This window comes from Schistocerca piceifrons, chromosome X (assembly GCF_021461385.2).
Source record: "Schistocerca piceifrons isolate TAMUIC-IGC-003096 chromosome X, iqSchPice1.1, whole genome shotgun sequence".
Taxonomy (NCBI): domain Eukaryota; kingdom Metazoa; phylum Arthropoda; class Insecta; order Orthoptera; family Acrididae; genus Schistocerca; species Schistocerca piceifrons.
Genome location: NC_060149.1, coordinates 294,658,886 through 294,730,974, shown reverse-complemented (window position 1 = coordinate 294,730,974; position 72,089 = coordinate 294,658,886). Strand labels below are relative to the sequence as shown.

General features: G+C 43.0%; 1 protein-coding gene across 1 annotated transcript; it reads left to right on the top strand.

Annotated features, from left to right (window-relative positions):
* The first annotated feature begins 16,338 nt into the window (after nt 1-16,338).
* LOC124722319 (small conductance calcium-activated potassium channel protein 1-like) lies at nt 16,339-64,268 on the top strand. The gene is made up of 2 exons (XM_047247497.1): nt 16,339-16,437; nt 63,891-64,268. Exons 1-2 carry the CDS (start codon nt 16,339-16,341, stop codon nt 64,266-64,268), a joined length of 477 nt encoding a protein of 158 aa, XP_047103453.1.
* The last annotated feature ends 7,821 nt before the right edge of the window (nt 64,269-72,089 follow it).

Genomic DNA, 72,089 nt, shown 5'->3' with positions numbered 1-72,089 from the left:
ATGTCGCTGCAGTTGTCGTCCAATGACATCCAGTAAGTGTTCGATTGGAAATAGATCTGGTGATCGAGCAGGCCAAAGCAATGTGTCGACACTCTGTAGAGCATGTTAGGTTACAACAACGGTATGTGGGCAAGCGTTATCCTGTTGGAGAACACCTCCTGAAATGCTGTTCATGAATGGCAGCACAACAGGTCGAATCACCAGACTGACGTACAAATTTGCAGCCATGGTGCGCGGGATAACCACGAGAGTGTTCCTGCTGTCATACAAAATCGCACCCCAGAGCATAACTGCCGGCCGGGGTGGCCGAGCGGTTCTAGGCGCTACAGACTGGAACTGCGCGACCGCTACGGTCACAGGTTCAAATCCTGCCTCAGGCATGGATGTGTGTGATGTCCTTAGGTTAATTAGGTTTAAGTAGTTCTAAGTTCTAGGGGACTGATGACCTCAGAAGTTAAGTCCCATAGTGCTCAGAGCCATTTGAACCATTTGAACCATAACTTCGGTGTATCTAGCACGCAGACAGGTTGGTTGCAAGCCCTCAACTGACCTCCTTCTAACCAGCGCACTGGCATCACTGGCACCAAGACTGAAACAACTTCCATCGTAAAACACAACAGACCGCCATTCTGCCCTCTGATGAGCTCTCGTTTGACGTCACTGAAGTCGCAAATGACGCGGGTTTGGGGTCGGTTGAATGCACGCTACAGGTCGTCTGACTCGGAGCTGTCCTTGAAGTAACCGATTTGTGCCGCCTGCTGCTCAGACTGCTGATGCAAATGCAGTACGATGCACCAGAGCCATACGCCGAATTCTGTGGTCTTCCCTCTCGGTAATGCCACGTGGCTGTCCGGAGCCGGTCTTCTTGCGACAGTGCATTCTCGTGACCATCGCTGCCAGCAATTATATACAGTTGCTACATTCCTGCCAAGTCTTTCTGCATTATCGCAGAAGGAATACCCAGCTTCTCGTAGTCCCATTACATGACCTCGTTCAAACTCAGTGAAGTGTTGATAATGGTGTCTTTCTCGACTTAAAGGCATCCCTGACCACCATCAACTCACTACGTCCAGTCTCAAAGGTAACTAAGGCTGACGATCAGTACAGCGTGTATTTAAAGAAAACATGATTTGGATCCTCATAGTGTCGCTACTAGCGCCACTCTCATGAGACTAACTCAAAATTTGAATAGACATCATCTTTCAGATGTAGAAACACGGCTACCATCGTTCATTTATGGCGCACAATTCCTTCTTTCTGTTGCGATTTCTTTTTCCATCGGTGTATATGTAACTGATAGCTTTGGTTCACTATGACAAGGCTATAATTAATGTTACTTTCAAATTTGGTTTCCGAAATGGTTGCAACAAGATACAATTTAATACCAAGAATATATGTAATAGCACAGTACTTTCGATAAAGTATTCTATCAAGATTATTCTGTCTATTCAGCTATCCAAGGCTGTTGTGGCATTTGATGAAATAATTCTTGAATCTGGAGACTGTTTGCAATGCTTGGCACTTCATCAGGAGACGGTGGTTTGGCCGATACAGCGTCAAGGTTTGTTTTTCTTTTATTTGCCAGTGTCAGTGGGAAGCATTCGAATATGTGAACACGGAAGGTCTGATAACTTCTGCTCATCATGGCATTTGAGAATATGAAACTGAACTCTGTGGCCACAGTAATCACTGCGGTCGGCTGTTTTTAAAGCACCTTCCTCCACTATTGTTGGTGAAAAATAGCTGCTAGAATAGGCTTCCTTCCTCTTCTTGTCTATGACCCAGCTACCTTCTCAGACAGCCTTTTCATTGTGACTGACTGAAACTATTTACCTTTTCCCTCAGTCAGGATGGTTTTTGAAAAATAATTATCATATGATTTTGCTCTGTCGTTTCGCTGTGGCCGAATGATTCTAGGCGCTTCAGTCGCAGGTTCTAATCCTGCCTCGGGCATGGATGTGTGTGATGTCCTTAGGTTAGTTAGGTTTAAGTAGTTCTAAGTTCTAGGGGACTGATGACCACAGATGTTAAGTCCCATAGTACTCAGAGCCATTTGAACCATTTCGCTGTGTCTATTAGTCGGTCACAATCTCTTGTGCTTGTACTGAAGAGTCCTCAGAAGCGTTGCATTTTCCTTTTATTTTAACGCATCTCCCATTTTGGCTGCATTGTTTAGATGCTGGACCGAAGCCATGATCCCATTTTGGCCGTGTCTACACTCCTGGAAATGGAAAAAAGAACACATTGACACCGGTGTGTCAGACCCACCATACTTGCTCCGGACACTGCGAGAGGGCTGTACAAGCAATGATCACACGCACGGCACAGCGGACACACCAGGAACCGTGGTGTTGGCTGTCGAATGGCGCTAGCTGCGCAGCATTTGTGCACCGCCGCCGTCAGTGTCAGCCAGTTTGCCGTGGCATACGGAGCTCCATCGCAGTCTTTAACACTGGTAGCATGCCGCGACAGCGTGGACGTGAACCGTATGTGCAGTTGACGGACTTTGAGCGAGGGCGTATAGTGGGCATGCGGGAGGCCGGGTGGCCGTACCGCCGGATTGCTCAACACGTGGGGCGTGAGGTCTCCACAGTACATCGATGTTGTCGCCAGTGGTCGGCGGAAGGTGCACGTGCCCGTCGACCTGGGACCGGACCGCAGCGACGCACGGATGCACGCCAAGACCGTAGGATCCTACGCAGTGCCGTAGGGGACCGCACCGCCACTTCCCAGCAAATTAGAGACACTGTTGCTCCTGGGGTATCGGCGAGGACCATTCGCAACCGTCTCCATGAAGCTGGGCTACGGTCCCGCACACCGTTAGGCCGTCTTCCGCTCACGCCCCAACATCGTGCAGCCCGCATCCAGTGGTGTCGCGACAGGCGTGAATGGAGGGACGAATGGAGACGTGTCGTCTTCAGCGATGAGAGTCGCTTCTGCCTTGGTGCCAATGATGGTCGTATGCGTGTTTGGCGCCGTGCAGGTGAGCGCCACACTCAGGACTGCATACGACCGAGGCACACAGGGCCAACACCCGGCATCATGGTGTGGGGAGCGATCTCCTACACTGGCCGTACACCACTGGTGATCGTCGAGGGGACACTGAATAGTGCACGGTACATCCAAACCGTCATCGAACCCATCGTTCTACCATTCCTAGACCGGCAAGGGAACTTGCTGTTCCAACAGGTTGGTTGGTTGTTTTGGGGGAAGAGACCAAACTGCGAGGTCATCGGTCTCATGTTCCAACAGGACAATGCACGTCCGCATGTATCCCGTGCCACCCAACGTGCTCTAGAAGGTGTAAGCCAACTACCCTGGCCAGCAAGATCTCCGGATCTGTCCCCCATTGAGCATGTTTGGGACTGAATGAAGCGTCGCCTCACGCGGTCTGCACGTCCAGCACGAACGCTGGTCCAACTGAGGCGCCAGGTGGAAATGGCATGGCAAGCCGTTCCACAGGACTACATCCAGCATCTCTACGATCGTCTCCATGGGAGAATAGCAGCCTGCATTGCTGCGAAAGGTGGATATACACTGTACTAGTGCCGACATTGTGCATGCTCTGTTGCCTGTGTCTATGTGCCTGTGGTTCTGTCAGTGTGATCATGTGATGTATCTGACCCCAGGAATGTGTCAATAAAGTTTCCCCTTCCTGGGACAATGAATTCACGGTGTTCTTATTTAAATTTCCAGGAGTGTATTGTCGCGTCGTTTCCTCAGAGACGTGCCTGCAACGCGTCCTCATTTCGCTGCATTTCCATTGTATCGTAACAGAAGTCCTTGCTGTGCTCCTGTTTTTTTCAAAGGCTATATCCACTCGTTTGGGAGCATAAATCTTTCTAAAGACATTCTCAGCTTTCGATGGTTCGTTTACTGACATTCTTGAAAATGTCACACTTACGATGTCTGTTAGGCACTTAAATTACCAATTTTACCGGAGTAGCCAAGCGGTTCTAAGCACTTCAGTCTGGAACCGCAGACCGCTACGGTCGCAGGTTCGAATCCTGCCTCGGGCATGGATGTGTGTGATGTCCTTATGTTAGTTAGGATTTAAGTAGTTATAAGTTCTAGGGGACTGATGACCTCAGATGTTAAGTCCCATAGTGCTCAGTGCCATTTGAACCATTTTTACCAATTTTACACTTGCAGTTTTACGACTAGTTTCCTCAGCAGTGAACACAAATCATCGATTGACAATTTGAAACGTTTCTTGAATCTCTGGGAATCACAAGAAGCGCCGCTTCCGCACATTGGTCAAGTTACCAAACTCGGGATTCACATAGCAGTGATTCTGATTTATCCTAGAACACACTGTGACCCTGAGCAAAAGGAATTCCATTTAAATATATGCTGTCTGTTTATTAGACCAAGCGTCAAGTTCGCCACTAAGGAAAAGTAATTGACAAACTCAAAAGCGATAGTTTACGAACTGAAGAAAACACTCTATTGTAGCTGTTAATTAAATGTTAATGACTCTCGAGCAATTTGTATGACACGCGTTCTAACTTAGAGAGCAACGGCAGTCAAACCTTTTAACGCCGGAATCCTTATGACATGCAAAGAACGAGTAATAGCTATTTCGTTGGTAGCTCTGTACTTTTATCAGCATCATATTCTCGTCGTCAACTCGTATAACTACATGGGAAAGGATTTTCCACAGCGCTCATCAACTTTAAAGTTTTCTCTCAGCACGAAGTATTTTTGTGAGTTTCTTTCTGCCACTGGCCCGAATTGCAGCATCAGAAAGATGGGCACAGCGCCCTGTCTTCTCAGCTCATGTCGAAATATTTGAGAAAGTGAATTGCGACATGGTCCGCATTCACAAAGATAGTTCAAGAAACATAAATTAACACGCGTGGCATTCCAGGAACTTAGACACTCAGAGTATGTATATACATTTATGAAAACTCGTTAATGTGGAATGAATCGTTAGAAAGACAGGAATAATGTCTTTAAAGTCAGTACCGCCATTAGACTGTTTTTTATTTGCAGTGTTACATTTACACGATCATGATTTCGGCTTTAAAGTGCCATTATCAAGTGTTTAAAGTGTTATACAGCGCCCAAAATGGCAAATAAAAAACAGTTTAATTTCGGTACTGACTTTAAAGAAATATATTATGACTGTGGCCCCACATTATGAAAAAAATAATTAGACAGGAATAAAACTGATGCGAAGATTTTAATTGCTAAGACGTTCTAGAGGTTAGTAAGCAGTTGCGTATCAGCACGGATAGGATGATAATAATGTGTCAGAGAAAAACAAGGCAGAACTAAACAGTAATAGCAATCCCTAACACTGAAGAAGACCAACAAGAAAAAGAAGTAAGATCCCCGAAAAACACTCATTCGATTAATAACTACAATTGTGGTATACGAGTAGGTGATAATAATGCAAAAATATGCTGACAGTGAATTTCATGTTGCATTGACAACCCAGTGAAAATAAAACCACAAAAATGGTTCAAATGGCTCTGAGCACTTATGGGACTCAACTGCTGAGGTCATTAGTCCCCTAGAACTTAGAACTAGTTAAACCTAACTAACCTAAGGACATCACACACATCCATGCCCGAGGCAGGATTCGAACCTGCGACCGTAGCGGTCTTGCGGTTCCAGACTGCAGCGCCAGAACCGCGCGGCCACTTCGGCCGGCCCACAAAAATGTATCCAAGCTCAGATATTTCTGTACTTTTAATATTTTCAAAATTATAACCAGTTATCTTAGGAAGAAAAATCTATGAAATAAATATTCTTGTTAATTATAATTATTTGCGTAGAGTTTAGTGCAATTCAATTATTTTGAAGAGCAAAATGAACCGTTACACCCTGCATTCACCGCTTATGGTTCTTCGTCAAATAAATTCACGCGGAATTTTTAGTGTTTCTGTTGCCACAAAGATAATATGAATATTGTCATTAACGTTATACTTTCCCTGCGCTCAGTTTTTCGCTGAAATCAGTTTTCATTCATTCGTCGAGATGATAAGTAAGTAGATTCAAAATAATGAAGGGGTAGCAGATCACGTGCATTCCTTCGTAGCAGAATTACTACGATCATGTTAACACTGCGGGGGAAAGAAGACAAGAAACACTGAAATGGACAAGAATGATTTTGAGGAGACTACACGGATCGGAAAACCATAATCGAAACCAACTGACCAGTGCGATAAATAGATTGAAGTGACGCAATAGGCACTGGAGTCGACGACAGAGCTAAGCCATTTCAAAACAGAAAAGGGAAAGGGGATGCATGGCTAACACCACTAGTAAATCGAACCACATGTGTAAAATACTAGAGAGGCCAGGCAAAGGAGGAAAAATATATCAAGTAAGCAAAAAAATCCGTAACAAAGAGTCTCTGAAATCAGATAACGGTCATTTAAGTTGAAATGATCATCTATGTAGATGCCCACTACGAAACAACAATACTAGTGGGACTACGAGGGTTCAACCTCAAAGGGTCCATTGTTGTCATTATGTAAACAAACCTACCAGTTGCCCTAAAATCCTTATGTAAACAAACGGCTCTCTTGGGCTCGTTATTTGTTTACTTGGACGTAGTTAACAGGCTCCAATTGTCATTGTAATTAAAATTAATGGTCGATAGCTGTCAGTATAATTATCATTATTTACAGTCAATGTAGAGACAAAAGAGCGCATAGCGTTCATACTTATCCTGTTGTCCAAAACCTTAGTAATAACTCTCTTCATAAAGACGGTACCTTACGACCAAAAAATTTTCTCTCCCTCTTCTGCTAGTGCAGTGTGCGCCTACTGTCCCAGGCCCCACCACCGCCACCTTTAATGTCCCCAGCATACTGAGAGGCGTCTTGGCATTCTTAGTCTGTACCTCACTCAAGCAGCAGCACCACCATGAAGCGTCAGACATCATCCACCTCCTTCGAGGAGAATAAAAAGAAGAAGACTGTTTCATTCAAATATAAGTATTATTCCCTCCATCTCTCCCTCATTATTATTATTTGTATTATTTGTTATTTAGGAACATTTCCTTTCTTTTACAGCGCTGCGGACTCCTGATAATAATGCAGTCCAGTCGGCCAGACTCATTTATGGAAGCAATTAGATTTTCCGCCACACGTACCAGATTTATCGGAATTCACGTTTTCACCACCTCCTTCGTCCACCTTCGAGACTGTAGAACAGCAGCAGCAATGGTCCGCCAGCGACATATAGCAGGACGATGTAAAACAACTGTTCTTCTATGGCGACATATTCCATCATCCACAATAGTGAAGATAATCTCATTAGTTTTGAGACCTATATGGGAACAGCATATGGGCAGATGAAACGTTACCTAAATGTCAATAAACTGTTTGGTAACATGCTCGATATAATTTTTGAGAAACAAGTGGTAGGGTAATTCTACCCGCCAGTACGTTTAAAGAGTGTGGCAGAAGACTGACACAACTTCAAGATACGATTACTCAGTAAGCGGATAACTTCTGCACCAGTATTGGCTTTCTACAACAACAATTTTCTGGATCTGATAGAAGCGGGTCCTAGACACCTCCACAACAACGGCAAGACGGTTATGCTTAGCTTTTGCTACGTTCATCGCTAGATGTACTACAAATATAGACGTCTTGATTGAATCCTTGCCAAACGATGCTTCGTCAACGGAATTGCAGTGTAACAGCTTCCTCTTGTTGAGACCGGAGACCAAGGAAACCGGAGAGCAGCTACCAGAAGAGGTGCGGCGTGATGAGGCCCTGCTGCAACAGATCCACGATGCACTTGCAGTCATTAAACAGCGCCACCTAGACATGCGACGACTTGCTGCAGCTGATAGTTAACAGTGCTCGGTGGCTTCTGACAAGCCTGTCTGGACATGGAACTGCCATGATGGAGTTTTTGATGTGACGACTGTGTCAGTTTGTTGTTTACAATATTTGTCTATGTAACTGCTTATTACAGTTTTTCAATAAAAAAATGGTGTAGTGGTAAAAAAAACTTTGGCAGTATACTTGACTGCGAAAGGCAAATGTCCCGAGTTCGAGTCTTGGTCCGGCAAAAACAAAGAGAAAAAAATGGCTATGAGTTACTGCTACCACCAACATGAGCACCACCGTCAAGTGTGCGGTTACAGTGGCATACCTAACGTATTAAAGTGTTTATATTCACAGTTATGCGCAGATGAAATATGAGTGGTAGTAAGTGTGTAGTTGTGTGCACGTCCTCTGGTCATGAGTTCAATACTCTAATAGTGTTTGAAAACCCTCAACATAGTGGCAAATATGATGTCATCCGAAGACAGAGATCCCAGTTTACAGTTGGTACCTCATAACGGCACCACAAGCTAAAGACAGTCGCTGTCTGACGTTGCAGCGAATGAGAGTTCGGAGAGTACATGCCCTCAAGAGGTTCCAGATGCTGCCGCTGCCAGAAGATTACTTACGTCAGAGCGGAGCACCACTCACCACACTCTGTAATTCTTCCCTACACTGACAGTATCGTCTTAGATCAGGTCCAGTTGTGACTTAACAGAACTATTATTTTGATATGTGGAACTAAATTTATAGTCAACTGAAGATTCCTTACTGAAGCAAATGATAACTGCTAAAATGTCAGCGACAGTGACAAATACAGGGTGATTCAGGAAGATATGCAAATAATTTACTATGTTATTCTATAAGTAAAACAAAAGAAAAAAGTTTATATAAACATAGGTCCGCAAATATTTAGTTACGGAGTTACGGCTAATAAAAGATTTTGCCAGAAATTTAGCAACTTCGCTGATATGAAGTCATCGCAAAACTGTACGAGGTTAAAGTAAAGCACGATTTCCATTTATTTTGTTGTTACTGGTCTGGTGAATCTAAAAAAAAAAACATGTCCCAGACGTGTATCTGCAGTAGTTTTCCAGAACATCCAGTAAAGTAAATTTGTTTACCTTCCATTAAGAATGTACAAAACGTTTATTTCATTGTTGGCAACCGTTAGTGAGTTGTTTCAGTCATCCAGAATGAGATTTTCACTCTGCAGCGGAGTGTGCGCTGATATGAAACTTCCTGGCAGATTAAAACTGTGTGCCCCACCGAGACTCGAACTCGGGACCTTTGCCGTTCGCGGGCAAGTGCTTTCTTTCGGGAGTGCTAGTTCTGCAAGGTTCGCAGGAGAGCTTCTGCAAAGTTTGGAAGGTAGGAGACGAGATACTGGCAGAAGTAAAGCTGTGAGACCGGGCGTGAGTCGTGCTTCGGTAGCTCAGATGGTAGAGCACTTGCCTGCGAAAGGCAAAGGTCCCGAGTTCGAGTCTCGGTCGGGCACACAGTTTTAATCTGCCAGGAAGTTTCTTGTTTCAGTCGCTTCCTAACCTTGAAACGAATTAGTTTTCTGTATTGTTCAGTGAAAGAACATAATAACAACAGTGTGTTTAAGTGAAACCACATAGTAATTGTTGTAGTTTGCAGATTTTTTATGAAATAGGGATGCCTTTCAAATTTACGACAGAGGAATACGCCGATATGGTGTTTATTTATGGCAAATGTGATGGTAAAGCTACGTCTGCAGTTAACGAATATCGCGCACGTTATCCAGCTCGGAGGATTCCGAATACACGAACCATTAGTGGAGTAATTCTAACGTTACGGGAGACAGTTTCTCTACCTAGCGTTCATAATCAGTACGAGCGCTCGATACGTGAAGACGATGATGAGGATATTATTGATGCTATTCAACGTAGCTCAAGCACCAATACACGACGTACCTCTAAACGATTAGGCATTTCACAATCTAAGATATGGCGTACACTGAAGTACAATAATTTGTATCCTTACCATAAACAAAAAGTGTATCATTTACATCCGGGAGATCCTGCCCTTCGCTTGGAGTTGTACAACTGGTTAAATACTAATCGGCAGTTTCACATATACATTTTATTTCCTGACGAGGTATAGTTTACTCGAGATGGTATAAACAATTTACATAACGAGCACGTATGGTCTGAAGCAAACCCACATGCAGCACCGATTTAGCATAAATGTGTGCCGTGGTATAATCAACACACACTTTATTGGACCATTAATTTTCTCAGGACGTCTAACTGACAAAATGCACTTACAGTTCCTTCAAGAAGAAATGCCCCGCTTGCTCGAAGGTGTTCCACTTGCAACGCGATTGCAAGTGTATTTTCAACATGACGGCGCGCCTCCACATTTCACCAACTGTGTTACTACACATTTAAATGAACATTTTCCCCAGAAATGGATTGGTCGTGGTGTTACACGTCTGTGGCCGCACTGACCGCCCGATTTAACACCAATGGGTTTTCGTGTATGGGGTGGATGAAAGACATGTTTTATGAGGACAAAGTCAATACACGTCAGGCATTACTTGCTCGTATTATGAATGCAATAGACGAAATTAAGAACAACCCTATGAAACTGAAACGAGCAACAAAATCTGTTCATACATGTGCAGCTAAATGCACTGAACTCGGTGGAGACATTTCTGAACATTTATTGTGAATGTATTTTGAAAGTGTATGTGCACTGTACAACTTCCTTAACTCTGAGCTTTGTTTTTTCCTGTTTAACATGGATTCACATGTGCTATGGGATTAATAAAATCCGATTATCTGACACATTCATAAGTTTCAGTTAACATTATTACCATCATTTTTCCAAAATTAAGTTCTCGACAACTTCTGCTGAAAACTTTGTGCAGTTGTCTGGAATTTAAAAAACAAATTGGGCCAAGTAGTTAATAAATTAAAAATTTTACGAAATTACTTCTTTGCTTCTCTGGATGTTCTAGAAAACTACTGCAGATACACGTCTAGGACATGTTTTATTAGATTCACCAGATCAATAACAACAAAATAAATGGAAATCGTGCTTTACTTTAACCTCGTACAGTTCTGCGAGGCTTTATACAAGCGCAAATGCTAAATTTCGGCAAAATCTTTTATTGGCTGTAACTCCGTAACTAAACATTTGCGGACCTATGTTTGTATAAATTTTTTTCATTAGGTTCACTTGTTATAAAATATTTGCGTATCTTCGTGAATCACCCTGTATATGTTATTCAGGTGGATATGTATTGTTTTCATGTTAAGTGTTTTAGATTGTTCAAATTTTAATAAAGTGATCTAATATTTTGTGTGTGTTGTAGTATCCGCTCGACCTCCTTCAGAGTTAACTCTAGGCTTCCTATGACATACTACATTGGTGGCAAGGATGGTTGCTGGTGTGCTCCAAAAAGTTGTTCCGTCCGCCATCTATTTCACATGGTGACGATAGGTTCCCACACTTGTCACGAGTGTTTAGTGTGCCACTAGAATCGGCGGCAATAATATTTGTATATTTTTGTGTATCCTATAGCGTGTTTAACCACGTCTGAACCCTCACCGGGACTGTCTCTAATGAAAGTTGTCCAGTTTCAGGTGCAGCAGACGGACGATTGCTGTTCACTGTACAACAGATGGCAATCTTATTGTCGCAACAAGCAGCTGCATAATAGACTGCGCTCCTTAACTTTGCCAGTTTACCAGCAAAGAAGAGGACTGGTGAGAATACTGCACCCAGCTCGAAGCACACTTCACAGCATACGGCATTAAAGACATAGCGTGCATTGCTTTCTTTTTGTCAACGGTCGGTGCCGGCGTGTGCAGATTGTGCATCAAGTTGTTTCCTGACTTTCGTATGGGAGATATTGATTAGGAGGAATTCGTTCGCAAACTCGATGAACATTACAGGGCACAGATTCATGTCACTGAGGCGAGATTTAAGTGTTTTCATCTCAAGAGGCATCCTCAACACTCATTAAAACAATGGATTGCCAAACTCAAAGGGCTAACAAGACACTGCGGGCTCAAGTGTTTTTGCGAAATAACAAGGGAAACTCCTCATCGAACCCCCTCAAGGTTAGCGATAAGATGGCCCAGTGGATAGCCGCTCAAAATCTGAATACAGATCAAGTATGAAAACAGGAGGAAAGCATACTAAACTGTGAAAACTAATGTAAAATAGAAACAGTGAACGGTCGAAGCTCAAAATGTGCAGCCTCGAGTGAAATGGAAGAACCACGACATAGTAGCTGTATGGGCACTGTGTTGGATTACAGAGTGGGAGATCCATGTTCAAAGCTCTCTCGGCCACCATTTTTTTTTTTTTTTTATAAAACTAAGACCTGTCTATCCGGTCGTTGATGTGTCTGTTCTTCTTCTGTAGTCTTCGCAATAGTATGCACCGGTTATAGTATATGAGTAATGTGGTAAGAATATATTACCGACGCAAGTAAATGTGATGAAGAGTTAGGGCAGGCGACATGCAGCACAGTCCCCTCACAGAAATGAAAATAACAAATAAATGGTTGTGAACTATGTTACAAGACAGAAATTCAAGAGCCATAACGTGTGGTGCTTTTCTAGAGCAAGTAGAAGGTACATATGTCTGGAGGTCCCTTTCTTACAACTCGCTGTTGAAAACAGACGTTACAATGCGACACATACATAAATTTCATGAATACAGCGAAGAGACAAGTCAATCATCGGACGGAGAGTTCATAATTTGTGAAAAAATATTATGTATGAGGCACTAAGGAGGTTTGAACACTGTTCTCCCCTACTGCAGTCCAACACCATGACCGCATGACCACGACCTTGCAGCTATTCTAATTCTCTCGATGTCGCTCACCTTGGGCTTGGCGTATTCACTATTTCTATTTTACATCTTTTTTCACAGTTCAGCACACGTTCTTCGAATTGTCATCCTTGATCTGTGCTCAGTTTTTGACTGGCTATCAACTGGCCAGCCCACTGAATCTGAGGGCGCTGCAGCGGGTAGTTTCCCTTGTAAGTAACGTAATGTTACATGATGCAATCATGCAGACTGTGTCAGACACATGCATGCGTAATGATATTCTAAAACTGGAAGATCCATATCTGAAAACAGCTTTGTCCATTGTAGAGTCTCCGAGTATTGTGGATACAAAAGAAGTTTATTTTGAGGCTCCGTCTACTTCTCTTGCTCATAGTCCATAATGTTCTCAGTCTAGTTCTAATGTTAAAGTGAGCAAAAGCGCGGCTCACAGTAACAGAAAAAATAAAGGAAAGATTTTTCAGTCTAGTGGTGCATGAGAGGTATGTCTGAAAGAGGTAAGAAAGTCTTGTCCTCGCAAGACTACACTGGCGTTGAAAGGCTACAGGCGCCTATAAGTTTTGCCCTCACAGCAGTCATTTTAACTTTTAAGCCTTCTACTTATCTACCTGGCCACGCATCTGCTAAACAGATTCTGCCCTTTGACAGTGGTTGTCATTGCTAGCCTGCGTTGAAGGTTATCACTTTTACCAGAATCTTAAATAAAACTTGAATGTTGAAATAATGTAATGAAATGATGGCCCTGTCATTGTTATAGTCAATTATTGATGGGAGATTAATACATCAACATGGGATTAATCTTTTATAGAAAATTATGTTAAAAGTTTATTGATCATAAAACAGGACAAACAACACAAGCGAGATGACAAATAAATCATGAACTGTGGGCAACACAAATAGATACAAAAAAAAATCTGCACCCCCACTGGTTGGCAAAGACTAAGGTTTATCTGTTTAATCTGCTACCTCTAGCTCAAAACAAGGATAACGCCATCTGAAATTATCTAATGCTGAATAGACTCTGATGCTTTTGTTCTACATAGGAGTTATACTACCTTGATGCAGCTGAGAACAAGTGGAGAGACTGTGATTCTGTTTGCCTTAACAAGTTGGAGCAGCAATACTATACCCCTTTTTCGGTGCATCGCACTATCTCAGGTGATGGCCATTGTGTAAGCGTCTGCAGAGTTGCGACGTGCAGCGCCAGCAAACGCGGAAAAAGCACTCACACAACTGCCTCTACAAGGGTTTCCTGCCAATCACAAGACTCCATGAGCTCCATGTTTCCTCTCTGACTTGTCTGCTCTACCCTTTGGCCCATCCTAACCAAAGTTAATAATATTCTTTTCCCTGTTGGAGAAGGAGCCATTCACTGACTCAATAATTCCCATACAGAAAGGAGAAGTTATGCTTTTGAATTGTTTTTCTTGATGGCCACATTCGGCAGCTTGTTTTGAGTTTCTATTTAGACCTGAAGTGAACAATACATTTATTACAGAGATCATTATTTGGACAGGTCAAATGTTACAGCATGTCCGACCAGGGGCATCGGCTAAACTAAGAGAAGTGTTTTTGGGTCCTAACATAGACCTTTCAAGAGCCGCCGTAAATGATATGTTCCATTCTAAAATTCTTCCAAAAGGCTGAGGCTTCCCGAAAAACTCAGCAGACAGAGGGACGACACCACCTCACGGCTCCCTTGATAATGTCTGATCCAAGGTGAACATCGAAACTTGTGAATTTTTATGGCTGCCGTCCCTTTACACAATGGGCCTTTATGACACAATCAAAACGCCTTGGCTGAGCGACATACTTCTCTTCTGCATCCCTGCCCCTGCTGTGGCCAGAGGCGCCTAACAGGTACATCCAGGTAGGTAGTTTTTCTGCCTCTTCGGCCGAAAGCGTTGTCTGCGCACCGGTGAGAGAAATTCTTCGGACTAGCGTTCTGTCCCCAGTAAGTGCTTCGAGATGTTCCTCTCCCTAATAGCTGCATGTGGCTCCCAAACCTCAAACGTCCACTGCGAGATTTACTGTTAAATACCCAAACTGGCTGCTTGTTCTACACTCCAGAAAATACTATTAGAAGGAGAGCCAGCATAAAGATCCTACATGCATTAACAATGTATATGCTCCCACCAGTGCCTGCTGATGTTGATAAGTTCAGATCGTCTCACAAAAATTATGTCTAGGGTGTAATAACAACTTTACAGGGTAGCCTTGAGTATAAAAATAAGTGAGAGGGTACTCGTCCTGCCTAACTGCACTCCTACCTACAGATGATTTCGTCATGTATAATGGTTCACTTCAAAATGTCATAGTGTGACATGGAAAAGAGGAAATCATCTAATAGGATTGAGATCTCACAATGATAACATAAGTGTTGGAGGCAACTTTGACAACCGAGAGCGAAAAAAGCATCATAACTTCACGTCATTCAGGACAGGGGTGACTCACACACACAAAGCTGCATGCCTACAAGCAGAAAATATGAACACTGCTGAGTGTAGTATGATTTATGTGGACCCTAGGGTCGTTGCTACACCACAGCCTTCAGATAAACTGTAACTAAGCAGTTAAAAAGATCTTGCATCAGTATTTTTGCTCACTCATGCAATTTCTGAGGTCAGAGACGACTAATGTTCCGAATCATACTACAATTCCGTGGATTTTGATCCGTCCTATGCCTCAGAAATTGAAGCAGTTTCACAAGAAAATATATAGAATTACATGACAATAAGAGTTACAAAACATCCTGTCGTTCTCTCTACAAGGGTCCCTGTGGAGAGAATTTACATTTACAAAGTCACACAGATAGAACATGGCACTAAACACACACAAAAATGGTTTCTGGACTAGCTGGAGCCTCAAGGTGCAGCGAGGTTGCCCCAGAGTGAGGGCTGCCCTTCACTCCGTACGTGATGTAGGAGCAGCAGCAGATGGCTCTGGTCCCCCATCTTGTTTATGGTAGCGTCAGTACGGCATCTGGACTGTTGGCATCTTTTCGACTTGGCAGCAATTGCCAGTCTAGCATTCTGCCAGGTTTGATGTGCATGACATCTGGTGGAAGGAAATGAGACATCAATATTGATGGATGGCACCCAACATCTCAAATTCAGGAAGTGATGTCTCTGCCCCTGCCTTGTCTCTCGACCCAGTAGCTTGTCTCTCAATGTGCCAGTCGGTAGTGGGTGATGTCTCCACGGTCGCCAGTGCCCATCTGTCGCATGGAGCACGACTGCACGAGCAACCCGTCCGGATTGTGGACATCTAACTCTGCATACCGTCTGTGGATGGACAATCCAGGCCTTGTTGTGGCGCCACCTTGTCTGCAGGACCTTTGAGGGCGCGGCGTGACGTCAGGGACGAGCCTTCCGTCCAGCGTGTCCCATTCACAACAGCTCGGTGAGTGGTTGCTGTCAGCTGTAAGTTACCCGGGACAGGTCGTCCGCCAGGCTGTCGAAGGAGTGAAATTTCATCAACAGCGGGCCGCCCTTGTCTGGCAGGTCGCCTCCATTCATAACCACCTGGGATAGGCTGGTTTATGGTTGCCACGAAGTGTGGAGCAATTCACCCTTTGCTTTTATTCTAGTTAGGCTGCAAAGGCAGCTGGCCGGCCCCCAACTGTTCTGGCATTCATTGAGCGCTGCCGACCAGACCTACACTTGGCAGGTCTCTGGGCCACCCACGCCGCGGGTGTTCTCCTTCAAGCTGCCACATGGATGGCATCGCCAGCTGCAGGGTCTTGCCTAAAGACGCCATATGGGATGCATCAATAGCAGGCTTCACAGCTCCCAAGATCCGCACAGTCCTCATAGTATGCTTTAGTGACAATATTTTACATAGATTTTTTACAAATAGCTTCCTATGGAAAGAACAACAACAAAAAATAAATTTTTTGAATTAATACAGTATGAAAGCATACATGATTATCTGAGTGATTGTAATAAAAATTAAAAGAAGAAATATGTGTTACTGTATTGACTAAACATGACGTTCTTAACGGTTACAATTGTCTTAAGAAATGGTGAGAAGTGTCTGTGGTCTGTGTGTGAGAGTTGTGTTAGTACCAATTCCCGTCATGCGTACCCCACACTGCATCCACTGTTCACCCAACATGCTCATTCCATTTACTATTAACGTACTTTCTTTACCCACACCTGTCAGCTTTACCTCTAAGCCCTCTCTGCTCTTAAATTATGACTATGCTACATACACTCCTCCTGTCCGTAGTATTTGTTGTTACCCAATGCCGTAGTGGTCTGAAACCATGCTCCCATTCGTCTGCACAGATGTTCTGTCTCATAACAACTGCTCCTGCATTTGCGCATCTGAAACTTACAAATGTCATTACTGTAGTACCCATTTATGTGTTGCTTTACATGTTACAATAATGCCTCCAGTCTTTCTCGTGTTGAATCTTCGCTGTAATAAAACACAAAGAGGTAAATTAGTTCTCCGATGTAGGTTGATCCTCATTCTCACCAATGGTCACCTTCTTACTACTGCCTTCCTTTTTCTAAGCCTGAGGTACGCCACAGCACCGTGACTCGCACTGTATGTGCTCATGCCTCATACTACAGTTTGCTTGCAGCACTCTCATGGCATCAGCAAAATACAAAGACCTCGAGAAAGATTTCATCGCACGACTGGCGAAGGCCCAGAATCCCAGTAGAATTAACGTCTCCATGCATCTAATGCGTGGGCAGCTAATACCACTCATAACACATCCGAAATCGAGAGAAACGTGCGAAGTGGCATGGCCGCAATCTCGTCATCGCTAAACAGCGGAAAGTAACGTACACTCGCCTCTTGGGCAATGCGTAAGATATCGCGGAAAAGGACAGAATTTATCTGACAGACCATATTAATATTATAGAAGATACTAATACATGAATTATACAGCAGAATTACATGTTCGTAATGCGATCGTTTCTTGACCAACATTCTTGTTCTCCTAGGATCTGGACAATGAAAATGGGTCCAAAGACATCATGGCCATTTATCACATAGGTAAAATGCTCGTTGGACTCAGCGCATAGTTAAGTCAGCATGCATGGGTTAGCGTGCAACAAAAAGTTGTGTTTATATGAGGAGTGTTACTATAAGATAATAAATGACAATTCCAGATACATTAATTACAGAAATTCAATAAACGGTAATCTACTACGCTACAATATCACCTAGAATTTGCTTATCCTGCGGGTGGAGATCTCTTCTGAACAGCACGTTCTAAGGCATCCCAGATATGCTCAATAATGTTAATGGCTGGGAAGTTTGGTAGCCAGCGGAAGTGATTAAACTCAGAAGAGTGTTCCTGGAGCCACTCTGTAGCAATTCTGGACGTGTGGGGTGTCGCATTGTCCCGCTGGAATTGCCCAAGTCCGTCGGAATGAACAATGAACATGAATGGATGCAAGTGATCAGACAGGACGCTTACGTACGTGTCACCTGTCAGAGTCGTATCTAGACATTACAGAGGTCCCATATCACCCCAAACTGCACACCCCCCACACCATTACAAAGCCTCCACCACCTGCTGACATGCAGGGTCCATGGATTCATGGTTGACTTCATACCGGTACAAGTCCATCCTCTCGATACAATTTAAAACGAGAATCGTTCGGCCAGGCAACATGTTTCCAGTCATCAACAGTCCAATGTCGGTGTTGACGGTCCCAGGAGAGTCATAAAGTTTGGTGTCGTGCAGTCATCAAGGGTACATGAGTGGGCCTTCGGGTCCGAAACCCCACATTGATGATGTTTCGTTGAATGGTTCGCACGTTGACACTTGTTGATGGCCCACCATTGACATCTGCTGCAGTTTGCGGAAGGGTGCACTTCTGTCACGTTGAACGATTCTCTTTAGTCGTCGTTGGTCTCGTTCTTGCAGGATCTTTTTCGGGCCACAGCGACGTCGGAGATTTGATGTTTTACCAGATTCCTGACATTGACGGTACTCTTGTGTAATGGTCGTACGGGAAAATGCCCACTCCATCGCTACTTCGGAGATGCTGTGTCCCATCGCTCGTGCGCCGACTATAACACCAGGTTCAAACTCACTTAAATCTTGATAACCTGCCATTTTAGCAGCAGTAACCGATCTAACAACTGCGCCAGACACTTGTAGTCTTATATAGGTGTTGCCGACTGCTGCGCCGTATTCTTCCTGTTAACATATATCCGTATTTAAATACGCATGCGTATACCAGTTTCTTTGGCGCTTCAGTGTATATTAACATGTTGATGTTGCTCGTTCCGATAGTTCCTTCGGCCTTGTTTAGAGCTGTGTGTGCATCTGATGATCGTCATTTCTATATGGACTTCTGCTCAGTTTCCCCTATAATCTGGATATTAAGACCTTGTCGGTTATCTTACCACATTGACTTTTCTCCCAGTCCGCTGGAACTGGTTTGGATTTCCTTGTACTCTCCAGTTCCCGTTTTTCCGTTCGTTTTAATTATTGTTGTAATTGCCTCTTCTACCCCTGTTCTCCCACGTTGGATGGTTATTTCCTCTATACTTCGAGTTGTTGTTTCCTTTTGACCGATAATTTTTCCCCATTTCGTCTGTTGTCGTTCCTTCCTGACGAGCCTTACCAATTGCGATCATTGTTTCTGTTCCTGTCTCTCGCGTTTTCTATTTCGTTAACATATCCTAATTCTAGTAAATGGTCTGACATTGATCCATTTGTGACGAGATTCGAATAATCTCACTACTTTAGAGCAAATGTGCCTTGCATAAATTCAGGTTCCTACTCCCGAGAGCTATCAATTGCTCCTCATCGAAGTGCCACACAATTTGTAACACCTCCGATTTATGTATCCCGCTCGATCGGGATCTGAATAGCAGCCCAAATGAATATTAATTAATGTGACTATGTACCTAATGGGGCTGGCAATCGGATTTGACTGCTACGGAGTTGTTACATTCCATTTTGTCCTTCTCAATACTGTAATAATGAAATGTCTGGTAACAAGAAGAACAACAACACAGCTTCACTGGTCAAGAACCTATATTCATCTCAAAAACACAAGAAAAAGGAGGAGACAGCCACTACCTTCGTCATACATAGTTAATAACGGCTAATCTCAGCACAGGCTTCTTCGTTATTCATAGTCGTCACACGCTAAATACAATCACTGCAATCCAACACTGCAATCCAACACTGCAATCCAAATGATGCCGGCGCGGTAGACGCGAAACCACAAATATCGGCACAGAAATATCACTGATAACTCTCGTAATTATACTTTTTCACTTTCCCGGATTATTCTAACACAAAGGGGTTAAACAGCGGCGATGGCCACCCCCTTTGCCGGTACAGCCTTGGAATATAGCAACAAGCCTCCACACGGCTCGGCCCGCAACCTGGGAAATGGACTCAACTCACACTCGCTCTCGCAACCCGACACTATCGATTGTTTGCCCCCTCGACCTGTGCCGAGTGCAAACTTATAGTAAGGGCCTACGGACCCCTTACATCCCCGCCCTCGAAAACTTCTTTGGAGCCACTGGCGTAAAAGAATCGGCAAGGGAATTACACATTGCTACATCTGAACAAAACACATAGTGTAAATAATTGATGAAATTACAATTCACCAAATAATCCCTCGACTCCGGTAGTGGGCTGCCTCCACAATAATATTCTACAAAAGGTTGTTATATCTCATAAACATGGCATTGTCCAAATTACAATTTTTATATCAAACAGCAATAGTCCTCTATAGTCCAATATTGAATGAAACACACAACATACAATCAAAAATTATTACTTGAACACATGACATATGAATTATTATACTACAAATTAGTTGTTACAGGTTTTATACCCATTCTCAGGTAATCGTCAATATGAAATATGCAATTCTAATTATAATACATCAGAAAACACAATGTAAATAAACATTTCCCTTTTTCAAATGTCCGTTTAACAACTAAATGTCCTAAATATATCTTAGTAGGTTTGTTCGGGTCCTTGTAGCTCGCACTCTTGACCGGACCTCACCTGGAGTGTCATTCAGTTTTCCGGTCCCTCCACCTCTTCCTCTATAATCAGACGAATGATTAAAATGATTCCTTGGGTCATTACTTCCCTCTCGGTTTTGATCATTAGCTTGATTGTGTTCCTGTGATCGAACAGATCCCTATCTTTAATTAGGCTCCCGGATACAGTTTCTTGCATTTTCCGGCTCATTCTTCTTTTTATCGCAGATATCATTACGTCATCACTCAGGGGTTGTTCCAAGGTCTCGTTCAATTCCCACAAATGTTCAGCAAACTCTCTCAACGTTCCTCTCCATGTACTAAGTGACTTGCAGTGTAGTAGGTCCTCAAGTGCTGCACACTGATGACTTTTGGACCAGTATTTCTTCAAGAATTCTCCTTCAAATTGATCATAACTAGTAGTCCCTTCCTTCTTCTTGACTCCCCAAGTGAAGGCTTCACCTTCCATTGCAACCCTCTGGTTATCCTCTTCTCGCTGCACGGCTATAGCATTTCTCAGATTGACAGGCAATTGGTTTTGCCTATCTCCTATCCCCTTAACCGCATCGTTGCATTGTTTCTGCATCTGCGTCACCTCGGTGATCCTTTCTCTCAATTCGGCTTTAGTTTCTTCAATATCGTCTTCTATCTTTTCTGTTAACTTTCCTTCCATCTCCTCCACGTCTCCCTGGACTTGGTCTATATTCTTCTGTAGCTTACTCTCTCTCTCGTCGATGTTCATCTTCAGTCGTTCTGGTAACTCCTGCATCTCCTTCTTCAGATTACATTCCATCTTCATGTACGATGTTTTGATCTCTTGTGCTATAGTTTCTTGTAAATGTTCCTTTAGTGATTTGTGGAATATTTCTCTCCTTTCTCTTGTTTCTTGAAAACTCTTCTCTAATGATTCTCTGAAACCTCGTAAATTTTCCTGTATTGATTTGTGGAATATTTCTTCCTCTTCTCTAAATTTTTGTAAACCCTCCTGTATTGATTTGTTCCTCTTTAGCAACTCTGCTAACATCGACCGTTTATCTGCGTCCTCTGAAATTGGCTTATCTCTCGTCGTTTGTCCCGGTGTCTCGGGATAACTAGTTAAATGTGCTGATGGGCTATCTAATGACAATCCATAATCACTGATTCCTGAATCATCTCTCTCTTCCTGTCCTCTCCCTTTCCTTTCAACTACTGCCTCACAAACCTGCTTATCTTCAGTAGACGTGTTTGGTTTATTTTTAATGCACAGGCAAGTAATATAAAATAACTTCTAGCAACCCAAAACACTCCTAATTATCATGAAACTAATCAGACAGTACCTGCAGTATTTTCAGTTAGTCCCAAATTGATACAATACGTATGAATATCGAACATAACAACTCTCAAAACCTTGGAATATAGCAACAAGCCTCCACACGGCTCGGCCCGCAACCTGGGAACTGGACTCAACTCACACTCGCTCTCGCAACCCGACACTATCGATTGTTTGCCCCCTCGACCTGTGCTGAGTGCAAACTTATAGTAAGGGCCTACGGACCCCTTACAAATTCTACTCTGAAATTCGCTGTAGCGATCCACTAATTCTAAATCACTGACAACGAATATCAAATAAAAACAACCCTAATCTACAATAACATAGATGAGCCTCAAATAATCTATTATCACACACGTTAACACAAAACCGTTCTCAGCCACGAACAATCAGCAAGTGACTCAGAAATCACAACAACAAATAAATGAAAATACAAACATAAAACACACACAAATTTGCTAATCATCAATGTATTTAGTGCCAGTAATTATTATGGGTACGCAAAACTAATTCACCTCAGTGCAACAACTGAATTTCAACATGGCAAAACAGAAACCTTGTAGCGGAAATCTCATCTGATGGTGACAGAACGTGCCATCTATTCAGGATCCTGGTAGCGTCACCAAATTGAAGACTAAACTGGTCTTGCGGTTTGATTGAAAGACTGCAGCAGACTATAACTTGACGACCTGAGGGCAGTCACTTTAACATGTAAGCCTCCAATTTCCTACGTGGCCATGCATCTGCTAAATTGATTCCGCCCTTTGACAATGGTTGTTGTTGCTAGCCTGCATTGGAGGTTATCACTTTTACCAGAATCTTAAAGAAAACTTGTATGCTGAAATAATTTAATGAAATGGTGGCCCTGTAATTGTTGTAGTCAAATGCTGATGGGAGATTAATACATCAACTTGGGATTAATATTTTATAAAAAATCGTGGCAAAAGTTTATTGATCACAAAATGGGACAAACAACACAAGTTAAGCTAGCTGACAAATAACTAGTTGGCAAAGACTAAGGTTTATCAGTTTAATATGTTTACTCTGTCTCAAAACATGAATAACGCAATCATTAATTATCTAATGCTGAATACTCTTTGATGGATTAGGTCTGCGCAGAAGTTATACTGCATTGGTGCAGCTTAGAACGAGTGGCGACACTGTGATTATGTTTGTCGTAACAGGCTGGAGCAGCAACACTATACCTCTTTCTCAATGCATCACACTGTCTTAGGTGACGGTCGTGCTGCACGCACCTGCAGATTAGCGACGTGTGGTGCCTGTGATTCATTATCATGGGCATGAAATATGCAGAGTCGTGGACTTGCGATCTGTTAGATGGGTTGCAATTATTCTCTGATGGAGCCCTGAAACCTCGGCAGATTCCAGCATGTGACATTCCCGTTCACCGGTCATACCACTGACGAATTTGAATCACTCGTACAGCAGTGTGTACAAGGTTCAAAAATGGTTCAAATAGCTCTCAGCACTATGGGACTTAACATCTGAGGTCATCAGTCCCCTACACGTAGAATTACTTAAACCTATCTAACCTACGGACATCACACACATCCATGCCTGGGGCAGGATTCGAACCTGCGACCGTAGCAGCAGCGCGGTTCCGGACTGAAACGCCTAGAACCGCTCGGCCACTGTGGACAAGGAAATTAAATGTCAAGGCGGCAGACCTCATATGAATAAGATTTCCCTCAACACAGTGAGTTGTCCAAATTACTGAGGTATAAACTGTCGGTACAGCTAAGACTTCACCACAGGTTCCCCAGTCAAGATTAGTACCAGTGTGAAGTCATGCTGAGTATGAGCGTTCAAGGAGCAACCCACTCATAACAAGAAAGTCAAGACCAGAAACAGCTCTCCAGACTGGAGTCCGAGTCAGAAGATCAAGTTTGTCTGCTCCTCCCTTTCCATCAAACCTCGGTAAAGTCGAAAAAAGCACCCACACGACCGCACCCCACAAGGTTTTTGCGCCAATCACAAGACTCCCTTACAAATTCCATGTCTCCCCTCTGCTCTACCCTTCAGTCAATCCTAACCAAAGTTAGCAATATTCTTTTCCGTGCTGGGAAAGCAGCCATTCCCTGACTTGTAAATTCCCGTGCATGGAGGAGAAGAAATTATGCTCCCGTATTGTTTTTCCCATGGCCGCTTTAGGCAGCATGTTTTGAGTTTCTGTTTAGGCCTAAAGTGAACAACACATTCACCACAGAGATCATTATCTGGACGGGTCGAAGGTTTGTGACACAGTCGAAACGCCATGGCCGGGTGAGCTACTTCTCTCCCTCATCAATGTCCCTGGTGTGGCCAGAAGCGCTTAACAGGTACGTATATCCAGGTGGGCAGTTTTTCCTCCTCTTCAACGGAAAGCATCGTCTGCCCATCAATGCGTGAAATTCTTGGGACCAGCATTCTGACCCCAGTAAGTGCTTCAAGATGTTCCTCTCCCTGATAGCTGCATGTGGTTTCCAAGCCCCAAATGTCCACTGCGAGATTTACTTTTAAATAAACAAACTGTCTGCTTATTCTCAACTCCAGAACATACTATTAGAAGGAGTGCCACCATAAAGGTCCTGCAAGCAATAACAACGTACATGCTCCCATCAGTGCCTGCTCACGTTGATAACTTCGTGTCATCTCATAAAGAATGACGTCTAGGGTGTAATAACGACCTTAAGAGTAGCCTTGAATATGAGAGAGTGACTCGTCCTCTCTCATCCTCACTGTTTATCAAAGCAGTATAGAAAAGCTTGCACTTATCATGACATAAAGTGTTTCAAGTGTGGTAAGCAAGCTCATATCCAGACAGTTTGTCTACACGGCAACTATGGCAGACACCGATCAAATGCATGGCTTCATTGTAGTTTTTAGGAAGGCAATGTTGTGGCAGCTCAACCATTACAGCTGGTGTCAACAAAAGCTCACTTTTTCACTTCACGGAAACCTTCTGACAGAAGAACAAACCTTTTGTCCAATTAAGAGTGTGGCTCAAAGGACAATTAAATATTAATTAGACGCAGGTGCATCTGATTTCCTAACCAGTAAAGACACCTATGAAATGACTGGTATCCCACAGCTACAGAAGCCCACTTCTGTACTGTCTGCATATAACAGACATATAATACCACTATATGGCATGTGTAGCTTGCCAGAAATTTTTACCGGCGTTACCAAAAGTGTTTCATTTCTAGTACAACGTTCTAGACACAGAGCAAACGTTTTTCGTATAGACTTGTATCATTTGTTCAACTTGTGCATACAAGAATTTTTTTTTTTTTTTGAATCATCAGTCTCCTGTGTCAACCTCCTCATCTCAGAGTAGCACTTGCAACCTACATCTTCAATTATTTGCTCTATGTTCCTCTACAATTTTTTCCCTCTCTACCTCCCTCCAGTACCATGGAAGTCATTTTCTGATGCCTTAAAAATGTCCTGTCATCCTGTCCCTTCTCCTTGTCAGTGTTCTCCATATATTCCTTTCTTCTCCGATTCTGTACAGAACCACCTGATCCTTACCTTATCAGTTCACCTAATTTTCAGAATTCGTCTGTAGCACCACACCTCAAATGTTTCGATTCTCTTCTGTTCCGGTTGTTCCACAATCCATTTTTCACTACCAAACAATGCTGTGCTACAAACGTACATTTCCAGAGCAGAACCACCCGATCCTTACCTTAACAGTCCACCTAATTTTCAGAATTCGTCTATAGCACCACACCTCAAATGTTTCGATTCTCTTCTGTTCCGGTTGCTCTACAATCCATTTTTCACTACCAAACAATGCTGTGCTACAAACGTACATTTCCAGAAATGTCTTCCTCAAATTGAGGCCTATATTTGATGCTAGCAGACTTCTCTTGGCCAGAAATGCCGTTTTGCCAGTGTTAGTGTGCTTTTGATGTCCTCCTTGCTCCGTGCGTCATTGATTACTTTGCTGTCCAAATACCAGAATTCCTTAACTTCATCTACTTCGTTACCATCAGTCCTGATATTAAGTTTCTCGCTGTTCTCATTTCTGCTCTTCTCATTATTATCGTCTGTCTTCGAATTACTCTCAATCCATATTCCGTACTCATTACACTGTTCATGCCATTCAGCAGATCACGTAATTCTTCTTCAATTTCACTCAGGATAGCAATGTCATCAGCGAATCGTATCATTGATATCCTTTCACCTTGAATTTTTATCTCACTTCTGAACCTTTCGTTTATTTCCATCATTGCTTCTTTTTTGTTGAGATGCAACCGTGAACTAGGGATAGCGTCTATGATTGGTAATCGAAACGTTCGCGGAACCGAGTTTCAAACCCGCCACTGTATAAATTTTGATTAATAATCAGCACTGGCGGCTGAAGACTTCCGGTATAAGAAGTCACCCTCATTCTGTCAACAGCCTTCTCACAGGGGGCGGAGGAGTGGACATAGGTTCAGGGCACTCTCTTGTCCGTGGGGTGGGAAACTGCCCCTAAAGGCGGGAGAATCAACAATGATCAAAGGTATGAGGATGCAGAAGGCAATGGAAATCACTGCATTAAAGACACATAACGTGTATACACGGGACATGTGGCCTGTAATTAAAAAAGTGGCATGATGATCTCTCAATTTGCAAAAGATTCTTGAATTGTCCCCCATTTTGGACAATGTGTTACAAACAAGATTTTCACAGCCTCATACTAATATTGTGCAATAAGTACAGTGAACTTTTTGATTCGGGATTAGGAAGGGATAACTATTTTGAGGAGCATATTACTGTTAAAGCCAATGCATAAACATGATTACACGAGGGTGACTCAAATAAAAACCTAAATTTGTAATAACAAATCGAAATTTCGTGCCGTTATCCTGTAATATGGTAAGCGTGCTGCAAACAGCGTCAGAATGGCCTCTAGATGGCAGCATAGTGCAGATGCACACATACTGTCGCAGTATCAGTATAAAGATGGCTGCCCCATTTGCGACTTGCACCAGGGAAGAACAGCGTTCTGCTATTCGGTTTTTGCGTAGTGAAGGTGTGAAACCTATTGAAATTCATCGACGAATGTAGGTTCTGTACGGTGATGCATGTCTGTCACAGCAGCAAGTCTACAAATGGAGTAGGAAGTTCGCAAATGGTGTGACTTCAGTGGAAGATGCTCCTCGCCTGCCGGAGTGGCCGAGCGGTTCTAGGCGCTACAGTCTGGAACCGCGCGACCGCTACGGTCGCAGGTTCGAATCCTGCCTCGGGCATGGATGTGTGTGATGTCCTTAGGTTAGTTACGTTTAAGCAGTTCTAAGTTATAGGGGACTGATGACCACAACAGTTAAGTCCCATAGTGCTCTGAGCCATTTGAACCATTTTTGAAGATGCTCCTCGTCCAGGTCAGGCACAACGAGTTGTGACTCCACAGAACATTGCAGCAATTGAAGCCATAGTGAAGGAAAACCGCCGAGTGACACTGAATGACATTGCAGCATGTTTACAGATTACTCATGGGTCAGTACACCACATTGTGCATGATGTGCTCCAGTTTCACAAAGTGTCTGCAAGATGGGTGCCACTGCAGCTGACTCCTGAAATGAGAGAACGACGCGTTGATGCTTGTGAAGAACTTCTTCAGCGCTTTGAACGAGAAGGTGATGGCCTCCTTCCAAGAATCGTTACTGGGAACGAAACCTGGGTTCACTTCCACCAACAGGAAACGAAGAGAGCGAGCAAGGAATGGCGCCATTCCTCATCACCAAAACCAAAGGACCACTCAAAGACACAATGGGAGGAAAGGAGTTCCGTTCCGATGAAGAGGTACGTCACGCAGTGTATGAGTGGTTGTGCAGACTACCAAAAGAATTATTTTCTAAAGGAATTTATGCACTTTGTAAGCGCTGGAGGACTTGCATTGAGCGTGGGGGAGATTATATTGTAAAGTGATCGGCTTTGTACCACTTCTGCACAATAAATAATATTTAAAAAACTATTTAAGGTTTTCATTTGACTCACCCTCGTCTAGTGCTAGGCTTGTCCCCCATGTATTACATGAGCAGGTTACTCAAGAACTGCAACTATCGAAACACTATGGGGTCATACAACCTATTTGTGCAAGTCAGTGGGCATCCTCATATTAAAAATCCATCAGGAAATATATGTCTGTGTGCTGATTTCGAAGCCATGGTAAGCCCAGAAACTGTTGTGGATTTATTTCCTCTCTCACGACCGAAGGAACTAATCGGCAGACTGGGACAGAGCAGATTCTTTACCAAGAGTGATTTACGTGAGGCATCAGTTACCGCTGGACGAGCAGTCCAACATTTTGTGATCATCACGCATGTGGTATTGTTCCATTTTCAAACACTACCATTCGGAAGTGCTTCAGCTCCTGCTATTTTTCAACGTTTTCAGGGCCAATTAAAAGCCAAGGTCATTTAATGTACAAACTATCTGGATGATGTTGTTGTCACGGCTCGTACAACTGTTGATCATTTGCCAAATTTGGAGAGTTTGTTTAACATGCTTTCTGTGGCTGGCATAAAGTGTAACGGGGAAAAGCTCTCTTTCTTCCATGAAGAACTTGAATATTTAGGACATGTTATAAATGCAAGAAGTATTCATCCTGTTTATTCGCACTTGTCTCTGATTTAAGATTTGCCTGAGTCCCGTAACATCAAGGAGCTACAGGTCGTCATTGGGAAGCTGACATATTACACTAAGTTTACTGCTAATGCTGTGCAAGCTGCTACCCTATTGAACTGGCTGCTCTGGAAAGGTTTTTCATTTTTATGGTCCCAAGAATGTCAGGGCACATTTCAGAGGCTAAAGGACGTGTTATTAAGTCATCGTTGTCTGATTCATTTTGATCCAGCTAAGCCTGTAGTGTTACTTGTGGATGCACCTTCTTTTGGGATTGGTTCTGATAATCTCACTGCTTTTGCCTCTAAAACTCTCAACAAAGCGCAGTCACTTCGAAAAAGATGCACTGCCTATTATCTATGTTGTTAACAAATTCCACCAATATTTGTACCGTCAGAAGATCTATTTTATTGCAGATAATTGTTTGTTCAAGCCTTCCTAGCCTTTCCACCACAGACAGCACAAAAATTGCAGCTTTTGGCTCTGTTATTATCTAATTATCAATAAATGTACAGGCCCAGTTGCACAACATTCGAACACTGATTTGTTTTCACGGTTCTTCGTTGGTACTGACACAATGTTTGATTCATCTGAGGAATCATGTTATCGAGATGATACTCAAGATTTTGAAATTATTCAAAATTTTCCCCCGATTTTAGGCATACTGCTTCCGACCCAGCTCTTTGGGTAGTTTTGCTGTGCATGTGCCAGAGGTGGCCACGTAGTTTGAAAGAGATATCCGACTCTGTGGCGCGTCGCCACGTTTCGTATCATCATGAACAATCTTTGCGGTCAAGTGTTCTGCTATTGCATACAGAGAATGAAGATTCACTGGGTGTGGTTCCTCATTCCCTCTAGTGGGAAGTGTTTTCTTTGTTGTACCATGGGCATTGGGGCATCGTTCACACAAAGTAACTCGACCGTCATTGTACTTGGCAGGGCTTGGTCCCCCAAATTTATCAAATGACCTCCTATTACAATCTTTGAGCAGACTATCAATCCGCTCCACCGCAACGCTTTTTTCAGTGGCCACGTCCGTACAGACCTTGACAACGTATACAGACACATACTATAAATTTCCTTTTGTGGTACCCATGTTATTTACCCCACTTTTAGTACTGTGTCGACTTTCTCGTCGACCATGGCAACATATACAAGAAGGGGGGCAAGCTTTGCTCTGGGGCATTTTGTTAGTATGGGTTGCCTACACCAGGGGCAGGTATGCACTCAGGAGCAAACCTATTGTTCTAGTTTGATTGACAGGTACTTAACCTAATATTCTCATTTGATTGACAAGTACTTCACCTGTTGTTCCCCTTTGATTGACAGGTACTCAACCTATTGCTCTCCTCTGATTGCCAGGTCCTTAACCTATTGTTCTGCTAAAAGGAGCCTTCCTTTTGATTGACAGGTCCTTAACCTATTGTTCCCCCCTCCCCCTCCCCCCTCATCCACCTCACTGCTACAAGTACACTTTCAGGTATGAGTTATTGGAATAGTCCCCCTCAATCTTATCAATTTGATTGATTACTTCATTAAATTGACCATTTAATTTAACTCTCCCCCTCTGGTAAACCCCCTCCCCTCCCACCCTCCCTCCCAGAAATTGGTGGGAAGTTCAAATTTTAGCAAGGAAAAAAGGGAACTTGGGCTACCTCCATTAACCCAAGTCACCCAACCGCCATCTCTTCCTAGGAATTGGAAGGAAGAAGACTCAGTCTGTGCTGAGCAGCTGGATAGGATGGACACAAGTCTTTATTTTACATGCAGTGTTTATATAAACAATCTGAGGTAGTAGCTCCAGCCAGTGTGTTCACCATGAGGTGTGGAGTCCAATTGACTTAGTGCACAGTACCACCACCAGAGGGCACTATCGTCCCTTCCGTGATGTAATCCAAGATGGCGGCCTAGTGGGGAGGGGGGGGGGAATGGAGGGAAAATGACTCAGAGACTGGAGAGAGGAAGGAATGTACTTTATTTATTTTGGAACAATTTATTTATAGATGGATATCATGTAGTTCATTTATTATACTGATACAAAACACTGTCCCTGGCGTGTTTGGGGTCACACTACATAGCCTACTAGTACTTGTAAATTATCGAAATAATGCAGTACACTGATGCACAGACACGCAAACAACTCGTAAATTACCGAAATAATGCAGTACACAACACACAGACTTGCAAATTACTCGTAAATCACCGAAATAATGCAGTACACTGATGTGCAGACACGAAAACAACTCGAAAATTGTCCAAATAATGCATGTAAAAGGCTCTGCAAACAGGCTCACAACTCTTAAACAGTCGAAAATAATGCAGTGCACAAATACTCAGTGCACATAAAAAACGCTTTCGAACTATCGTCAACTGCGACATATCAGTGAACGCAAACCGCCAGTAGGTGAAAGTTGTGTAATTTTCGGGTTTACAGTTAGAATTCTTCGAGTGTTATACTGGTGTCACATGTCTACGTAAATAAGGGCCAAGTCACCCTCTGGACGCGCATGTGTTTACCATTGCTGGCGCGAAGCCTCTCTAACTGCAGTCCAACGAAGACCTAATTACCAAGCGACTCACCCTCGCAGACGCAGCTGAAAGTTTTTAAATGCTATACTGACATCACAGGTCATGCTATAAAAATCTGTTCCAATGCTTCCCAGAATAGCGCAGGGTGCATTGTTCCTAGTGATTATAATGGGATCCGCGAAACTTTCATATTCACAGACATACAGAAAACAGAGCAAACGCACTGCAAATGTGGAATATATGGGGTGGAGGCGACTGGATGCAATCAATTACAGTGCTATACTACGCCTCCTGATCAGTGTATTTGCGCTAAGTGTTGGCAGCTGTACTACATTTACAAGCAATTTTAGAACACGGGAAGAGACATCATGTCATGATCGCATGGGTAGAAGTGACATAAAAAAATCGCTAGAATTGCGGGAAATACGTATAAATTGAGAGAAAAGACACTGAAATGTTGGGAAATTGAGGATGTACTATTGTGTCTTCTGGTTGGTGCAGAAGAATTCTTGTACTTGGGAACGAGTATGTAACAGCAATAGGAATTTGAGAAAAAAGTTTACATGGAAGCATCTGGAAACAGGGAAACCGTCATCTTTTTCATCGAGGCAGCATCCTACTGTATGTCTCTTGAGGTAATAGTGATACACATGAGTTGACTGCTGTCTTTCATGCTTTCCTGGAAAAACAGACAACCATCTGCCTCTAAACTGAGTTGCATCTGCGTTAAAGGATCACATAGAAAGGATGGAGTGGTCAGCTGAGATGGAATTGTAACGAGGTATGATGCATTCTAGAAAGAGAGAGAAGGAGAAGTTGCCGCAGGTCATTTGGTCATTTTTTGCCGATGTTCTGTCAGCATGCATCAGTTGTGTGACATAGAACGTGTTTGACTTGTATATAACTGCGTGTTCTGTGTGGGTCTTAGAGCAGTTGTAAGTAGGCTGTTTAGATTCTTATATTGGTAACGCCATGTAGCGCTCTATATGAAAATCACTGACTTGTGCTGTGTGCAGCCTGTGGCTGGTTTGTATTGTTGGAATTTGCTATTGTAGTGTTGGGCAGTTGGCTGTTAACAGCGCGCAGCATTGCGCATTTGGAGGTGAGCCGCCAGCAGTGGTGGACGTGGTGAGAGAGATGGCGGAGTTTTGAGAGCAGATGATCTGGACGTGTGTCCATCAGAGACAGTAAATTTGTAAGACTGGATGTCATGAACTGATATATATATATTATGACTTTTGAACACTATTAAGGTAAATACATTGTTTGTTCTCTATCAAAATCTTTCATTTGCTAACTATGCCTATCAGCAGTTAGTGCCTTCAGTAGTTAGAATCTTTTATTCAGCTGGCAGTATTGGTTCAAATGGCTCTGAGCACTATGGGACTTAACATCTGTGGTCATCAGTCCCCTAGAACTTAGAACTACTTAAACCTACCTAACCTAAGGACATCACACACATCCATGCCCGAGGCAGGATTCGAACCTGCGACCGTAGCGGTCATGCGGTTCCAGACTTGGCAGTATTGGCGCATGCTGTATTGCAGTAGTTTGAGTAACGAAGAGGTAAGTGATTCATGAAAGGTATAGGTTATTGTTAGTCAGGGCCATTCTTTTGTAGGGATTTTTGAAAGTCAGATTGCATTGCGCAAAAAAAATATAGAAACTTCCTGGCAGATTAAAACTGTGTGCCCGACCGAGACTCGGACTCGGGACATTTGCCTTTCGCGTGCAAGTGCTCTACCAACTGAGCTAGCGAAGCACGACTCACGCCCGGTACTCACAGCTTTACTTCTGCCAGTACCTCGTCTCCTACCTTCCAAACTTTACAGAAGCTCTCCTGCGAACCTTGCAGAACTAGCACTCCTGAAAGAAAGGATATTGTGGAGACATGGCTTAGCCACAGCCTGGGGGATGTAGTTTGTAGATCTGTATGCTATATACAGCGTTATTTGAACAGTTCATAAGTAGTAAGCGTGTCTGCAGAGCGTTTTACATGCATTATTGTGACAATTTTCGAGTTGTTTCCGTGTCTGATATCAGTGTACTGCATTATTTCGGTGGTTTACGAGTAGTTTGCAAGTCTGTATGCTGTGTACTGCATTATGTCGGTAATTTACGAGTTGTTTGCGTGTCTGTACATCATTGTACTGCATTATTTCGATAATTTACGAGTAGTTTGCGGGTCTTTAGGCTATGTAGCGTGACCCCATACATGTCAGGACGAGTTTTTTTTTGTATCAGTGTAATAAATAAACTACTTGAAATCCATCTCTATATAAATTGTTCCAAAATAAATAAAGTACACTCCTTCCTCTCTCCAGTAGCCCAGCACAGGCTGAGTAATTTTCCCGCCATTCCCTCACCCCCTAAGACCTCCATCTTGGATTACGTCACGGAAAACACAACAGCACCCTCTGATGGCAGTACTGTGCACTAGATCAGTTGGACTCCAGACCTCATGGTGAGCACACTGGATGGAGCTACTGCCTCAAATTGTTTAAATAAACACTGCATGCAAAATAAAGACTTGTGTCCATCCTATCCATCACCACAGGACAGGCTGAGTCCTTTTCCCATCAATTCCTAGGAAGACATGGCAGTCTGATGACTTAGGTTAATGGAGGCAGCCCAAGTGCCCTTCCTTCCCTACAAAAATTTGAACTTCTCACCATCTTCTAGGAGGGAGGATGGGAGGGGAGGGTGTTTACCAGACGTTAATTAAGTTATCAGTTTAATGAAGTAGTCATCAAATCGATAAGATTGAGAGGGGCTACTCCAGTAACTCAGTCCTGAAAGTGTGCCTGTAGCAGCACAGGAGGGAGGTTTCCTGTGGGACTGGGGCAGAGGGGGAGGGGGCAGTGGAATAGGAGGTGAAGAACCTGTCAATCAAAAGGATCCAGCCTGTTAGCAGAACAATAGGTTAAGGACCTGTCAATCAAAGGAGAACAATAGGTTAAATACCTCTCAATCAAAGGAGAACATTAGGTTTGCCTCTGAGTGCATATGTGCCACACACTAACAAAATGCACCAGAACGAAGCTTGTCCCCCTACCTATGCACATTGATTTCCCTGGTCGATTCTGGAACACATGATGATTGTTGGTGGCAGACACATACAGTAAATTTCCTTTATTAGTCCCAATGATATCCACCACTATTGCTAGTACTGTATCAGTTTTGTCTTCTATCATGGCAATATATACACTTTGATTTCACTGGTCCATTATAGAATACGTGATGCTTGTTCGTCGTAGACATGTAAAGTAAATTTCTATCACTACTCCTAGTATTGTATTGCTTTCGTCTTCTATTCTTGTCTCGTAGGTCTTCCTGAGGTCCTTGTCTAGGACAATGGACTATAATTCACACAGGCGATTTTCACCAGTTTCGTATTCCCAATGGCGTACACCATGTAACTAATGATCCATTTCACCCTCGGTCTAACGGTGGAGTTGAAATTTTCTTTCGAACATTCAAAAGTCACATGGAGAAATTGTGCCGCAGAATATTTGCCAGCAGACACAGCATTGCGGTGTGGTCCACAAAAGCAGTCATCTCTGCCTCTCTGCTAACCACGGTTGGTGCAATCCCGAGTGGAAATCGACGTCGAGCCGCCGCCGTCGTCGCCGTCGTCGTCGCCTACATCGTTGCTGGTCCTACAGGCTGAGCCGATGTCCGTGGAGGTGACACCCCCGGACAGCCATCACGACACCCCTACAGTACTGCCTGTTGTCCGTCCACCCACAGCATGTGTGAACCTGTGGCTCGTTTTCCAGCCAATCTTCCCAGTCACTCGCAAAAGTGAAAATTTGTGGTAAGTTCCTACGGGACCAAATTGATGAAGTCATCGGTCCCTAGGCTTACACACTACTTAATCTAACATAAACTAAATTAAACTAACTTACCCTAAGGACAACACACGCAGACACACACACACACACACACACACACACACACACACACACACACACACATACGCATACACATGCCCGAGGAAGGACTCGAACCTCATGTGGGGGTAGCCGTGCGAACTGTGGCAAGGCGTCTCAGACCGCACAGCTCGCAAAAGTGGATATCGGGTGCGGACAAGGAGTTACCGTCGGCCATCGTTACAGTCCATGTCTCTTCACCTACGTCCGCATTCAGGCTTCCCTCCCCCCCCACCCCCCCTCCCCGCCCCCCCCCTTTCCGCCACCCACCCCCCACACCCCCCGGCCGTCGTAACGTGACAGAGCACTAAACAACGACAGTGCAAAGATTTTGGGGAGAGGAATGTTGTGTCATCTGAATGAGGTCCAGGATTACAGTTGATGCCTCACAATGTCACCATAAGCTAAAGGCAATCGGTGCCGGGCGCGACAATGAATGAGAGTCGTCGGCGAAGGCACGCCCTCAAGAGGTTCCATATACCACTGCTGCAATAAGATTACTTACGTCAGAGCGCAGCGCCGCTCACCTCGCCCTGTTATCATCGCCTATGACAACAGCATTGTCTTACAAGGAACCCCTTGAATGCGAAGTCGCGAAAGGTCGGTGATGTTTATGACATTCAACGCCCCTCATATTGTTTATAATGCAACCACACTATTCGCTGCTAACAGCAACATGGGCAGGACTGGAGGTATCCAATGGTGAGCACAGCATGACGCTATGGAGCGCAGTTGAACGGTAGATTACACTGAGTTTAAGGGAAGCAGTGTATGGTTGCATAACTTCAAACAGTGCTACAGAATTGGAAGACGGAAGACAACGAAATTTCAAACAAAGCTCCAACTTGACGATGCACAGCGAGCTGCGGAATCGGCTAGAAAATTTGTGCAGGAGATAAACAAACTTTTCCGATGGTTCTGTAAGGAATTGGTTTTCAATTCCGACCAACCGAGATTTGAAGAGGAAATACATTTGAAAGGAACCTTGGAAATTAGAGGTACCAATAAAGTTGTATCAAGATCAACTCACAACAATGCCTTCACACATTCGCATACAGTTGTGCCGACTGTTGACCTGGATGGTAAATTGGCTGGAAAGTTATTTACTGCGCTACAAGAAGTTGGTGGTGCGATGCTCCCCACGATTCTTTTTCGTGTGCGTGATCTTGCAAGGGCAGTAGGGAATATTTAAGTCACAGCAAGCAAGAGTGGGAAAATGAGCCTAAGAGAACTACGACTATGGTATGAACACTGCCTTTGGCTGATAGCTGGTCACAATAACTTGCTTTGGCTTGACTCCTGGTCTGCGTATAAGAATCATTCTTTAGAGCAAACTATCGCTCCTGAATAGTGTGTGATATTGCAGTTCATGCCACCTGAAACCACTGGATAAATTCAGCCTTTGAATGCTTGTTTCTCCCATGCCTATAAAACATATTATCGCAGTATTTGCAGCTATGCCTTAAAGGATTGCCGGTTTCACGACAAGCTTCACGATAGACCGTTTCGCATTCGGTTGCATGCCATCACATTCCATCAATTCTCATTGCCCCATTACACCAATATGATTCTACAAGCATTCTTAAAAAGTGGGTACCAAGCTGAATGTTCCGCACGATTTGTAGATCCCAAGGAGTACACCTTCGATCTAGATAGTACAAACCTTTGTGATTACTGTGACGCGCCATTTTTTTATTCGATGTTCGTGGTACATGTTAATTATTTGTTCTGAACATTTCTTGAACCTGAATGATTCCATTTCGTGAAGTGTAACTCATACATCCGATAGAAGGTTGATCTCTGCAACTCTCAGACACTCATTTTCTCTCACCCTCCTGGTGAGTCATAAGCTAATATTTTTCCTGTCGTAATAGTTAACACCACACTTTTAAATGAGCCTTACTGAAAACTGAACTTGCGACCTCGGACTCAAGGGGTTCCTTCTTAGATCAGATCCGGCTGAGACCTAAGACACCTATTAGTCACAACTGTGTAAGTTTATAATCAATTATGTGTCAAATGATACTTGTGAAATTGTCCGCGAAAGTAACAAATATAGCTCATTCATGTGGATATAGGTTGGTTCCAAGTTAAATATTTTAGCTTGCTTACATTTTAATAAAATGGTCTAATACACTCCTGGAAATTGAAATAAGAACACCGTGAATTCATTGTCCCAGGAAGGGGAAACTTTATTGACACATTCCTGGGGTCAGATACATCACGTGATCACACTGACAGAACCACAGGCACATAGACACAGGCAACAGAGCATGCACAATGTCGGCACTAGTACAGTGTATATCCACCTTTCGCAGCAATGCAGGCTGCTATTCTCCCATGGAGACGATCGTAGAGATGCTGGATGTAGTCCTGTGGAACGGCTTGCCATGCCATTTCCACCTGGCGCCTCAGTTGGACCAGCGTTCGTGTTGGACGTGCAGACCGCGGGAGACGACGCTTCATCCAGTCCCAAACATGCTCAATGGGGGACAGATCCGGAGATCTTGCTGGCCAGGGTAGTTGACTTACACCTTCTAGAGCACGTTGGGTGGCACGGGATACATGCGGACGTGCATTGTCCTGTTGGAACAGCAAGTTCCCTTGCCGGTCTAGGAATGGTAGAACGATGGGTTCGATGACGGTTTGGATGTACCGTGCACTATTCAGTGTCCCCTCGACGATCACCAGTGGTGTACGGCCAGTGTAGGAGATCGCTCCCCACACCATGATGCCGGGTATTGGCCCTGTGTGCCTCGGTCGTATGCAGTCCTGATTGTGGCGCTCATCTGCACGGCGCCAAACACGCATACGACCATCATTGGCACCGAAGCAGAAGCGACTCTCATCGCTGAAAACGACACGTCTCCATTCGTCCCTCCATTCACGCCTGTCGCGACACCACTGGAGGCGGGCTGCGCGATGTTGGGGCGTGAGCGGAAGACGGCCTAACGGTGTGCGGGACCGTAGCCCAGCTTCATGGAGACGGTTGCGAATGGTCCTCGCCGATACCCCAGGAGCAACAGTGTCCCTAATTTGCTGGGAAGTGGCGGTGCGGTCCCCTACGGCACTGCGTAGGATCCTACGGTCTTGGCGTGCATCCGTGCGTCGCTGCGGTCCGGTCCCAGGTCGACGGGCACGTGCACCTTCCGCCGACCACTGGCGACAACATCGATGTACTGTGGAGACCTCACGCCCCACGTGTTGAGCAATTCGGCGGTACGTCCACCCGGCCTCCCGCATGCCCACTATACGCCCTCGCTCAAAGTCCGTCAGCTGCACATACGGTTCACGTCCACGCTGTCGCGGCATGCTACCAGTGTTAAAGACTGCGATGGAGCTCCGTATGCCACGGCAAACTGGCTGACACTGACGGCGGCGGTGCACAAATGCTGCGCAGCTAGCGCCATTCGACGGCCAACACCGCGGTTCCTGGTGTGTCCGCTGTGCCGTGCGTGTGACCATTGCTTGTAGAGCCCTCTCGCAGTGTCCGGAGCAAGTATGGTGGGTCTGACACACCGGTGTCAATGTGTTCTTTTTTCCTTTTCCAGGAGTGTATTTTGTGCATGTTGTGTCCTCTTCACCTCCTCCAAAAGTAAATCTAGGCTTGCTACAACACACTAAAGCAAGAATGTTATTCTTTTATCAAATGAGTGGTGGCAGTTACGTGAAAATTTCTCAAAGGTTGCTTCTCTGTTCAACGATCAAAGTGCACCCCCGGTGTTAGTGAGCTGTCACGCAATGTGTGGCAGTGACAACCCAAAAACAGTTAAAATTATCAATGATGAGATTAGGTTAGGAACTTGGTGTGTGCTAGTACTGTCATGAATGACGATGGCGAGTGGTGGGATTATGTATAAGGATTTTTTTGGCCAGATTTGGTATGCTCTTTCATAGCTGACTAACGCGAACACTTCTGAGTATGTATTCACTAAAACCTTTGATGTGTGCTGTGATGCTGTACACAGCATGTATAGTGTATAGTGTTCACCGCTACCTGATATGGGCAGAGAAATGCGTGCATACTTACGTAATGTTCACCTTCCTCACAACGTTATCCGAAATGGAAAAAGAAAATAAATCATCTGTATAGAATGCTGTTTACTTTGTTTCAAATAAAGATGGAGTGCCCGTGTAACTCGGACAGTGGGGTACTTGCACAAAGAAAAATATGAGAGTGCCTCCACTATCAACTGACACTAAGCTAAGTTGCATGCTATGGAACTAACCAAAATACGAGATAGGTTTTTTGTAAATAAAAATATCATGAGAAAGAGTTAGGTGTATTTGATAATTTATTCACTAGATATACAATAATTATTCCGTACAGAGCATTGACGTAGCATTGACTAGGAATTACAAGAGATACTTTTTTCTTTGGTGGATGTCTTAATCACTAGATACTACTGAGTAGAAAGTATGTTACAGAGATTCATTTCAAATGACTATAAAAAATTTTTTCACGCAACTTCTACGCTTCCCATGGCGGTTTAAAAGAAATATTAGAGAATTTTTTTTATATAACTGGTATAATATTAGATGTTCCTTGCGATATATTTTTAATGCAGATATTTTTCGTGTCGTTGAGAATAGACTTTGTATTTTAAAATGGGAGACGAATACAAATATATACACTAATAACACTGGGACCGTTAACAGCAGGCGAAGAAAAAAGGAAGATCTCGTATGCTAGGTATCCTAGTATTACTAGTGTACATGAGTGTATATTTTATTATTTGTCTCCGTTGTAAAATATGAAGTCTGTTGTCAAAGACGAAAAAAATAATAACTGTATTAAAGCATTTATATCAAATAGAATCGCTAATATTGTATCAGCATATGAAAAAATATTCTCTCCAACATTGCATCAGAAAAAAATTATATAGAGTGAGTCAAACAGGACTTACAAATTTGGACTGATATAGAAATTTATTGAAATAACTTACAGAATCGGTAGATGTTTCATTTTTTAGCAAACAACAAGTTCACATAAAAGTGTCAAGTGTCATTTTGGTTCTATGTGACTACCATTCATGATGCGCAAATATCCTACTGGTAATCAATTTCTTCTCACACACATTGCAGCAAACAGGGCTAACATGTACAACGGCAGCATAGATTCGACTTCTGAGGTCGGCTAAACAGCACTGCTGCCACTGTCGCAGGTTCGAATCCTACCTCGGTCATGGATGTTTGTGATGTCCTTAGGTTTAAGTAGTTCTAAGTCTAGGGGACTGATGACCTCAGATGTTAAGTCCCATAGTGCTTAGAGCCATTTGAGCTACGTGAGTTTCTCCCCATAACTGTACTGAATACCTAGTAGATATTATCCTCAATTCGAACTCATGACCAGAAACATACCATTATAAGTGGAGCACCGGCACAGCTATCGTTGAACGTCAGCCACAAGGAAATAGGTCCACCTCATGCAAAGTCTTGTTGCCAAGTGGGATACATAACCTCAGGTGGGTTTCGATGCCACTCATTAGTCGAAGAGAATATGCTAGTACTTCGAGTGTCCAATTGCGGTGGTCCTAAGTGCGTGCTACCTGCGCTGAGCAATTCGAACGAGCATTAACGCCAAATGCAGATCTCTGGTTTCTTCGTCCACGATAATCTCTGTATCCTATGACATGCGGTGATGAAGGGGACACGTCTGGGGTGGTGGCTTCTGTATACCATTGCGGGCAAATTCTCCTGGTCTGAATGGCTGCTCATCGACTGGTATTATCAAACACTGAAGTGACGAGTGATTTTCTGCTTTGCTGCTCGTCTGTCAGAAAATAATAGTAAGTACTAGTCATGTATACACAGCCTGACAAAAAATACAAAGCACCGAAAAAGGGAGAAGTATACGAAATGAGACTTCAGAAAGTGAGATGGTATGTGATGTTATTTCACTGATTGCAACATTGAGTCGAATTTACAAATAACTTGACAGGATGAGCTCACTTATCAATATGGAGTTGCACCCGCTCTAGCCTGGCTGCATGTAAAGATTCTGTTGGGAAGGGTGTCATAAGGCCGTTGTATCCTCCCCTGAGGCAAGGTGACCCGCAACTGTTGTAATTGGTCTTTGATACCCTGGATATTGGTGCCTTCAAAGAATTCCTAAAGGCGTTCACTCTGCACTATATCGTCGTCTGGTAACCAAGATACCATCATACGCAGTATATTCATAAATATGTGCTGGCTCGACGAGTATTTGAGTAACAGAACCTAGTACGGTTTACTGGACGGTGAATTTTCCACAGAGTTAAAGTAACATCGGGTTTGCTCGAAGGAAACGTAATAGGATCTCCAATGTTTCCAACATCAATACTGATTTATCAGATAGGATCAGCAGCACTGTCACAATGTTCACTGACGATACTGTTGGCTACAGGAGAGTTTCTACATCTACATATATACTACGCTAGCCACCAAGCTGTGTGTGGCGGAGCGTGAAATTCGCACCAAAGTCATATTTCCCCGCCTCTGTTCCACTCGCGGATCGCACGGGGGAAAACCACTGGTCTGAACGCCTCAGTACGAGCACTGATTTCCCTTATCTTTGAATGGTGGTCATTGCGCGATTTGACAGTTAGTGGTAATAATATATGCTCTACATCCTAGGCGAAGATCGGAATTTAGTGAGCAGCCCCTTCCGTTTAGCGTGTCGTCTATCGGCAAGTGTGTCCGACTTCAAACTATCTATGAGATTTTTAACGCTCTCGCGATGGCTAAATGTACCAGTCACGAAGTTTCGTCCCTGAACGATCATAAGGAACTGCAGAAAGACTTGGATAAAATTTTTACTTTGTGTAATGAATAGCAGATCTCTTTAAATGTATATAAATTGAAGCTAGCGTCTATAATAAATGGAAAGAATATTTATAGAATAAAAATCTGCTGCAGTTGCCAGCTGGAAAGTGAAGCGGATTTTTATTCTATAAATACGTTCCTCAGTTGCGGATGTTCACCTGATCAAATATTTTGGAACTAGAAAGAACTCGATAATATCTTAACGCATCTTGAGCCCATCGCAACGTGTAACGAAGAGAGCTATTTTTTTTTTTTTTGAGCCTCCATCCGATCGCGAAATTAAAAACACAATGAAAATCCGATGAAGCTTTGCGCAGATTTTGAAGAAAGAATATGTAGTTTTCGCTAAATCCTGTTGCGTAAATTCAGAGGAGCTGTATTCGAAAAAGACTGTGAGACCAGTAAGTTGCCACGACCATATATCTCACGTAGGGATCTTGAGAATAAAATAACAGAGATTAAGTCGTGTGCAGACGCATATAGACACTCATTTTTCCCTCGCTCAGTAGCAATCCACTATAGTCGTTGGCGCCCCCTATTAGCACCCAATTGAAATACACACATACACAATAGTGCCGCACATACAAACACACACACACACTCGCACAAATCCAGAATAGGTATGCTTAGTTTTCATCCCAGTAAAATCCGGATCGACCCAGAAAAGAGTTGTTAAAGTTGGCTGTACGGACAGCTCGCTTACCCAATTTGTTTTGCTGTTAGTATGTGGCACTTTGTCAGTTGTTGTATCCTTGAGTGTTCCGGGGAATGGTCGCACTAGCCCAACGAAGATGAAAGAATCAGGGGACAGAGATTGGAGGAAGTTTTGACGTGCGTGTCGGCAGGTGGAGCGCCGGCCGTCCGCGGAGGGCGTGACGCCAAAGGCCGACGTGTAACCCGAGTACAAGCTCTGCTCACGCACCTATCGGATTTCACACCTCTCGGAAATAGTCGCATTGTAGAACAACACGTAGGAACGCATGAAGCTGTTAATGTACCCACGATTGTTACCAATGCATGTCTAAACAGATTCTTCATTCTTGAAATTGCGAAGCCAAGTATGCGTTGCCGAAATGGTGCCAAGTCGTTCCTAAGCCGTCTAAAAGAAATGAGAGTGAAAATTTTAATTGGCAGCTACAAACATATCCACTACCTCGAATCACTTTCCTCTAATGAAATATTTGTCTGTGCTTTTTGTTTCTTTCTGTTGAGACGCAGATTTGCTTGTACATCGCCCAATACTGAAATGTTGACAAGAAAGCGTATATGATGCAGTGTCTATGGGCAAGTGTTTAGGGAATGTTACTAAAATGAATCACGGTGTGTTACAACATAACAGCATAAATTCTATATAGATGATTTAATTTCTTTGTAGCATTTTTTCACTCGAAGCTGTTGATTGTTGTTGTTGTTGTTGTTGTGATCTTCTGCCTGAACATTGGCAAGCCTCTTTATCTCCATATACGAGGCGTGTTTTTTAAGTAAGGTCCGTTTTGTTGTAGACACTAGTAGTTCACGCGCATACCTCAACGAACGTAAGCGTCGTGTACCGGCATGCCTCGGGAACAACTGTGTTCAGTTTCAGCTCTGTAGCTGACATGTACGGTTCTGTTCTGTGCTTTCAAGATGTTTACGACTATCAACTCGCCCGCCACGTATGAGGTTCGCTCAGTGATACGGTTTTTGTCAGCAAGGAACCTGTCTGCTACAGAAATTCACCTACAGATTTGCGAAGTGTACGGTGATACTGTTATGAGTGAAAGCAAAGTGCGTAAGTGGGTAAGAGAATTTAAAGATGGCCTGACACCGTCCATGATGAGGACCGCTCCGGCCGCCCTTCTTTGGTTACAGACAATTTGGTGGCTTCAGTTGAAGCGAGGATTCGTGAGAACAGGCGCTTCACAGTAACAGGTCTCTCAAACGAATTTCCTGACTTGTCGAATCAGTGCTTTACAGCGTTGTTTCTGAACACCTAAAGTTTAGGAAACTGTGCTCGCGTTGGGCCCCGAAACTCTTAACAGAGGACCAGAAAAACCAAAGATTTGAGTGTGTGATGAAGTTCTTGACTCGTTATCATGAAGAAGGTGACGGCTTCTTGAGTCAGATCGTAACTGGAGACGAAACATGGGTTTTGCATATCACAACCGAATCGAAGCAACAGAGCATGGAATGGAGACACACACACTCGCCTGTAAAGGTGAAGGCCAAACAGACTCTGTCCCAGCGCAAAATCATGGCGTCGGTGTTTTGAGATAGGCACGGTGTTTTCTTGGTCGACTTCATGCAACGAGGAACCACTATCAATGAAGAAGTATACTACCAAACCCTGAGAAAGCTAAGCAGAGGGATTCAAAACAAAAAACGCGGCATGCTGACAAAGGGAATTGTCCTTCTCCATGACAATGAAAGACCTCACACTGCAGGTCAGACCCGCGATTGATTGGACAGTTTTGGCTGGGAAGTTTTAGACCACCCACCCTTCAATCCTGATCTTGCGCCGAGCGACTACCGTCTGTTCATCCACCTCAAACAACACCTCAGAGGCAACCGTTACAATGATGACGACGACGTGAAAACGACAATGAACTCTTGGTTATTGGAGCAGAAGTCAAGTTTTTATGAAGAGGGTATTTTAAATTTGCTTGAGAGGTATGATACATGTTTCAACAAACTTGGAAACTATGTCGAAAAATAGAGTGAAGTATGTACTTTCTGAAAATAAATTTACTTTTTGGAAATAACCTTTCGTTGTGTACTTATGTTCAAACGGACCTAACTAAAAAAAAACACGCCTCGTAACTGCTGCAGTCTACGTCCATTTGAAACAACTTACTTTATTCAGGCCTTAGTCTCCCTATAAAATTTTTACCCCCTTTCTCCGATTTCTTTCCATTTCCAAATGGACAACTCCTTTATTCCTCAGTGATCTGCTCTAGCAATCGATTCCTTCTTTCAGTCTAGCTGTGTCATAAATTTCTTTTTTCCCGAATTCGATTCAGTACCTCCTTATTTATTATTCGATCTACCCATGTAATCTTCAGCATTCTTTGACAGCACCACGTTTCAAAAGCTTGTCTTCTCTTCTTGTCTGAACTGCCAATTGTCAATGTTTTACTCCTGTACAAAGTTCTTAAGGCAAATACCTTAAGAAAGCACTTCCTAACACTAAATTTTATGTTAGATGTTAGCAAATTTCTCTTTTTCCGAAATTATAGGTTTGCCTGTCTTCTATGATAGGCACTTACGTTTGAGTTGCAGAGTAGACGTAGATGTAGATATGTCGTCAGGTCAGTATTGCCTCGTGTGTCATGCATTTCTCCTGAACCCGAACTGATCTTCCCCGGAGAAAACTTCCACCACTTTTTCCATTCTTCTGTAAATAATATGTTTCAATATTTTGCAACCAAGAGTTATTAAACCGATGATTCGGTAGTATTCACACTTGTCAGCTCAAGCCTTTTTTGGAACTGGCATTATTATATTCTTCTTGAAGTCTGAGAGCATTTCAGGTGTCTCATGTCTCTTGCGCACCATATGGAATAATTTCGTTATGCCTGGCTCTCCCGAGGATGTCAATAATTCTGAGGGAATGTTGTCTATTCCAGGAGCCTTATCTCCACTTCGGTCTTTCAGCTTAATGTCAAATTCTTCACGCTTGTCATATCTCCCATTTTGTGTTCACCTATTTCCTCTTCTCTTTAAATAATATTGTCCTCAAGCTTGTTTTCCTTACGTAGCTCCTCTATATATTCCTTCCTCCTTTCAGATTTCTATTCTTTTCTTAGTATTGGCTTTCTGTCCGGGCTCTTGATACTCATAACTATTAATTTTACACATGTATTATACTATTCCTACAGCTCTGGAAGAAGCAACAGAAGTGTAAATTACAAGCCAGGGGAGGTTGTAATTTAAATACCCCCAAAAAAGTAAAATGTCTACTACTCTTCTATTCTTGGCTGAAGTCGCTAAAGCCAAGAATTCTGACAACACCACTGCTATGGATGTCCAGTACTGTCTTTTGCAAATTATTAAGGTATGCATAATCTCTCATGTAATGTCTATTACATCACTAGCTACTTACGTATTTTTCAACATCAGAGTATGTCAAGTATTCGATGTTGGAATTAATTTCTTAATAGCTTCCAACCATTTTTGTTACAGACTTACGCACTGCTCTGCGCCTCGCCTACGTCAGTTTTCTGAACTGTTGTGCCCATTGCGAAAACTACGAGGCATGGCGGCTTCTTGTTGTATTGTTTTCCTCCCACTTTCCCAAGAATTATCTAACTGATTTTCGGAAGTGATTATCTGAATTTCCGGCCACTGTGTTGTGATGTATCCGGGATCTTGAAGCTTTCTTTACCATTTTCACTGACAAATGGGTCAAATGGCTCTGAGCACTATGGGACTTAATATCTATGGTCATCAGTCCCCTAGAACTTAGAACTACTTAAACCTAACTAACCTAAGGACATCACACAACACCCAGTCATCACGAGGCAGAGAAAATCCCTGACCCCGCCGGGAGTCGAACCCGGGAACCCGGGCGCGGGAAGCGAGAACGCTGCCGCACGGCCACGAGCTGCGGACATTTTTCACTGACAATTTTAAATAGTCTCGAGCAAATACACCCGTCTTTGGCTTATGTCTCCACTGCACGACGCTACCCAAATAACATTCACATTTAAAGTGAAGTGAAGTCCATAAGTTCAGGGATCTTCGTGATGTACAGAATCACGGTTTTACTGTGTGCACTAGAAGGTGCCATAGAGAAGATGGCACATGACATAGTGGTAAGACACAAGACATGTCGGACAGCCAGGACTAACGATTGCTGCCTATTCTGCTTTACATCTTGTGGGTTGTTAGTAGCTTCACAGCCGTTTTTCGCTTTCTACAGGTGCTAAATATAACAGCATCTGATCCTCGTCGAACAGACCAAGCCATTTCTGTGGTGGTCGCTTTCTGCTGTCGGGCTTCCGAGGTTCTTCACGTCATCGGAGTCCCTTAGATAAGCTTTCCCTATTCTTCTCATACCAACTAGAACAAATGATTTTTCTGTATCCCTGATACCTTTGTCACACCTGCCTTCGAGGCATTCCCACTTCTACGGCAGGGGGTTTGTGTGGTTTTTTTTCAAGTGGAATGGATTCGATCTCCTGATATGTGTAACTGACCTATCTACACGGATAAGCTGATGATGGTCGGTGCGAAAAATTAAGTTTAGTTCCATCAACTGCATCTATTATTTTATTCTCTTTCTAGAAGTTTTACTTAATTCATCATTTTTATGACGCCCTGGATGCTCTATCGCCGAGTTAGTGCAGGCAGTGAACCTATTAGGTGTCGCCATATCGAGGTGTACCATGAGTAGGAAAACCGCTGCCACCTGCGTCAAATGCCATGGCCAACAATGTGCTGCTGAACGTGGTCGTCGTCGAATTTCGAAGATTTTACGTAGGATAGACGTAGCAGTCTGCAAACAGCTCGTAAATTCATTAGGTAGCCATATCACCCAGAAGAAATGTCGCCCGCAGTAACTGATGATCAACCGTATAATCCAGATCAATGCACTCGCATATGTGGACCATTAAACCAACGCCCCGCACTTTCACTCAACGCACCTCACAGGGCTCAGACATCAGCACTGTTGTAGGAGCATAGTCGTTGGATAAATCCATTTCTGACAAATAGCGGTATACATTTGTATACATCGATCCGTCTCTAACGATCTCGATCCGAGCAAGGTGGCACTGTTGTTAGCACACTGGACTCGCATTCGGGAAGACGACGGTTCGATCCCGCGTCCGGCCATCCCGATGTAGGTTTTCCGTGATTTACCTAAATCGTTTCAGGCAAATGCCGGGATGGTTCCTCTGACAGAGCACGGCCGACTTCCTTCCCCATCCTTCCCTAATCTGATGAGACCGATGACCTCGGTGTTTGGTCTCATCCCCCCAAATAAATCCAAATGTAATGATCTCGATGTCTACGGGAAGTTAAACCTAGGCGACATTCCCGACTTCCAAACAGGGCAAGTTGTAGATATATTCTGGAGTCGGGTACTTTTACATGAGGTGAAATGTGATCCTAATGTGTCTGCCACCATCTCTCTCCACCAGTGGGAGAATGTGTGAACTGTCCGATCATTTGTCCCGTTTCTTCGCCTACGGTATCCCACACGTCCAGCTGCCTGTTCTCAGCAGCCAGAGCCTAGTGCAATCATCTCAAATAAAATGAGTGCTACATCATATGTGATTTCTTTTAAAAATCATTAGAGAGAGAGAGAGAGAGAGAGAGAGAGAGAGAGCACAAGCTTGTATTAGACAAGTACAGGGACTGTGTCGTTTTCATAATAATCAGCGTGCTTTTAGCTTTAAGTGTTTTAGCGAAACCGCGAAAAACATGAACCTGGATGGCTAGACGGGTAATTTGAACTCTGCTCCACACGAATAAGTGGCTCATACACTCGGCTGCCTGGATCGAATATAAATTGAAATTCCGCAAAAGAGGGCTCTTTTTGTGTGCAGAGACTTTAACAATATAAGAAATGAACTTCGCAAACAGTCTGTTTTTAAAATAAAACAGGAAATGTGGTTCAAATGGCTCTGAGCACTATGGGACTTAACTGCTGTGATCACCAGTCCCCTAGAACTTAGAACTACGTAAACCTAACTAACCTAAGGACATCACACACATCCATGCCCGAGGCAGGATTCGAACCTGCGAGCGTAGTGGTCGCACGGTTCCAGACTGTAGCGCCTAGAACAGCTCGGCCATCTCGGCCGGCAAAATAATAAATATATTTGAAATTTTACGTCATCATAAAATTCACATCTTCCTTTTATTTGGCAGTTGTGATACTAAAACTATTCTTCCTTGACGTCATTAGTTACAAGTATTCATTATAGATCAAGGGTAACAGAAAATGTTTAAGTAGAACGACGATTGGTCAAATGTTCAAATGTCTATGACATCTTATGGGACTTAACTGCTAAGGTCATCAGTTCCTAAGCTTACACACTACTTAACCTAAACTATCCTAAGGACAAACACTCACACACACACACACACACACACACACACACACACACACACACACACACACACACACACACATGCCCTAGGGAGGACTCGAACCTCCGCCGGGACCAGCCGCACTGCAGCGCCGTAGACCGCTCGGCTAATCCCTCGCGGCAACGACGATTGCAGGTGGGTATAAATATGATGTGTAACATACATCCCTAGTGGAAGTAAATTTTCGTAAGCCATGATGCAACATTGATACAGCTGCATTTCAATATTATTTACTCCGACTGTGGCCGTAGTGCTCCTGTGGGTAGAGCATTGAACTCCGGCCGTGGAGGTGACGGATACGGTCCTGGACAGGGGTGGGAATTTTTCTTCGTTCCATTCGCTCCAGGACAGCCGCAGGACAACTCAGTTGCTATAAAATGAGTACTGGGGAACTTTCCTGGGGGGTGAAGTTAATCGGAGATATGGGTCCGCCACCTTCCCTCTCCTAGCGCCGCAGCAAAGAAATACTGCACTCTATAAACTGGAAGTCAGGGCAATATCCTGTACAGGGATTTGCTCCACAGACCTTATTCCAGCTATCAATTTCAGTACTGCTATCGTTATGTATCTCCAAACTGTAACATGATTGTCATATATAGCTTTTGCGATTTAGGTTCAGTATTATTACGATTACGTGACAGTTAACTGTGTGAGATTATCTGAATTTGCTGAGAGTGGAAATTATTCGTTTTCTCGGCATTAAGGAATGAGTCTGGAGGACTTGGCAGTCCTGTAGGGTCGGCAGAAGGCTTTTCACGGTGCCTAAAAAGCAGCGAATGAGCATCTCCTGGATGGCAGCTAGTTCTCGCTGAAATGGTCATGTTTCCTGAAATGTTTATGTGGGCAGTTTCTAGCACTAATCGGCTTGCCACAGGCACGGTGCTACTGGTCACCACAGCTTTCCCCTGAGGTGCTGGACGGTGAGATTTGCCTTTCTCTTCGCACTTGTAAGTGTAGCCGCCTAACGGTGCTTTACTCGCCTGAGAAAATTCTTTGCTTCCCTCCAAAATTACGGCGTGTCCAATCATAAGTGATGCCACTGCCAAGAGACACTGCGTACGGTGCTGACAAATGGAGAAAGACTGTTCGAAATAATTGCCAACCTCATGAATTATAATGATGCGTTTTGTAGAGTTTGAGTTCGAAATTACCGCTGCTTTCTCGTGTTTATTCACAGAAACGGGAACATATTCGTTAGTCAGAATGGCAGCAGCATTCAATCTCGCCTCCAAATGGAGCTTGGGAATTTTGGCAGTTCAGGGGAGAACTTGGACTGGAGGAGGATTCGCTTTCCAGCTCCCGTCTGCTACTAACTGGTGCCTTCTCGCTGCGCCGGAAGAATGAAAGTTTAACTCAGGCAGTAGCGTAATCCATCTTCTGTGCAGCTCACATTACCTCATTTGGTTATGCATCTTCAATGCTCAGTTATTTATATTTATCTCATTTATCCTAGTGTTACGAGCTGCCCAGAAGTGGAAGTCTTAATCATTTTTGCTTCCTGCAGTCTTCCAATTATCTGTAAGTCCCACGGAGTTTAGAGTCATTTTATTTTAGTTTACTTCAATTTTCAGAACGTTGTAGAGTGTTCACTTGATTGGATAAAATAAAAGTTTTCTATTCTCGATACCTACACTTTGAGATTCCTAATGCACTACAACTTCCATAAGTCTAGGATACCCTTAAATAAGAACTGCAACCAGCTGATTTTCTACAATGTTTGCTTGACTGTGACGAGTTTCCGTTGCGTGCAGTGGTCAACATTTATTTTGATATGAGATGTGCAGAGGTAGTGAAGAGTCTTAAACACTCAATTGTTTTTATAGCAGGAGTAGTTGGTGCACAAGCTATTAAGCCTTATTTCGACCTCTCTTCCACGTCTGTTGTATGTCGCTATTTACGCTAACTGTCTCATGTGTCACGTGTAGGAACATTTTGCATGCTTCGCATTTAATTTCCGCAGGAAGCAAATCATCTAATTACCTGCCGATATGCGACTTCTTTACAACACAAGGCATTTTATTTTCAGTACATGATAAGGGAAATCTATACTACTGTATAAAGAAATGTCATATGTCCGAATGTTCATTATATATCAACTAAAAATTTGAAGTAAATCGGTCAAGAACTTTTCGAGATTTTTGTTAATCACCTTTCCCCTGCGATTAACAAAAATCTCGAAAAGCTCTTGACCGATTTGCTTCAAAATTTTAGTTGATAACTAACGATCATTCCGTCACAAGGTGAAAAGGAGAGGTAATATCTTGCTTAAGTTTCTTTGGTAGGAGATCTCTTATAACCTTGAGAGACACCCCAAAAAGTACAACGTATTTCTTCTTATGCCTCCCATTAGCGTTTGTTGAGCTTCTCTACGAGGCTCTCATGTTGAACGAACAAGCCCATGACGAGTCACGAAGGTCTTGTGTGAATTTTCTGCATTTCTTCCATCAATCAATCTGATAAAAGTTCCAACAAGAATAGGTCGAACGAGGATTTTCTAAGCAGACACTGTCACAACAAATCTCACAACCTACCGTCTGCTTCCCACAGTCAGATTAACGAGATCGTTCCCCTTTAATTCGATACTGCTACATACTTGATTACTGTGCTCTATTCCGGTGACAGATAGTGGATCTTCTGGAACAAAATGACGATTACGCATTCCTGCATACAAAACAGGTGGTGACTGTTCTGGTTTCATTAAGCTCTGTTGCGAGTTGTGCTTCAGTTTTCATTCCAATCACAGTTAGTAGTCGATTGCAACTAACTACACTACCTGCCCAAAAGTATCCGAACACCCTTACTTAAAGCGGGATTGACCACTAGACGTCACGAGAGCAGAAACGCTGGTATAAAAGAAGGCGAAGAGCATTGTGTTGTCCGTAGAGACCAGCGTCAGCAGAATGGGTTGGTCGTGAGAGCTCAATGACCTCGAATGTGAACTAGTCATTGGATGGCACCTGAGTAACAAATTCATCATGGACATTTTACTCCTTCTAAAGCAACCCAAGTCGACTGTTGGTTTATGAAGTGCAGTGCAAAAGCGAAGGAAAAATCTCATCTAAACCAAGATCAGGCAGAGCTCATGAACATCTACATCTACATCTACATGGTTACTCTGCAATTCACACTTGAGTGCCTGGCAGAGGGTTCATCGAACCATTTTCACACTACTTCTCTACCATTCCACTTTCGAATGGCGCGTGGGAAAAAGGAACACCTAAATCTTTCCGTTCGAGCTCTGATTTCTCTTATTTTATTATGATGATCATACACAGGTGGGTGTCAACAAAATATACTCGCATTCGGAAGAGAAAGTTGGTGATTGAAATTTCGTAAATAGATCTCGCAGCAAAAAAAATCGCCTTTGTTTCAGTGACTGCCACCCCAACTCGCGTATCATATCAGTGACACTCTCATCCCTATTGCACGATAACACGGAACGAGCTGCCCTTCCTTGTACTTTTTCGATGCCCTCCGTCAATCCTACCTGGTAAGTATCTCACACTGCGCAGCAATATTCCAGCAGAGGACGTACCAGTGTAATGTAGGCTGTCTCTTTAGTGAGTTTGTCGTATCTTCTAAGTCTTCTGCCGACAAAGCGCAGTCTTTGTTTCGCCTTACCCACAATATTATCTATGTGGTCTTTCCAATTTAAGTTGCTCGTAATTGTAATTCCTAGGTATTTACTCGAACTAACAGCCCTTAGATTTGTGCGATTTATCGTATACCCAAAATTTACCGGATTTCTTTTAGTAGCCATGTAGATGAATTGGCATTTTTCTTTGTTTAGTGCCAATTGCCACTTTTCGCACCATACAGAAATTTTCTCTAGACCATTCTGTAATTGGAACTGATCGTCTGATGATCTTACTAGACGGTAAATTACAGCGTCATCTGCAAACAATCTAAGGGGGCTGTTCAGATTATCACCTATATCATTTATGTAAATCAGGAACAGCAGAGGGTCTATGACACTACCTTACGAAACGCCAGATATCACTTCTGTTCTACTCGATGATTTACCGTCTATCACTACGAACTGTGACCTCTCTGAGAGGAAATCACGAATCTAGTCACACAACTGATATGATACTCCATATGCACGCAATTTGATTAATAGTCGCTTGTGAGGAACGGTATCAAAAGCCTTCTGGAAATCTAGGAATATGGAATCGGTCTGAAATCCCTTGCAGGCAGCACTCATTACATCATGGGAATAAAGAGCTAGCTGTGTTGCACAAGAACGATATTTTCTGAATCCGTGTTGGTTATGTATCAATAAGTCATTTTCTTCAAGGTGATTCATAATGTTCTAATAGAGTATATACTCCAAAATCCTACTGCAAATTGAGGTCAGTATATGAGTCTGCCGGTCGTTGTGGCCGAACGGCTATAGGCGCTTCAGTCCAGCACAACACTGCTGCTACGGTCGCAGGTTCGAATGCTGGCTTGGGCATGGATGTGTGTGATGTCCTTAGGTTAGTTAGGTTTAATTAGTTCTAAGTCTAGGGATTTATGACCTCAGATGATAAGTCCCATAGTGCTTAGAGCCATTTGAAACTTTGTTTTTAATATGGATCTGTAATTCAGTGGGTTACTCCTACTTCCTTTCTTGAATATTAGTGTGACCGACGGACATGGACAGTCGACAGTGCGGAGGGTGGTTATAAAATTCGCATGGACTGAACGGAAGAAATCATTAGTGAGTTGCAAACTGCTACCAGCTGTCCAGCTCAATACGGAGTAGAAAATAATGGGGTACAGTGGTCGAGCACCTTCTCATATGGGACACATTTCTGTAGTAAGTGCTAAGGGACGCTTGAAACGATGTAAAGAGCCACGCGGCTGGACGGTGGATGACTGCAAACGAGGTAATTGGAATGATGACTCACGCTATACCTTGTGGTAATCTGATGGAAGGGCCTGGGTGTAGCGAATGCCTGACTATCATTACCTGCCATTCTGTGTAGTGCAGAGAAGGTGGTATTACGGTAGGGCGGTGTTATTGTGGTTAGGATGTGATGCACTTATTGCACTAAAAAAAATCACTAAATCTGATAAGATATGAACCATTTTACAGCATTGTGTACAGCGTACAGTAGAGAAACAGTTCGGTGACGACGACTGTATCAGCATGACAAGGTACCCTGTCCTAAAGCAATATCTGTGAGGCAAAGATTTGTCGGCAAAACGTTCTTGAATTGGTCTGGACTGCCAAGAGTCCCGGCTTGTTACTCAAAGCAACAAACGCAAGCATCCAACATCACCGTCTTCTCTGGTTTCGACACTTGAGGAAGAATGCCCTCCACAGACATTGAGACACCCCATTGGAAGTGTCCCCAGCAGAAATTAAGCCGCCATGAAAGCGAAGAGAGGACACACCCCATATTAATGTCACTAATAGATGTCCGGATACTTTTGATCAGATAGTGTATTCGCCGGGTATAAAGGAGCATTCATTACGTTTTACTCTTCTTCTATTCGTGAAACAAGTTTCAGTTACTGCAACAAAATTGACAAGAACAGTCAAACCATTTTTCTCACAGACTCATTTTTGCCGCGTAACATTGCGTGGGCATCTTGTGCCATTCATTCATATTTTCTTCATGGTTTTTGTAGTACGTTCAATGCATATATAATCTCTTAGAAGTAAACTGATTTTTGGACGAAAACTGCAGCATTACAAAGATATTTGGTAAACTTCAATTTGTAACTGTAAAAAATGTTATTAATATCTTGCACACATTAAAAGGCATCCACTTTTAGACAACTGTTACGAGTTTTCGCTTCCATCAGGTGTGAAGACGTTGCTAGCTGATCCGTGGGGGAAAAAAACGTTCGCTTTGTACTTGCAGGCCCAGATAATCCACCTGATGAAGATACCAACTACCAACCACACGGCGCACTGTGGAAATAAAAAATAAAAGTTAGCTGCCATTCAAACACACAGTGTTATGAGTGAATTATAAAGCATGTAGCTTGGGATTTAGTTGCAATATGTTTTACCTGTATTACTCGTACAGTGAACATGAGGTCATAGTTACACCACTATTCACTGTCCCTATGTCGTGAAAGTAGAATATAAAATTTATTTCGTAATAATTTTCGTTTTTCAACTGGTTTTTAAGTTTTCTCCTCCAGGTCATCGTTATTACTACAGTTGTCATTTGTTGCTTTAGAATAGCTTTGTAAACTCAAAGGCGGCTCAAAACTGTAGCGAACAGTATCAAATCGCCCACTGTTAAATAATATCATTATCGAACTCGCAAAAAAATACCTGTGTCGCGCAGAGAGTTCATTAACTTGAGTATTTTTATAAACGCATCTTTGTGTTTAGCGAACCAGCAATACGAGACCGTAACGGTCACGAAAAATACGACACAACATAACACAGAAATACAAACAGTAAATCCGAAACAAGACATTCGTATAGTACTGCATCTAACCCACATGTTGCCTCTGATCACGTCGCAGACATAAATCGATATCATTAACGTACGTCAGAAATTCAAAGACACAAATATCTCTGCTGATGATAACTGGTTGTGTCTGAAAAATAAGAGGGGACTTCAAAAAGTAAGTTACCACATTTCGTCCCGCGCTAAGCCCACTGCGCAACAAGAGGGGCGCATTGTCAGAAGTGAGTACATGTTCTTGGTTTCCTGCAGACACAGTTCTGTTGCGGTACGGTTGACAGACGCATCATAGTGTTGGAGTGGAAACTTGCTTCACAATTAAAGTACACTGGACAGTGCGATACTTATCTACGAAACGTCTAAATTGCACACAGCATCGCCGTGAAATTCTGTCTGTATATGGGTCAAATGCAATGTCGCTTGCAACAGTAGTGAAATGGTACCAACACGTTCACCAAGGCAGCACAAGAGTGGGTGACGCTTATCGGGAAGGATGACCATTGACTTCGACCGGAGACGACAATGTGCAGATAGTCCAGAAAGTGATTCGCCGCAATTGTTTATTTTCCGACGATGAGTACTTTCACACAGCGGTTCCCGAATGGCTCCGCGATCGAGGAGAGGATTTCTATCGGAATTGAACGATTCGTGGAATTTTCTGACTGTTGTTTACAGAGAAACTTGGTGATTTGTTCAAAAATAATGTCATATATCTGCTTAATGAAGTCATAACGATTTAGGCTGTTAAAATATTATTCACTGCGAGTGCAATTTCGACACATGGTGATTGTCAAGCATTGTGGGATGTTGTAATCCACACAGTAACAAAAAGCTGTGACATGCTGGAACATACGTACCAGCAGTGTAAAAGCAAATTCATGTAAAGGTGTAAATTCATCCACTGTTCCATACACCAAGCGAGTACACGTTAGAAAGTTGGTGAAATAACGGCAGTTATGATAAACACTTAACTCAAGATATTGTGTAGCAGGCGTCGTAGATAGATCACAATCAACATGCATAAAAATTGCAGTCGCAGTAACATTTGAACAGCCTAAAGCGGAATGACATCATTCAAAAATTTTACAAAGTCTATGGACCCAGTCCTCATCAAAATTCATACATCTGTGTCATTTTAATGTGTACTGCAGCATTCAACAAAAGTTACTTGGTCTGCCATAATAATGTATAACTTACTTTTTGAAGTCTCTTCGCATAAATTTAATGGTATGTAAAGAAGACATCTGTATTAATACCGTAAATTGTTGAGTGTACTAATAATTCTTACAGTTATTCGGTGAAGTAAAATGTATATTTAGTTATTCTATTGTTTACATTCTCCAATATTATTGCCATCATCCCTCTCTCAAATCGGTCGAAACATTCCATAATTTCCAACGTAGACATACATACTTTTCTGTAACACCTAATAGCAATGCATTGTAGCATGCTGTTTATGTTACGGTAACTGAAATACAAATTAAAAGCGTATGGCGAAAAGGGAAAAAAGAAAAGAAAACATAAAAAAGACAGAGATAAGGAGAAGATAAGGAATAACATTTGTGTAAGACTGTGGGTAATACTCTTCAACCTACAAGCTTATGCTGTGCATGGACACCATGAGAATTAAAGGCAGCACTATCATTGTGTCAAGAGATAAACCATTAGCTCATTTTTTAAACTTAGGAAATTTGCAACTTCTTTGATGCCACAGGGCATAAAAGGACTAGGCCTAAACACTATTAACCCGAGGAGAGACTGAAAATAATGTAAGGACCGTGTGTAAAATGGGTACTGTTGATAGACCAATATTGTATTCGAGGACAGATATTTGGAGTTGTGATTACTGAGGAGTCGACGTATTGAACAGCATGTGTAGTAGTTGCACCTACTGACTTTTTGTCATTATAACAATTCTCCGTAAGAAGACGTGATTTCATTGTGTGATGATATACTGGTTATGAATCTGACGTATTTACCTTGTAACACATACATATCTTCTGTAACACAGATAAGGCACTTTCACTTCAGTTTCAAAGCTCATCAGATATTACAGCAACATCAAAATAGCAACATCTCTTGTTGAGAAACCCAAAGGTAATTCTAATTTATTTAGAAAGATAGGGAAATAAATTGTCGCAAATATATATTGATTCACTTATGAGCCAATGCGTTATGACTGCCCGCTTAATAGCGTCTTGGTCCATCTTTGGAGTACAGTGCAACAGCCATTCTGCTTGGCATGAATCCGATAAGTCATTGGTAGGCACCAGATGTCCACGCATGTCATAATTATGGCGCCCGATATCACCCCAGATGTGTTTTGTAGAGTTCAGGTCACGCATATTTGCTGACCAAGACATGAGTGTGAGTTCACTATCATGATTCTTAAAGCATAATAAAACGATTCCGACCTTGTCAGACGGGTAGTTACCCTGTTGGAAGATACCATAGCTGTCGGATAAGACATCAAGCATGGTGTGGTCAGCAATGACGTTCACGTAGTCCACTGTTGTCATGGTGGCATCGATTACCACCAAAGGTCCATGGATGTCCGGGTGATTGTCACCAATAGTACAACACCGGCCTCACCAGCATGTGTCCGTGGTGCGGTGCATGTTTCGTGCAGCCATTCGCTTGGATGACGGCATATCCGGACACGACCATTGGCTTGGTGTAACAAGAAACGTAATTCATCCGACCAAGCGACAAGTTTGCATTGATCCATGGTCGAATCTCGATGATACTTCTAGTCTCTGATGTAGCGTGTGTGTACAACACCTTGTCTTCTACTCGTGGTTTCACCGTCCTTCAGCCCTTTCCATAGATCCGCACGACAGCAGAACGGGAACAGCCGAACAGCCATATCCAAGCTACACATTCCCTGATGCCGGGCCATAACAGCTTGCCCTCTGTCGAAGTCGCTTATGTCAGTGGATTTGTCCATTTGCGTGTCGTATTGTCGCTAGAATGATTCGCCATTAGTCTCGGTTCCACTTATATACATTGAAAGATTCTCATATGTTTTCTGCTATTGTAATAGTGTACTGGAACAAACATGAATGATCGCACTGCATAAGTAATGAATAATATCCGTGACCCTGCGTTTAATTTTATCTGTGGTTGACTTGCTTGTGAGTCAGATGTGCAGCGTGGTAGCATTCTTATTTGAGGTATACTAGCGAGCAGTTGAGTTTTTCAGAGAAAGAGATATGTTATTTCTGAATCTGGAGAAACTCTCTGGAATGCTTTATTACGGAGACGAAAACTCATGTATAATACTTTCTTGTCCTTCATACTGACGGAGAAGATTCTGGAGGAATTGTAAACGTATGTTTGTAGTTTCTTTGTAACGACCGAATTTTGTAACTGTTAGTCTTCTTGTGTTGTACAGTCTTTTTGTCAATAATGACAGCTAGATTTCTTAAAAATGATTTTCTTTGAAGTAAAACTCATCTCCATGATACATAGTGAAGTTTTTAACATTCTCTCGTGTGTGCATTGCACCTTACGCCACACTTAGCAACAGATTGTTGCAGTTCGGTTACATGGTTTTCACTGAGCACACAATTAGTTCCTTTTGGCATTTAATTAGATTTATTTTCTCCAATTCAAACTTTGCATTCCATGAAGTCTAAAAGTTTTATTTCACGACACTGTTCATATGTTCAACACAGGGCCAACAAATAGTCAGTTTTGTTCAGTAATCGAATGCGACACCTAAAGTACAAGAGAAGAAAGTTTTTGAAATCAATATATCTATACTTTTTTTTTATTTAGTAGGAGGCTTACAACTTTCCTTGCCGAGTCTCATACCCGCAACGCCACCAGGCAGTGTTCAATCTCAGTGGTCATACAAAGCTTTGGCCCATCAGCCTTCTATTAGCTACACAGAAAGCTTCCCGATTAGTAGGTTTCGGTTCAACACCAGTTTTGTTTGTCCATACGCAAACGCCTTTTGAATTCAGTTAATAGAGTCTGTAGCTACCTCGAGACAGACGTAAAATTTCAGAGGGCTTGTTGAAAGTATAGAACATAACATGACACCGAGGTGGTTAGCATCACGCGATTTCTATTTACATTTCATATCGCATCGGAAGCTATACTTTTGTGAATCGAACTTTTAGCATTTGTCAAGGTTCGGCAAACATTCTGCCAGTCTTCGTAGTTGGATATAGGGAAACGCGAAAAACTTGAATACGCCTGAACGATGAATCGAGTCCAACTTATTCGTTTAAGACTGTTCACGCATTTTATGAAAATACTTGTTACAGGACTGTGAATTTCTTTTACATGTAGTGCAATAGTTAAATTACAAGAAAGAAACTGCTATTGTGTTTCTGGATTCATCTCTCTCATCCATTTTTATTAATTCTTTGACGCCTTTCTTATAGTAACAACAGGAAGGTTTTCATCTGACGCTTCGGTGCTAGAGCAACCTCCAAAAGCCGTATAGCTCGCCATACCATACGAAAACGAGAAAATGTGATCAATTGCAGGGATATTTTTCTTGTAATTTTGGAGCAATGAAACCGTTTTAGAAAGCCAGTTTATTTCGCAAAAAAGCTGTAACGTTAGGCAGACGGCTATATTTCTCGAGGAAAACAGTAACGTAAAAGACGAACTACTACAGGATTAAAGTAGGCCTTTCAGTAGCACTCAAGCAGCTCTATAAACGGAAAAAAGTTATTCAGTTCTTCCGCTCTGGCAACTGGATTACGTTTTGTTGTTACGTGTTTCCATTCTCTCACAGGTCCTATTAACATCATGGCACCTTTCTGGCACTTGGCGATAAACCGAAAATAGTGAATTCCAATTTCTGCAACTGTTGCGCAAGTTCATTAGGATACGAAAATCTGAATTTTAGCAGAGCCCAGTTGCGGATTGTACAGAATTCTTCTTATTTACTTGTATGAAAGTGAAAAACATATAACAAAAGTACAATAACTGCTCCCTTTAAAATTGTTATCGTTAAATTAATATCACTGTAAAATCTTGTCTGCAAACCACTAAAAATGTTACATTTTTTTAGATTTTTTAATAAACTAGATACTTTATGTTTTTTTGTCCTTTCTGACAGTTATTGTGTATGATGAATTTTAAAAGTCTTGTTATAAAAATAATTACTACTTGATGATTCTTAGTATCGGTTCACAGTGCAATATAATTAGGTAAGTAAATGCACAGGAAAGTGGCTATAAGCTAAATGGACAAGAAAAGGACTCAGATGCTGCAACGAGATATAATAATTATCCTTCGACAGTAAATCCACGTGTGAGCCACGAGACGAAAAATTTCTAGTTAGCAAACTCGTCTGATTCACTAGTGCATGGTTCTATTGGCCCACATTCTGCATTAGTACATCGTGGGCTGCGGCATGACTTTTAGAATGGAATGAAGTTCTAAGAATCGGGGGAAAGTTTAATATCAGTTGTACTCCAATGTCATGTTGTAACTGACTTCACCTGTTGGTGTAACTAACGTTACGAAACAGTCGTGATTTTTAAATAAAATAACCATACAGTTGCAGCGGTATTTTTTACTCATCATAGAGTTTTTAGCTGTGGATGTCCATTGAATAAACTCTTGTGTTCTAGCTTTTTCACACTGAATTATGTGTGGCTGCCTACCTTAGTTGATAAACGGCCATGATGAATTGTCATAGTTTCCTATATTCAATATTAACAAAACTTCGCCATTTTAACTACATTGTGAATGCAACCGAGAAAGTGGAACCAAAAAGGAAATTAAGCAATATGACGGAGCAAGGTATATCTTAAAATGTGGAACAGAAGCCACCTTCACTCACATATCGTGAGTTTATTAGAGCGGAACGATGCACATACATCTATGAGCACTCCTCTTCAGATAGTTTACACCACTTTTACATAAATTCCGGCATGCAGATTTTGCTCGTTCTATGAATATACACACCTTAGATAAGATACAAATGGCAATAATACGATCACTTTTCGCAGAAGCAATAGCTCGTTTTTGTAGTCGTTGGACGTTACTTAGGCACAAATAACTCGTACAGAATTAGCAGTTTTTGTGCACTACTATATTTTATGGCGAAATGGTAACACGTTCTGGCTCTATGCACATTGTGTAAGAGGATATGAAGTAGAATGATCGCAGAGGCATAATTTTTGTTAAAGCAAATAACAGTAATGAACTACAGTTTTTTTTTTTTTTTACGAGAGAGACTGCTTACAAAGCACTTGTTTCGTCAGTATTGGAATAACGTGTAAGAACGTGTATTCCATGTCACGTCAGACAAACTCAGGACATCGAACGTTCACAAAGAAGGACAGCTCGTATGCTCACTGACCTGCTTAGTTCGTGGGAGTGTGTAACCGAAACAGGCAATGTGTCATCTGGTGGACATACGACTGAAGACGCCTAATATCTCTCGAAAACCTATAATAATTCGAAGAATGTGTTTTCGGAGCAACATCTACGAGTATTTTGCAGCCCTCTACATATTGCTCCTGCAGAGACAGTTAAGAAATCTGTGAATGAAAAGGGAGCAAACCTCAACATATGGCAAAATGAAAGAATCCTCTGCCCCACATCCTGTAACGATCGACGGAGAATGGATGTAAAATAAATTTTAACATTCAAAAGAGTAATAATAATTTCATGTGGCTCACTGGCCTGGTGCAAGCCTTTCAATTGGTCGTCACTTCGGCGAGTTGTGTGACCATAACCTACCCCAATTATCCAACCGGGGAAAGGGATTCCACAGTTAACGTGGAGTTCAAAACCACGTATCGTTTCTGGGGAATCTCTACATCACTGAGCGGTGACTGCTAGGATAAAAGCAAAACTAAAAGACCCATAGTCTAAACGGGATTCGATCGCGCTTCTCCACTAGTCAACCGTGCCGGACTCTCCACAAAGTAATTATATACAAAGAGAGGCGAAAAATAATCCTTCAGCTGTTTCACTAATTAATTTTTTACAGTAAAGGTTTTGCGATATTAGACCAGTCTAATCACATTGCAGCTAATAAATTTATAATTATGTCGTAAGGACAATATATAATTAGTTAAAATAGCAAAAAGCGTGCATTGCTCCCTGTAATTATGTTTCACAAAATACTCACAGTGAATTCAACAGAAAAAAATGGCTCTGAGCACTATGGGACTTAACTTCTGAGGTCATCAGTCCCTAGAACTTAGAACTACTTAAACCTAACTAACCTAAGGACATCACACACATCCATGCCCGAGGCAGGATTCGAACCTGCGACCGTAGCAGTCTCGCGGTTCCAGACTGTAGCGCCTAGAACCGCTCGGCCACCCCGGCCGGCGAATTCCACAGAAATTATAAATCTTTTCGTATTATAAATTCACTTTCGATGAGGTGGTAATACTTGCAATTCCAGTCTTTACTGATATGTTGCACATGTTTACCATTTTCACTTTTAAAACCACTCCGTAAATTTACTGTAATAGATCATTTCTTCTTAGCCCGTGCCCTCATGGGGTCGACAGAATAATCTGGATACGGGAATGTTAGTGCTAGATCGTGGTCGGATACCTTTTCTGTCACCACCTCTTCCACCCAGGGCGAAATTTATGTACCTCATCTGTCTGCTTCCAGTGTAATCACATGTGGAAGTGTGAGAACGTTTTCAAATGTTTGCGAATCCTATAACTGAAGCGGGACGTGGGTACCATCCCCCTACCACATCCAGGTTGACCGGCAAACCGACCCTCGTCGTTCGGTCCGATACTGGCGCTTCACCCTGAATCCCGAAAATGGCGTGCCAAAGCGCGCAGCAATCCAGAAGGGACATTTATTGCAACAGCTGTGGCAGTTACATTCGATTTGTTCGATCCACATGGTTTCTGGGAAACACCACCAACTCAAAAATATAAAATTAAAAAAAAGAAAAAAACACGAATTGTATAGATACGTCGGTAACATGCGATGTATTGAGTGCTGCGAGATTAGAGACGTTCAACATTTCGACAAACAGCTCACCTCATCCGGAGCAGGGAGCTTTAAGAACGAGGCCAAAGGGAGATCGACAGAGTCGGTGCGCCAATGTATTGCGATATTTTTAGAGGGGGACAAAAGTAGAGAGTCATATTTGTAGCAAGGACACCGGTCGGCAGTGAGCACCGGCGTGTTGCCGCTGTGGACGCATTTAGAGAGCAGACTGCCTCTTGCTAACACGCTGCTTTCTGTCCTTCGCTTCTTATTTCTTCGCCTTTCCTCACAGGAAGAGAAAGCTGCCGCCAAATTACCTGCCGACGGACTCAACCGTTCCTTGTAGCTCACCCGCTCTGAAATGGGCTGACGCGTGCAGTAGTAGCGGAGAGGTCTGTTTTACTTTGCCCTATCAGTAGGCACTCATTTTTTAAAAAAAGACAGAGGAGGTTAGTATTTAGGATGTATCTTTGTTGAGGAAGAGAGAAACGTCAGATGTGTCGGGATAAAAAGCTCTTACGAGAAAGTGGTTGTCAGAAACGAGACCAGCAGTTCGACATCTCACAACGCGACAGCCCGAGGAACAATATCGGAAGGTGGCCACAACCCGGTACGCCGTGTTTAGGAGAACAAGTACGCTTTTCCGATCTTTTCTTTTCAGGAAACCGCGAACGGGGAGTTCGAAGTAAACGGCGCTACGAAACTAAAGAAAGGCCAGCCGCCTAGTTACATATATGGCGCGCGGATAGGGTTACGTGCGGCGCACTCAGAATACACGTCGGCGCTGCCAAGGTGCTATTTTAAGATGTTTGCGATCGGGCTGGTGCTGGTGTGCGCGCCGCAGCCGCCGCCGCCGCCGCCGCCGCCACCGCCTCTGCCGTGGGAGGCCGCCACGTGGTCGCACCGCCCCCGGCAGACGCCTCCCGCCCCCGCTCCGCCCCCGCTCCACCCCCGCTGGACCGCCTCCCCACTGTCTCCACGCAGCCGCGCTACGCCTTCAAAATTTTTCTTCGCTTTCCTTTTCTTTTTCATACAATGAAGAAAGGCCGGCACGGGTTCGCGTCAGTAAATGATTTCCTAATGACGCAGCCCGAGGATGAGTAACGGACAATGTCAAACACGTCAGCACTCTAGCCCGTCGCCAGCTTTGCGCGCATGCGTATAAGAGCGTGCGTGTAACACGGTTATGCCTAGCTTCGCAGCCAAGTCGTATAAATACTGCAGCAATGCGTGGAGCGTGGGCCGTCAGCGTGCTGCTTGAAACTGGAGAGGTTTCCCTATTTAAAAGAGCGCATTACGGATTTCATCCGCATATCGAATTTCAGTAGCAGCTGTCGATGTCTTCCTGTCCCTCACGGTGGCGAAGATTCCTTATTGGTGTACACCAATTCTTTTATGATATCTCACAGAGCGTGGTGTTGCAACGCTCGAGGCACTTGACTCGGATTCGCAAGGCGCGGGTTTCGGACCCCCATCTAGTTCAGTGAGACGGAAATTCGAATCCCACTCACTCCGAATACGATTCCAGACTCCAAATCTGCCCTGCCAGTCGTGTTGAGCCTTAAAGCGCGCATGACGCTGGTCGTTCTCAGAGAGAGGGATGCGACGGATATATCCGTTCACAGAATTCCGTAAAGTATATTCGTATTTCATGACTCTCTGGGAATCCCAAGGTACCTTCACACCGAAAACCAGCTCCAACAAACTCAGTTGACAACTGTTTTTAACCCAAAGTAAGACTTAGTTTTCAATGGTTGTCAACAGTTGTTTGAAATCGGACCCTGGGAAACTAATTGAGGGAAGTTTTGTCTCGAGTTTGTAGTTTCCGGCCGGCCTTTGTACCTTCACACCGAAAACCAGCTCCAACAAACTCAGTTGACAACTGTTTTTAACCCAAAGTAAGACTTAGTTTTCAATGGTTGTCAACAGTTGTTTGAAACCGGGAACCTGGAAAACTAATTGAGGGAAGTTTTGTCTCGTGTTTGTAGTTTCCGGCCGGCCGTGGTGGGCGAGCGGTTCTAGGCGCTTCAGTCTGGAACCGCGAGACCGCTACGGTCGCAGGTTCGAATCCTGCCTCGGGCATGGGTGTGTGTGATGTCCTTAGGTTAGTTAGGTTTAAGTAGTTCTAAGTTCTAGGGGACTGATGACCTCCGAAGTTAAGTCCCATAGTGCTCAGGGCCATTTGAACCTTTTTGTAGCTTACGCTCAGTGAGTAGAAAAAAGGGCAGAGATGAGTGACTGGCGCACCCGCACTGCTGTGTCCTCTGCTTTGTTTCTTTCTCGAATTTATACAAATGGCGATTTCCGAGCCGTCCATAAAAGTAACTATTCAGTTTTTATTAGGAACTGAAGTTATGAACTCTCTGTGGGAGACTTCTCATTCCGCCAATAAAGACCTATAGAAACGCAAAGTTTTGTTTACAGAAGCTTCTGAAAAAAACTGGTGTATCACATGTCAAATACTAAAGAAAATGGACCAATGCGAAAACGCAATATCATCGTAACATTCTAAAATGCTCAAAATTGAAAGTGGATCCGGCACAGCTAATATCTACCCTCCAAAATTGATGTTTTCCTAACACATGAAATTTTGCAAGGCGTGAACAATCCAGGGAAAAAAATATTTGCAATCGTAACTAGAGCTGTAAGGTGTTCATTTATTTTCATATATTTCTCTTGCCATTTCACTTGACCAACATTCGACACAAAGTAGCTCCCAAATTCATGCCTTACATTCTTTGCGGTGGTTATTGCGTTGCCTCCCTTTCTCTGAAGACAATTATTTTGTGGAGACTTCATCCAACTCCCATCTGCAACCGTGTCTGTTTATGATATTCCACATGAATACTGCCAGGTGGTAGGTAAACTGTGGCGCTTCCCTACATCTTCCAAGAAAAGACACAGCACCAGAAGTAACTGATGTGCCTTTTTCAGGAATTAGTACATAGTTGTTCTCAGAATCCGAAAAACGACTGACAACATTCCTAAAACGTTCTCCATATTTCTTTTAGCGCAATATATCCGATAATTAAAGAGTGTCTCTTGACTACCTTTCTCTTTTCCGCCCTGCATATGGTTTCATTATGTACTCTGAAAGAGCAAAAGCATCAGTTCCCACCATAGCAATGGACACATTCTTATTTCTTTCAGGAAGAGGTCTTGGTGTAGATGGAGCAATCTTTCCCTTAGTAACCTGCTCACCAATCTTCGAGCGGTTCAAGATGCCGCCATCTAAAATACTTCCTTGCATACCTACTTGGTAACTGATTACATAGTAATGTGTGTTTACCAATGCTAACAGCACAACTCTACCCACATGTCATGCTGACAAAATTCTTGAAAACTCGCCTGTCTTCGATACAGAGATCCTTCAATACAGAATTATAGGATCCATGCATTTATCTTTGTCAAAAACTTTCTAGACCACATGCATCTGTATTTTTGGTCTGATTTTCGTGACAAACAATTACACCAAGAATCTTAGCACTACGTGCTAATGCATCTACACAGACAGAATCCAATTTCCTTTCTGTAAGAAGAAAAAAATCGCCTAATGTGTAAGTCTGCAAGAGTTTAGAACTGTCGTCAACATTTTGCAACAGTTGACAACAGTTGCAAATTTGCCAAACTGACAACAGTTGTGTGTTTTTGCTTGTTGTAGTTGGTTCTCAGTGTGAAGGTACCGTAAGTGGGATGTTCAGCAGCCTGTCTGCAAGTTCTTTCAATTCGACGCCACTTCGGCAACTTGCACCCCCTTAACTTACACCAGTAATAGTACCGGAAAAAGGAGACTTAACAGTTTGACGTGGAATTAGAACCACATGTCGATCTTGCCATCTCTTCACATTATTTAGAGATTAAGACAGCATAAAGGCAACCTGAAATATTCCGATGTCCGACGAGGAGTCTCCAGACTCACATTTTACCGCTTCTTTTTTTATCCTCACCACCAAACCCGACAACATGTCGTGGCTTGTAGCTATAAAAAATGTTATAATGCCAGTAGTTGATGCTTCCTTCACTACATCGTACCTATGTTCAGTCGAGATAATGTATCCTCAGTCAACTGTAACGATTTTCACTGTTTATGCTGGTACGGATACCAGTTATGCTAGTTATTGTCTTGAAGACGAAGTAACTTCTCAAACTCTTTTCGATTGTCTTTCTCGGAGATGGTTACTATACGAGACCGTGCTGAAAACTAATACCTCTGAATTTTTAATGTGAAAACTCATAAAGCTTTGTAAATGAAGAAAACGTTATTAATATTCTACATCTTTATTCTTCATGTCTACGTATTTAAGCCCTCTGCCGCTAGAGGGCTCCGAATTGTAGCTTGTAACATGGCGGTGTATAACGTAACTATGTCAGTGCGTGAGAAACGGTGTCCTGTAATCGAGTTTCGAATTAGCAGAGTTCATACACAAATTGGGCACCCTGTCCTTCAGCATGACAACGACAAACCACACATGAGTGCTGCGACATCTGCAACAATCGGACGCCATGAGTTCACTGTCATCGATCATCCTCCATACAGTCCCGACGTGGCCCTGTCCGATTTTCATCTCTTTCCAAAACTTAAAGAACACTTTCAAGGACTTAACTTTGATTATATTGAAGAGATGCAAGCAGAGTTGATATGGCCCCGTCAACAAAGTCAAACATTCTACAGTGACGGTATTAACAAACTAATCTCTCGTTGGGATAAATGTATTCGGCGCCTGGGTGAGTATGTTGACAAATATATATGTAGACATATAGAATAAAAATGCAGAATGTTAATAACGTTTGTTTCATTTAAAAAAACCTTAAGAGTTTCTATGTAAAAGATTCGGAGGTATTACTTCAGCGCGCCCTCGCATTTTAATTTGTACATTAGTCCACATTTGGCTGACAAACTAACGAGGCAGAACACAGACGTTGCCTGCACAGTGTGGGAAGACTGAAAGGAGTTCCATGACTTCATGGAAAATGAAAGAGGGCAAAGCGCACAGAAACATGCACATGTTGATGAAGTGGAGGGGCAAGAGAGTTGTCGTGATGGTGAGCACGTTGTATGAGTATACATTTCAAGATGTAATGGCGTATTGCAAAAGTCAAGTGTTGTCAGCTATTACAACAAGAATCTGATAGGATTCGATAGGAAAGATTCCAGTTCCAAAGTTACCAAACGACCAGAATCACTGAAAAATGTTGTCAGAAGATGTTTCGCCGTTTATTGTACGTTAAATGCTTCAGTGCATGCGCTCTGCACAATAAACATTGAGGCGAAGAAAGCTGATTCGAAATGTTAAACTGAGTCCAGGAAAAACATAACACATTGAACGACTAGAGATAGAACCTTCATATTCACAGGACATGAACATTAGTATGTTCTGCAGAAATGATTAGTATTTCAGTCACCTCGGTTCAGCATGTATCCTGTTGCTTAGTAGGCCCAGGGTCCGCCATGGGCCTTAATAACTTGTTTCATGCGTGATGGCATCGACGCGTATAAGACACGAATGGCGTCCTGTGGTATAGCCCTCAATGCTGCATTCACCTGGTACCAAAGTTCATCTGTGGTGGTTGGCATTGAAACAAAGCGCTGCACCTGTCGTTTCACCATATCCCACACATTTTCGATTGGCGACACGTCTGGTGATCTGGCGGGCTAGGGAAAAATGCTGACATATTGTGGCAGCAAAAAGGAACGTGTTCGAGCAGCAACATGCGGTCGTGCATTGTCATGCTGAAAAACTCACCAACTGTGACTTGTGGTTGTAATCAATGTCACCCCACACCGTAAGGCCTAGAGTTGGCGCTGCATGTCTTGTCGCAAATGCAGTCACTGTGATGGCGCTCCCCCTGTCTGCGGCGAACCAAAATGCGGCCATCATTTTCAACAAATATAACTAGATTCCTCCGAAAACACTATATGATGCCATCCCTGTCCCCAGTGACGTCGTTCCATACACCATTTGTCGTTTAGCACGTTTCTGCGCATTCGTCAAAGGTAAGCGGAGATGTGGACTACACGCACGTAACCCGTGTCGCAATAGACGGCTATGGACTGTCAACCCTGATAGTGTACGACGTGTTACACCGTTTCACTGTTGCGCCAAAGCCGAGTAGGACGCAGATTTGTCTGCAGTGCCATTCGTATGACGTGTCGAACTTCTCTGGGTAGTGCGACCTGACCCATATAGTCGTGTTCTATGGCCTTCCGTGAACCATTCTGCAAACTTCCGTTGTATTGCCAAAACATTTCGTCTCACACGAGCAGCCATTTCCCGGGTGGATGCATCATATTCTCCCATTTCAATAAAGCGCCCTCTTTCAAACTCACTGATTTGACGGTATGGCCGGCCGGAGTGGCCGTGCGGTTCTAGGCGCTACAGTCTGGAACCGAGCGACTGCTACGGTCGCAGGTTCGAATCCTGCTTCGGGCATGGATGTGTGTGATGTCCTTAGGTTACTTAGGTTTAATTAGTTCTAAGTTCTAGGCGACTGATGACCTCAGAAGTTAAGACGCATAGTGCTCAGAGCCATTTGAATCATTTTTGACGATATGGTTCCCGCATACATCTGCGAGGCATCCTGCACGTCTGCTCAAGTCACACTGATCCATTACCTGCGGTTTATAGCGTCAACGAGAGCCGCAGGTACATTTTACCGGTCGGTGGTGTTGCGCCACGATTCGATGTTAACCTTGAACCCGCGGCCGAGATGGTTCAGAACATACTAATGTACATGTCCTGTGAATACGAATGTTCTATCCCTACTCGTCAAGGTGTACTGTTTTCGTCTGAACATGAGTGTATTTAGTCTCGAAGAACAGTTGACTGTAGTCTCTCCAAAACTAAGGTCATTAATTGGACGCCCACCTTGAACACCAAAAGCGACTTTTCTTGTGGCTGGGCACTGCGCGGAATTTTTGCCACGCACGAAGAAGAAAAAAATAACAACGGTGTGAGGAGTATGCACAAGAAAATAGTGCCTTTGAAAAGAGACATATTATTGATATACAGATTGTGGAGTTTCTCTCTGTGGAGCATCGTGTGTTAAAACATTTCACACAGTAAGCGACCTGTAATTATGCGAAGACAAATTTCACTTTCTTCTTTAATATAGCCTTTTGATCAAAATCTCCTTTTGTTTTGGTGCATAAACTAAAATCAACAAGTATTTATTTTGATGAGTGGGCAAGGCACGTGACGCCACTGCGGCAGCAGGTTCTAGTGAAAGTTACCCACAGAGGGAGCACGCTCGAAAATTACCCAATTAAGGGGTTAATTGTCTCCCCTATTGCAATAAATGGCGCTGCAGCGACGTAGTATTTACTTACATCCCTTTTTAGTGCTGTATTTAAATTAATTGCACTTGTGGTGAGCAGAACAGGATGTAAGTGAACCTCTTTGAGTTATTAAAATTGTGTGCCCGACCAGGACTTGGAAGAGAACAGCTTCATGGCCCGACTCAAAGCTATCAACCATTAGCTCCCTTCTGCTTCCCAAGCTTCAGACAGGTTATCGTACATGCTTTACTGTAGTAGGCAGTTCGGAAAGCACGAGAGAGGGCTGGATAGATGAAAGCCTTGAGGCGGAACGAGTGCAGCATGGCTGCATAGCACAGCTGTTAAAAGCGTTGTCTGGAAAGGAAGGGTTCCGTTTGTGGTCCTGGCCCCGCACACAATTATAATCTCTCAAGCAGTTTCATAGTACAGTAGCTAACACTCTGTTTCAGGGTGAAAGATTAATTTCACATTTGCTAATGTTTGAAAGCTGTTGTGAATCTTAAAACACGTCATCCCTCAGCCCTCCTCCGATTTAATTAATAAAAAACTCTGAAACGGTAGCTCGTGATTTGAACAAACTTGAAATCACGTGTTATTTTATCTATACTTGTTTATTTAAACCAGTTTCTTACTCCCATTTGAGTTTTCTCTCTGTAGTGACGAAAAATTTAGAAATTGTGGGTCGCAAAACAGCTGCTTTTGAATTACTGCTTGTTCCGATGACATTTATGGAAACGGTCACTCGACAGTGACTATATATGACAACAAAATGTTGACTAAATGAAGTAAGGAGGAAGGAAGATTAGTGTTTAACGTCCGGTCGACAACGAAGTCATTGGAGACGGAGTACAAGATCGGATTAGGGACTGATGAAGAAGGAAATCGGTCATACCCTTTTCGGACAAACCATCCCGGTATTTTCCCTTAAGCGACTTAGGGAAAGTACTGAAAACCTAAATCTGGATGGCCTGGCTGGGATTTGAACCATCGTCTTCCCGAATGCGAGCCGAGTGTTCTAACCACTGAGCTCGGTTTGTTTAAAGGAACAGATTGAAAGAAACGTAAAACAACGTGTTTGCCAACCTCATAGAACTCATCGACAGCGGGCATTACAAGCTCTGCTTGTTTCAAATATAAGTAAAACAATACGTAAAATTATGTATATATAAAGGCGTAGTAGAGCTGCCAAGGCATCAAATGAAAGTATGAAAGTAATTATTTATTCTGCATGTGCACGTAAAAGGCCGTTTGGTACTATCTCTCTCTGTATTTTAAGGCTCACGATGCTGTGAACAACAGTCTACCTAATATACTTGAAATCAATATCATCCAAACCCAGAGAACATCGCACCTTCTATTGAGAGAAGTGATGTAGACCTGCAAGCAAAATGCAAATAATATTTCTATTCTTGGTATACCTCCATGGATCGTTTTTCCTTGTCTATTCTTCTTCCTTAAATTACGCCACTTCACTTCCTTTTAGACCCTTGTTAAAATTGAGGAAATCATTTCTTTATATTAATTTCACCAACGACGGGGCATTAAATCGAAATGTGAGAACAACATAAAGAAGAAGCTGACTCT

What these genes read in the sequence shown, in the direction of transcription:
- LOC124722319 (XM_047247497.1), top strand. Translation starts at nt 16,339, where the DNA reads ATGGATGGCATCGCCAGCTGCAGGGTCTTGCCTAAAGACGCCATATGG. An exon ending in AGATCCGCACAGTCCTCATA is followed by an intron (nt 16,438 to 63,890) that starts GTATGCTTTAGT and finishes TTTTCTTTTCAG; the next exon opens with GAAACCGCGAACGGGGAGTT.